Raw genomic sequence first — 72,089 nt, forward strand, 5'->3', positions numbered from 1 at the left:
ATTGGTTCTGTTTCTCCAGAGAACTTGAATACAACTCTGATAGTAATATTAATAGCTAACATTTATTCAGCACATATTTAATGAAAGGTACTATTATATGCAAAATTTCATTTAATCCTTACTACATTCCTATTAGGTTAGTGCTGTTATTCTCATTTTCCAGTTGAGGAATCTTTTTTTTAAAGTAGTGTATGGCCTGACCAGGCAGTGGCGCAGTGGATGGAGCATCTTACTGGGATGCGGAGGACCTAGGTTCAAAACCCCGCGGTCTCCAGCTGAAGCGCGGGTTCATCTGGCTTCAGCGAAGTGCACCAGCTTGGGCCCAAGGTCACTGGCTTGAGCAAGGGGTTGCTTGGTCTGCTGTAGCCCCTGGGTCAAGGCATATATGAGAAAGCAATCAATGAATAACTGAAGTGCTGCAATGAAGAATTGATGCTTCTCATCTCTCTCTCTCTTCCTGTCTATCTGTCCCTATCTACCCCTCTCTCTGAGTCTCTCTCTGTCTCTGTCAAATAAAAAAATTAAAAAAAAAAAAGATGTGTATGAAACATTTTATTGGTATACAGTTTTCAGCTGAGGAATCTGAGAATTAGAGTTTCAGTGTTTTTTCTAGGTGCCCTCACCTACAAAATAGGGAAACCACAACACCTGCAGGATAGGCTTGGGAGTGGTAACAGAAAGGCCATTTATTAAAATCTCACACATAGAAGTGTTCTGTGTCTGTTCTCTCAAGTAAAGGTAGCATGGGTTGTGGTATATCGACTAACCTCTCAAAGTTATTATGTAGTAAAACTGACATTTGAGCCCCAGTCTCAAAAAAGCCCAGCTCCTAACCACTCTATTACACTGCCACTTGTTATAAACAGGAAAGACACGTTGCAGGAAGAGCTCGTCAAGAAAATAGTTGCAGAAGTTTCCCACATATGGCAGGAGAATGATGGGTCATGCTTAATTGTGGTGATGTTCTAAAAAGAAGCAGCTACTTTCTGAGGTGAATAAGGCCTAGATTATTTAGGACTTGATAGACCATAACCAAGCTTCCTAAATTGCACTTGAAAGCAAATTGTCAGCCAGAGCCCAGTGAGTAAAGAGGCTTGGTCTAATGGGCTCCCTGTGGCTCACACACTTAGCACTTTATACCACCAGTGTTTGTTCTATTTGCTTAGTTTAGAAGTCAATAAAACTGCACAGAGCTGCTAAACACACATAAAACACAAAAATATAATAGTCAAGAAAAAATAAATAAATCAAAGAAAAACAACAATGCCTTTCTTTCTAAATCCTCAAGTTCTGGCCACAGTCCATAAAGGGCCCACTGACAAAAGCATGCCCTCCACATTTTACGGGACAAAGTTTCATGCTGATAAATAAATCCCTCTAAGACAATCTTAGTTAAGCATAGTCGGGCTGAAACAGCTCTTTGATGTGGTCACTAAATACAGCTGAATAAAGAGCTACTTAGAAACCACAGATAGAAAAGTTACAGTACTTGAACTTCAGCTTAAGCCTGTCTCAGTTCTTGGGACAGATAATATGAAAGACTATGGCCTAGAGCAGGGGTCCCCAAACTACGGCCCACGGGCCGCATGCGGCCTCCTGAGGCCATTTATCCGGCCCCCACCGCACTTCCGGAAGGGGCACCTCTTTCATTGGTGGTCAGTGAGAGGAGCATAGTTCCCATTGAAATACTGGTCAATTTGTTGATTTAAATTTACTTGTTCTTTATTTTAAATATTGTATTTGTTCCCGTTTTGTTTTTTTACTTTAAAATAAGATATGTGCAGTGTGCATAGGGATTTGTTCATAGTTTTTTTATAGTCCAGCCCTCCAACAGTCTGAGGGACAGTGAACTGGCCCCCTGTGTAAAAAGTTTGAGGACCCCTGGCCTAGAGGGAAATGCATCCAATCACATTAAACTTTACTCCTATTATCACAAATTTTAATATAAGAACACCCACCAGGCATATTGCAATTATTTTTTAAGATTTTTATTTATTGATTTCAGAGAGAGAAAAGAAGGAGGAGGGGGGGAGAGAGAGAAGCATTGGTCAGTTTCTGTATGTGCCCTTTTGCTTTCTAGATTTAGAGCTCACAAAAATCACATACAGGAAAGGGTAAAAGGGAGTCAAATATAGGGTAATAAAGACTCGACCTGGGTGCTAAACACAAAATGCAATATACAGATGATGTATATCATAGATTCGTACACTTGTAACCTATAAATTTTATTAATTAATGTTACCCCAATAAATTTAATTTAAAAAATCAAGGAGCGAAAACTTAAGGTTTAAACCCAACTTTTGTGCTTTCTGCTCCCAAAGCAGAACTCCTGCAACAGGGGATAATATTAACAAAAGTATGTGTCCCAAAGCGGGGGCATTACTAACATAAATTCATGACCCAAACCCAAGTGTCTTAGGTATCATCAGTGTATCACACTCACTTTGGACAATATGCAAGAGAAGTACCTCATAAAACTCAAAGGTAAATGAGCCAATAACTAAAGTTCCATAGAGTCTTAAGTGATTGCCAAGGTCAAGGTGTAGGAATAGAGTTTTAGTTCCATTGTGACTCAGTCTAACGCTACCGCTCCTCAGTGTTTAGAAAGGAAATATCCTACTTAAGCTGTTATTATTCTAGTTGTTTTATATGTTCTTATGATTTAAAGTGTACAGATCATGAGATTTGGGCTTAACAGAGTTGTAATGCATCTGGTTTAAAAGTCACTCAGCCACTTTCGTTTCTTAGCATGAGAAATCCAAAACCTCCTTTATTTAAGAATATAGGAATAAAAACTAAAAAATAAGGAAAAATAAGGCCAAAGAACCAGTGGATGCCATAGTGATATGGTCAAGGCCTTAGTGTAATTAAGTACCTGTACGTGGTGAAACAGATAGCATCTGACCTGTGGAGCAGGGGTCTCCTGAGGAACAACTAATAAAAGCTTATCATATAGCTAATAAATAAGATGAGATATATATGCATATATGTTATATCAATATATATGCATATATACCAAAATATGAATACATACATACACACTAAAGAAATCTTTAGATAAACTAGAATCTCAAAGTCAAATATGAAGCCTAAAATAGGATCTATTTAAACCTACAATTAAATCAAAAGGGAGTTTAATGAGAAGTCAATATATATCATTTTAAAAAGCTCTTTAAGTTCTTTTAGTTTACAAGACAAAACGTCTTCAATCATCTCAGGTGCCCAGCTGAAGGCAGGTCCCTGTTGCTGCCATCTTCCCTACCATTGTTCCAGCTGTCAAATTGCATGTACCCATGGGCAAGACATGACCATACCAAGAAAACTATAAAAAACAAATGTCATGAAAATTACAATATTAATAAAAACTATTTTAAATGCAATGAAAATATTATTTCAAGCTGCTCATGGATATGTGGTCATTATCAATGAAACCTGTTGCAATAGAGATACGAGTTCCTCATACCACTTCCTGGGCACATGAGAAGAATACAATGTCTCGTCTTTTTGCATCTGCGTGGGGCTATGTAATGGAATTCCAGTCAACAGAACATGGACTGAAGGCAATTGCATCCCCACTAGACTTGGCCCCAAAAACTGCCCGCTTGATCCTACATCCTTTCTCTCTTTCCTCATGGGCCAGCTGAATTTGGAAAAGCAATTTAGAATTCCGAGGAGGCTCTAGGGCATAGACAGAATCACAAGAGGGAAGAATTCAGAACCCCTGAGTCACCACCACTTGAAGGAGAACAGCCCATGTGAGCCTTTTGACTTGCAATTACCACTAATTATCTGTACTAATCTAGTTAGTTCCATTAATATGTTCCAACTGAATTGAAGAGTCCCAAACTCGACCAAAATATAGGAAGAGTTATATTCTTAACACTGAAAGCTAATATTCACTGAGCACTAAGTATGTGCCAGACCCTTCCTCAGTGCTTCCTGTACATTACGTCATGCTCTTCTCACCAGAGTTCTTTGAGCCTTGTTATCCTCATGAGGAAGATCAAGCTAGGAGATACGCAGTAACCTTTCAAGGTTACACAGCTGGAGGAGGCAGAGCTTGGTTGAAGCTAACAGATCTCTCTCCGGAGCCGTAGAACAAAACTTCATGGAGCACACAGCACACCCAGGCACAGTACTAAGTGATAGGGACACAGAGAGTAAGGGGAGGACCTGACAGCCAGCTGGGGAAATGACTGAAAGTAGACATTTTCAGTGTTTTTACTTCCCTAATAAATACCCTCACGGTGGGCTACCTTAATATAAGAAAAAACAAAAAGTGAAATTTTAAAAAATTTCCATAAATTTAGAATGGCAGGTTCATGTGATCACTGTCACTATTCTTCATTTGACAGAACAGATCCATCTCACAGACATCTCTAGAGGTCTTTCCTGCCCTGACCCCCTTGGGGAAGCAGCTGAGGAATCGGATCGCCTGACCCCATCTCCTCTGCGCTGGCCCTCTGAAGCACTTCTCTATCAAGCCTTCTCAGCAGCCTGGATTTGGGTTACAAACTAAGCCACCTCTTAACTAACTGTTGCCTGCCCATTTGGTTGACTGCTGCTGATTTCAAGGGCTCTCCACTCTTGAGCCTCAAGGTGTGTTTTCAAGATACTTCTCATCTTGTTTGCTGTTCGCTTTGCTCGCCACAGCATCCTGCATTTTACCTGATGTCTTACGACTGAAATCTCCTCTCCTGGTCAATTAAGCTTCAGCCAACTAAGGTGAGCCCTGTCTGATGCATGAAGAAGAACTAACTGCCCAAAGGCTTGACACCGATATCCTTTCTGAACACTTGAATACACTAAAGAATGAATTCATTTAATTAATATTTACTGCATACTGGATACTTCCCAGAGACTGTGCCAGGAAGGTGCAGGAATACAAAGATAAGCAAAAACAAATGTATCCTCAGCATTTGTTTAGTGATGAACAGATACTAATAAAACAACTGTAACTGATGCAAACTACAATTGTGACAAGTATTCTGAAGCAGAACATAACACCTCAAATATACAAGATACGGTGTAACGAGATAAGGAAGGTTGGACAGGAGAGAGGCAATGAAGGGTAAGTAGAAATTAATTGGGCTGAGATTAATGGGAAAAGCATTTTATATTAAGAGCCCCACTTGTGCAAGGGCTATGTGGCAAGAGAGAGCAGGCTGATCACAAGGGATTAAAAACTGCAAAGAGTGAAGGGGATGCTAGGACAAGATAAATCAGGCAAGGCGAGCAACGGCCAGACCACGTAGGGGCTCGTAGGTTCTAAACAAGGGTTTTAGCACAGGTTTTAAGCAGCCCTACACCTGCTTCTAGAAATACTACCATTAGATCATGTAGCTCTCGGAAAACTGCAGAAATCTGCACAAAATGAAGTTACCCTTATTACCTTGGGCTTCCCACAGGCGTAACTGACTTGTTGTTTATGCACACCCTGTAGGCAGTTTGCCCTACAACACAAGCCATCTATCTAAACAGGGAGATTTACCACTGACTTTAATTTAGCTGAAGTGATCAACGACACCACCTAGGCCCTGGAAGGCACATAGGTCACCTCAGCTCACTGGCCAAAGCTGTTATGCATGATAGAGGTGCCTTAGATTAATCCCCAATACATCCTCTTCTGTCTCGATTAATACCTTTTGCCAAATGGAAAGGTCAAAACAGAAATTTAAGGAGAAAGCCACCAGGTTTTCTAAGATTGACCCTCATGTTTTATGGGATTTGTTCAATTAGCTAGACTTGGGATCCTAGAAGGGCCTTGTCTGTCCCCTGGATAATGAGGCTGGCCTCATCATGATGCTTGGAATCCTATAGATAGTAGTTTTAGTTAAATACTACAGGTGACAGGCCCTGGCTGGGTAGTTCAGTTGTTTAGAGCATTGTCCTGATACACCAAGGTTGTGGGTTCAATCCCTGGTCAGGGCACATATAGGAATCAACCAATGCATGCATAAATATTTGGAAAAACCAATTAATGTTTTTCTCTCTTTTCTCTCTGAAAATGAAAATATAATGTATGAGACAAATTAAACAGACCTGATGATGGAGCTTCTGGTTGGCCAGATTAATTAGAATAGCCAACCGCATGGTACACACATGGGAAATCCTCCCAGAAGCCAAGATGGAGTAAAAGTGTGAGAGATTATTGGGAGACAATTTTCCACAGGTCTCTCACATTTACACATCTTGCACCAGAGGCACCAACACCTTTTCAATGATGTTTATGTAGCAAATAGCCTTGGAACACGGAAACACTATCTCTCTCTGGAGCAAAAGTCAGATTTGTTTACTATCCAGTATAATAAAAAAATAATGACTCTGTCTAAGGCAGAGGTCAGGCTGGTTTGTTGAGAGCATACTATGAAAGAAGATTCGGTTTCCCTAATCTGGGTTGGGGCATGCCTTTTCTATACTGTAAGGCAACCCTGAGCGTGTGCAGGCCTCAGCGGGGCCTCTTCACACTGGCCTGTGGGAACAGGGGCTGAGGAAACCAGTGCAAAGGTTAACACCCCTACTGATACTGTTGTGAGTAATAAAGCCCTTTGTATCTGAGTCAGGAGTCCCATATCTCGCCAACAAATATGAATTGTGGCAGGCGAACTTATCAGCTTGCCAAGTAGGGTAAAATCTCAGACCATTCACATTTCTTTTTTTTTTTTTTTTTGTATTTTTCTGAAGCTGGAAACGGGGAGAGACAGTCAGACAGACTCCCTCATGCGCCCGACTGGGATCCACCCGGCACGCCCACCAGGGGGCGATGCTCTGCCCCTCCGGGGCATCGCTCTATTGCGACCAGAGCCACTCTAGCGCCTGGGGCAGAGGCCAAGGAGCCATCCCCAGCACCCGGGCCATCTTTGCTCCAATGGAGCCTCGGCTGCAGGAGGGGAAGAGAGAGACAGAGAGGAAGGAGAGGGGGAGGGGTGGAGAAGCAGATGGGCGCTTCTTCTGTGTGCCCTGGCCGGGAATCAAACCAGGGACTTCTGCACACCAGGCTGACGCTCTACCACTGAGCCAACCGGCCAGGGCCCATTCACATTTCTTGACTTTCATAACCCTCTGGGGTAGACCTTTTTTAGACTATTTTCTACCAAGTTAAGTATGGTGTCTTCAACTACCCACTCAATGTTTTCATCAATCAAGCTGTGGATCTAAATGTTACATGTCTAGGTATGATATATGGGAAATCCATGCCCCTGGGCTTGATCTCAAATATTCTTGTCCAGATGCTCATGTCTAAATATACTAAATTAATTTATTTATTCCAAGACAATTGTGTTATTGATGAGCACTAACCTCTTTATAAGCCAACTAGTACACGAGATTTTCTTAACCACAGGGGTTGGTATGTGACCTAAGTTTTTTTGTTTGTTTGTTTGTTTTTCATTTTTTTCATTTTTCCAAAGCTGGAAACGGGGAGGCAGTCAGACAGATTCCCGCATGTGCCCGACCAGGATCCACCCGGCATGCCCACCAGGGGGTGATGCTTTGCCCCTCTGGGGTGTCGCTCTGTTGCGTCCAGAGCCATTCTAGCACCTGAGGCAGAGGCCACAGAGCCATCCTCAGCACCCGGGCCATCTTTGCTCCAATGGAGCTTCGGCTGCGGGAGGGGAAGAGAGAGACAGAAAGGAAGGAGAGGGGGAGGGGTGGAGAAGCAAATGGGCGCTTCTCCTGTGTGCCCTGGCCGGGAATCAAACCCGGGACTCCTGCACGCCAGGCCGATGCTCTACCACTGAGCCAACCAGCCAGGGCTCCTAAGTTTTTGCAAACAAAATCAATCCTAAGACTCTTATACCAGGGCTGAGAAAGAGTGTTCTCTATAGTTTTGGATAGTGTGATGCAGGTTATGAGATCTAGAAGAGGCAGCCATTTTCCTATGAGAGAAAGTATTTTAAAGAAAAGACAAACCAAAAAGAAGAGCAGAGACAAGACAACCACAGATAAATGGTGCTGAAGCTGAACTAAACCGAACCCCAAGAGAATATTGCTGGACTTTTGGTTACCTGAGTTAAACAATGACCTTAATTAAACTGATCTGCAATAAATTTTCTAAAACTTTCAATGGCATGTTTATGCAGGAGACGGTAATGGAAAATTAATCTGGAGAGGCAAGTATCTAAAAAATCAAATCAGGCCCTGACTGGTTGGCTTAGCGGGAGAGCATAGGCCTGGCATGGGGAAGTCCCGAGTTTGATTCCCAGTCAGGGCACACAGGAGAGGAGACCATCTCTTCTCCCCCCTCCTTCCTTTCTCTCTCTCTTGTTCTCTCTCTCTCTTCCCCTCCCACAGCCATGGCTCAGTTGGAGCAAGTTGGCCAAAGGTGCTGAGGATGGCTCCATGGCCTCCAACTCAGGCACTAAACTCAGTTGCTAAGCAACAGAGCAGTGGCTCCAGATGGGCAGAGTATCAGCCTGTAGGGGGCCTGCCAGGTGAATTCTGGTTGGGGAGCATGCAGGAGTGTCTCTCTGCCTCATCACCACTCACTTAATAAAAATAAATAAAAAAGGATCAGATCATAAATGGCATCACAAGTTGATGTGTGGGCTCCTCAGTTTCAACTTTATCCTGCAATCCAGATATTTTAATATGGGAGACACAGACCATAAGTGTGGTCAAAGAACACTCTAGAACTATGATTACAGCGTGTGTGTATACACACTAGAAAAGGATCTATAACATTCCTTAAGTTCTAAAAAGGATCCATGAATAAAGAAACATTATGACAGCTATTGTGAGCATCTGGAGAGGAAAATTTGCCTCAAGGTATACTTTGGAGAGATGAGTCTGGTTCCAGTGTTGTACATAGATTGGACAAACAGTACATGATACTGAAGGAAGAGAAGTCAGGTCCAAGACTACAGAGAGTACTCAGGCTAGCTAGGATACAGACAGCCCTTAAATCATGTCAGGTAGCTCAGGAAAAATGTCTCTGCTGAGTAAAACCAACAGACCGCCATGTCTTATAATCATGTATAACCATAATGGTTCTATGAATATGAATACGTTTTAAATCAAGGATTCAGTTACACAAAACAGCATTATATACAAATGTAGTTTTCTGGTAAGTCTTCGGATTAATTTCAATTATCATGAAGTCTGAGATTGGTTTTATTTTACACCTTGATAAATGTCTTTCATTTTGCAATGATGCTAAGTTTTTCTGGCTAGTAAATTGTCAAGCACAGAAATTAACCACAGGAAGACTTCACAAGTCTACATGGGAAGAAATGTGGACATATATTCGTAGCTAAAAAAACCAAACTATACTTATATGGTGGTTATGTATGACATTAAGAAGAGAATGATTATGCAAAAGTATAATATACAAATAGAATAATAATCCACATTGCTATTAATAAGGAAACCACAAAGTCTTTCACACCTAGAAGCAGTAAAAAAAAAAAAAAAAAAAAAAAAAAGTAAATCTGATAATACCAGGTGTTGATAAGGCGATTCACCAATTTTTGCACCGCAGTGGAAGAAAAGTTTGGTAAAACAACTTTGGAGAGCAATGTGTTAACACCTAGTAAAGTTAAAGAGCTACATACCCACAGTGGGCAGAATAAAGCCTTCCCCCAAAACATCTACCTCTTAATCCCTGAAGTTTATGAATATGCTACAATATATGGCAAAAGGGATTTTCTAGATTTGAGATGGGGGAGATTCTCCAGGCTGGCTCAAAGCAACCTCAAAGGTTCTTATGAGGAGGAAGTGGAGGAGGTAGGAAGATTAGAGTCAAAGTGAGCAAATAAAAAAAAAGTTGAGATTTGGCAAAGCTGAGTGGTAAGTATGCAGGTATTTGTAACATTCTCTTTCCTTTACTCACAGATGATAACAAAAGTATCAGATCCAACATTCTGCTGCAATCCTCCACCCCAGACTGTCAATCTTAAACCAGCCAAGGCAATCCTGAGAAAAAGAACAAAGCCAGAGGTATCACACTACCTGACTTCAAATTATAATACAGAGCCACAATAATCAAAATAGCATGGTATTTGCAGAAAATAGACACATAGACCAATAGAATAGAATCCAGAGCCCAAAAATTAAATCACATGTATACAGGAAATAATTTTTGACAAAGAGGTCAAAAACACATAATTGAGAATAAAAAGCCTCTTCAACAAATGGTGCTGGCAAAATTGGAAAGCCACATGCAAAATAATGAAACTTGACTACAGTTTGTCCCCCTGCCCAAAAATTAAAGTGGATCAAAGGCTTAAATTTAAGACCTGAAATAATAAATTACGTAGAAGAAAATGTAGACACTAAACTAATAGATATTGATCTTAGAGAATTTATGAATTTGACCCCAAAGACAAATTTAAAAAAGGCAAAAATAAATGAATGAAACTACAGCAAACTTAAAAGCTTCTGCACAGAAAAGAAACTGCCAACAAAACAAGAAGGTAACCAACTGAATGGGAGGAGATACTTGCAAAGGACAGATTCGACAAGGGATTAATATTCAAAGTATATGAATCAATTAAAAATGAATCAAAGACTTAAATACAAGATCTGAAACAATAAGTTACACAGAAGAAAACATAGGCACTAAACTCAAGGATCTTAGCCATGGGGAACAATTTATGAATTTGACCCCAAAGACAAGTGAAGTAAAGGCAAAAATAAATGAATAGGACTATATCAAGCTAAAAGAAGCTTCTGCACAGCAAAAGAAACTGACAACAAAACAAATAGGCAGCCAACTAAATGGGAGATGATATCTTCAAACAAGATCTCTGATAAGGAGTTAATATCCAAAGGATACAAAGAACTCACAAAGCTCAGCAACAAACATGCAAACAATCCAATTAAAAAATGGGGAGAGGACCTGAACAGACACTTCTCCCAAGAGGATATACAAATGGCCAACAGATATATGAAAAGACACTCATCTTCAATAGCTATTCAAGAAATGTGAATTGAAACTACAATGAGATACCACTTCTTAGATTGGCTTTTATCAACAAGACAGGTAATGACAAGTGCTGGATAAGCTATGGAGAAAAAGAAACCCTCACTCTCTGTTTGTGGGCAATATAGTACAACGATTATGGAAGACAGTATGGTATTTTCTCAAAAAGTTAAGAATAGAACTACCATATGTATGACCCATCAATCTCTCTACTGGGTATCTATGCAAAAAACTTGAAGACATTGGTACGTAAAGACAGATGCACCCCCATGTTCATCACAGCATTATTCACAGTGGCCAAGACATGGAAACAACTAAAGTGTCCTTTGATAGAGGATTGGATAAAGAAGTGGTACAGATATACAATGGAATATTACTGAGCTATAAAAAAGATAAGATGTTATCATTTGCAACAAAATGAATGGACCTTGAGAATATCACATTAAGTGAAGTGAGAAAAAGCTAAGAACCATATTATTTCACTCATATGTGGGATATAAAAGTAAAACTCATAGGCACAGACAGTAGAAGGGTGGTCAGCAGAGGGGAGGGGTTAGTAAAGGATAAAGGGGGCCAAATATATGGTGACAAACAATGATTTGACTTTGGGTGGTGGGCACAATTCAATATACAGATCAGGTATCACAGAAATGCACCTTGAAACCAAATAATCTTATTAACCAATGTCATCACAATACATTTAATGAAAAAAGAATTAAAACTAAAAAGTGTTTAAATATTTGTTAATGCATTTAAATAACACCATTAAACCCACTACATGTTAAAACAAATATATATTTTTTGTGAAAAATAATTATATTCTCTAAAATAAAAGTAATTAGTGAGAAGAGTGATACTCCATTTTGGTTAATCTCTTTACTATCTGGCTTTAAAAAAGCCAGTTAGCTTCTATTGAGATCTATTATTTTGGTTGAAATTTATAAAGATAATCTGACTTCACATAGATAAGTAGTTGGAAAAAGGAGGACTTTCTGGGCCCCTAAAGGATTTGAGAGACCTCCATGGGTCCTCAGACTAAACTTTAAGAACTGCTAGTAAAGGAAGTATTCCTTATTCTCAAAGAGGAAGAAGACTATAGGCAAAAGTGTACCAATGTTACTCAAAAACAGGTTAAATATTATCTGGTAATCTGAACACTAATAAAATTATAGAACACCAGAACTATAATTTCCACCCAACACACTCATCTTAAAGCTAAAGATTTTTGAACAAAAACAAGGAAGAGTGGCCCTGGCTGTTGCTTCAGTGGTAGAGTGTCTACTGCTATATGGTTTTTCTGGGTTTGATTCCTGGTCAGGGCACACAGAAGTGACCATCTGCTTCTCCACCCCTCTCTCCCTTCTCTCTCTCACTCCTCTTTCCCTCCTGCAGCCATGGCTCAATTGGTTTGAGCAAGTTGGCCCTATGCACTGAGGATGGCTCTGTGGAGTCTCTGCCTCAGGCACTAAAAATAGCTCAGTTGCTGAGCAACAGTCTAAGAAGAGCAGAACATTGCCCAGTAGGGGGTTTGCTATGTGGATCCTGGGTGGTCGGGGTTCATGCAAGAGTCTGCCTCTCTATCTTCCCTCCTCTCCCTTAAAAAAAAAAAAAAACAAAACAAAAAAAACAACAAGGAAGTGCTGCTTTTAGCCATAGGTAATAAACTAAAGACTGAACAAATAGAAAGTAAAAAAGTAAACATTTTAAAAGAATTAAATAATTTTGATTCAAGGGACTTTAAAATACTAGAAGTAATAAATTCATGATGGCTAAGAGAATAGAGCAAAATTTCCATTCTCATAAATGGTCTGCACCCAAAAAAAGTGAAGATATGCTAGATAAGTAGAAAGAAATATTTATTTCTTCATTATACCTACTATTTACTTTCTAACGTAGAGATAAATCTCCCAAGAAAAGGAAAGGCAAATTACCAAGTTATCTGCAATGCTGTTACACACCTTTATGCTAAAATAGAATTAGTCATATTTTAGGCAATACTCATTTGCCACAGTAGATATATTTTAATCTAAAGAGGTTATTTCATCCAGAAATCAGTCAATGAGAGCATGTGACAAACAATAACAAGGGTAACCACACCATCACCATCTCCCTTGTGAATTTGTTGCGTACATATAGAGCCATAAATAAACAAGAGCTACCTGTTCATAGCCCATTTTCATCCTCTTAGCCTACACCTCAGGGTAACCAAGCAACATTGTCTGTGCCAGATCCTAATAACTCCTGCTAGAAATATAAGAGCCCAGGGCTGATTGATAACATAACTAATGTGGAGCTTTTATGATAAAAGTTCCAAAGGGTTAGCAGTGAGACAGAGAATTTTCATATACTGGGCACCACTTTTTCTGAGAGATATGTAACTTTGTGTCAACACACCCACAGCTCCAATGTATGAGATTCTTGGATTAAATATTCATTGTGTTACACTGCCAGAATATAAATGCAATTACTTTTCTGCAAACTAACAATTTAAAGTTGGCCCTAGGTTTTTTTTGTTTTTTGTTTTTCTTGTGGGAGAGACAGAGAGAGTCAGAGAGAGGGACAGCTAGGGACAGACAGACAGGAAGGGAGAGAGATGAGAAGCATCAATTCTTGGTTGAGGTTCCCTAGTTGTTCATTGATTGATCTCTCATATGTGCCTTGACCGGGGGACTACAGCAAACCGAGTGACCCCTTGCTCGAGCCAGCAACCTTGGGTTCAAGCTGGTGAGCCTTGATCAAACCAGATGAGTTCGCACTCAAGCTGGCGACCTCGGGGTCTCGAACCTGGGTCCTCCACATCCCAGTCCGATGCTCCATCCACTGAGCCACTGCCTGGTCAGGCACCTAGATTTATTTTTGAATAAGCTTTCTTTAGCCTTTTAGAAATCAAGTGCTAGCAGTAACTAAGTTCAAGATAAAAAGAATAAGCTAAGGAAAAGCATTATTTTTAGAATCATAAATTAAACAAATTAGGAAATTAGCAAGGCTACTAGATATACACAGGAAATTTCCCCATCACAATTTTTGTCTAGCATTAGAGAGGTCTAGTGTATCTTATGGGAATCCACACGATTAACATAATCTTCCAAGTTTCAAATTCATGTATTGCTACCAATGCTGTAAATTTAAATTCTGGAACAATGCCCAGAATTTTTTGTTAACTGAAAACTTAGGATATCCCTGAAAGAAAGAGGTCTCCTCCCTCTATGGTTAATGCACATTTTGTGTCTAATAGTTTTCACAACACATTCTTGGAGTCTAAGTTTCTCTGACCTGGCTCGGTGACATCAGTTCTCACAAGTGATTTATGCTATTAGCACAATGGGTGGGCAATTTTCAAAAGTACTTTCAATGAAACACAGCCAAACAGGATTCATTTTCATCTTAAACAAATGCTATTTGACACCTAGCACCATAAAGAAGGAAAGAAGGTCATAAAACTACGTGGTAAATCACAGGAATGCAGCACTGCAGCACACAGAAAGCTGTCATCCAAAATGATTGAGGTCAGACTGTCATAGAACTCAGAATTTTTCATATCTTAGAAAGATTATATGGTAATATTCCATATATTACACAACTCTGTCTGGGGTATTAGAGTATCATGCTATAATCAAACACATTAATATCCCATAGTGAAATATATAACACATCAAGTGGAATGAAAACTATAAACAGTCTCACATCAGTTTGGGTTAGGTGTTGTAATTCAATGAGAGATGAAAGAAATTGTTAGCAGTCAACAGTTCCTTGAGTTGCGTGCAAACATTGCAGAAAAAAAGAACAAAGAAAAGTAAACATACAAATGTAATACAGAAAATGAAGAAGTTTGACCCAAAATGATATGATATGAGAGAGAAAGAAGAATAAAGAGAGAAAAAGGAAAGTAGAGAGATGGGTCCACGCTTCCATGGTATAAATAGCCAGAAAGGACTTTTAAAATTTCATGGTTCAACATAACCAATGAGCAAATAAAAAGATCAAGGTCACACAGCTGGCTAGTGAGGGAGAATGAAGAAGACTTGGCTTGTTCTCTAGTTTGTTTTATTGCCAGTCTTCTAGTAGGCAGAATGATGCCCCAAAAAATGTCCACTCAGCAATCCCCAGACCCTGTAAAGATGTTTTAAAAGGTTTTTGCATATGTGGTAAGGCTGCAAACTCTAAAATAAGAATATTACTCTGGATTATCCAGGTGAGTAAAATCTAATCATATAAGCTCTTAAAAGCAAAGAACTCTCTCTGGCTGGAGTTAGAGAGATCTGAAGTTTGAGAAGGATTTGACTCATTGTTGCTGAGGGCAGAGAGGGGAGGAGGTACCTGTAAAGCAGAAAGCATATGGAAGATTGCTCATAGACCCCAGCAGCAATGACTAGCCCCTGGCTGACAGCCAGCAAGCAGACAATGGCCTCTCTCCTACAACCAGAAGGAATGGAATACAGCCAGAGCAAGGATGACCTTGGAACTGGATCTATCCGCAGAAAGGAACACAGCCTACCTTACACCATATCAGCTGAAATGCACTGTACTTGAATTTTTGACCCACAGAACTGTGAGATAATAAATGGATGTTGTTTTAAGCCACTAAATCTGTTGTAGTTTGTTATGGCAGCAATAGAAAATTAATGCAGCCATCCCTGTGAAAAGTGATGTTGTCCAACGCCAGTTGGTAGTTGCCTATAGGGATGAAGGCATTACAAGAATGGGTTCAGGGTTGTTTAAACCTGGCTGTAGTAAAGTGCAATTTAAATATACCAAAATATTTTTATTGCGTATCTACTAAATGCTGGCAGACAGTGCACTGAAATTTATATAAATGATTATTTTTATGACTCATGGTCAAAGCTTTTCTAATACCTCTGGTACTACTATCATAGGAATTATAACATCATGATTCTTTTATACAAACTGGCTTATAAAATGGAATACATAAGGAGAAAATACTCTCTCAGTGAAAAGCTGATGTTCAAAGATAAACCAAGTTATCCCAGGGGCAAACGTTGTCATTTGAATTTATTTAAATTTTAGCAAAAATTCAAATATCATCCAGCAAGTGATAAGATATGAAAGTCTATTATTTGTGAAAGATGGAATGCTATTTAAATGTGATGTTGAAAATAATTTGGACTTGAATGCATAATTAAGTCATCATGTCTCAATAGGCATGAATTGCCCAAAATTTAGTTTTCATTTAACAAATCTTACAAGACACAGGGAGGCTCCTATAGATAAGTATCTATTATCTAATAGCCCTGGATCATCTTACTATAGTTTAAATCATACAAGCTAACATGGTTTAAGTATTATTGACCTCTCCTATGATTCCAGATCTTAGAACCCAAAACCAAAGTCAAATGGGAAAATCATTTTATATACTCCTTTTGGCTAACTGCTTCTCTAAAGAAGACACAGTAAGCATAAATTCAGGAAGATGAACGTTATTTTATAATTGGAGACAACATTTAAGTTTAAGGTTCAAATGCTCAACTTTTTATAGAAATGACCATAAATGTTATATTTAACCATTTTTAGTACTATATAGCATACAAATTTCCATAGATCACAGAAGTCAAGAAATTTAGTAACCAATCACATTATATATTATTAAATATGATCCGAAGGCTACATAGCCAGATTTCAATTGTTGTCTCATCAAGCCTAGTGCCATAAACTTCACAAAGGACTCCTCAGTAATATTATGACAAATGTCCCGACCCTCTGATAATTTTTAAGACTATTCCTAAGCATGTTTTACTAGCATTTGGTTATAAATTCCCTTTTTGCAATCCTGCACTTTCCAAACCAAGGTGTTATCTTTTTCAATCATATTCAAAGTAGGAATTGTCTTCTCAGAACTGGCTATGCAGTGTACAGTAACTGTCTTAAGTTTGCCAACCAGGATGTCCTATAAATTTCTAACTAGTTACATTTGCTTTTGATCTAATGCAATAGCTTAAATTTATTGAACTGGAAAATTAGAAAATAAAAAGAGAGCAAAAAAATAAATTAAAATTTAAACATAAAATGCTAGACCAACATAAAATTATTAATATATATTCAGAATATGAGGAAAATGTCGAAAAACATTCAACCAGCAACATATATTGACATTCAAAGAGTATTTAGTAACTACGGCTATGTACATGTATTCAATAAGGAAGAAGAATAATTGATAAAATTGAGAAAGCAGCCTCATTCTAATATCCAAACATGGGTTTAGCCCTATATTATCTCATAGTTAATGTTTTGGTAATTACCATATATTTCTGCTGAGTTGATGCAGCAAACCAGCAAAATGGTCACCCGCCATATTCCATGCTTTTGCAAGTCATTTTCCAACATTTGTGGTTTCCTTGACTAAAGCTCCAATCTAGAATGTTTAAAATATCTGCTGAATAATGTCACATGTTTTTCCCTTAAACACTGGGTAAATGAAACTAACTAAAAATACATTTATATTCCCCTGGAAGTGAGCATTGGTCCAGAGGATGAATCTGGTCAGTTGAAAGAGAGCCACAGAAAACTGGAAATACTAATAAAAGACAATGACCTCCCTAGCCCCGGAGCCAAAGCATGTGCCTCAGGACAGACATTCTCTGCTATCCAATTTTGAAAAATAAATATTTTTGGCCCTGGATGGTTGGCTCAGTGGTAGAGCATCAGCGGGGTGTATGGATATCCCAGGTTCGATTCCCATTCAAGGCACACAGAAACTATCTGCTTATCTACTCCTCACCCTTCCTTCTCTCTCTCTCTTCCCCTCCAGCAGCCACAGCTTGATTGGTTTAAGTGCATTGGCCTCAGATGCTGAGGATAGCTCCATGGAGTCTCCGCTGCAGGCACTAAAACTAGCTCAGTTGCAAGCATGATCTCCGATGGGTAGAGCATGGGACCCAGACGAGGGTCACAAGGTAGATCCCAGTCAGGGCGCATGTGGGAATCTATCTCTGTATCTCCCCTCCTCTCACTAAATAATAATAATAATAATAACAACAACAACAACAACAATAACAGTATTTTTGCAGACTGGCCTTTTTCCAGAATTGAATTAGTTAAAAGCAATCTATAAGGTCTGATTTTTTCTTGGCCTGCAAGCTAGTTTACAGCTCTGGCAAATATGCACTTCTCCTTAAAGCAAGTAGCCTATCCCAGATAACTGAAAACCTCCAAGTTTTAGATTAGTGAAGTCTACCTCACATTAATCATATTCTTGCCAGACAATAGGCCCAAACAGGAGTTGCTCAGCATGGCAACACAGTCATTGATCCTGATATCGACCACACCATCAAATGATAACCTGGCATTTATCTTTCATTTCTTGCTACCCAAACAAAGCAAATAGATTTAAATTGTTAACATATAATTTCTCACATAAAAATGTCTTACAGAGAAATATAAGTAACAGCAAAGAAGTGGGAACCAGCTTTTACCACATGAAGTTCAGTGACAGGATAAAAACTACAATTATGTCAGTGAAAAGTAAAAAGCCGAAAAAGCAATTGCAAGATCATTACAAAAGTAGCCATCGCTCGCCTCTAAATTTCATCGTGTGTGGCTCACGGACTTAAGAACTCCTGTAGCTGAAGATTAAAAGTGGGGGCTGGGGCTACTGAAACACTTGATGATTTATTCAGAATTGGGGATGGTTGGATAAATCCAAGGTTCTCATGACCTCTGGCAGCATTCACATCTCATCAGAAAGAAGAATGTCCCACTGATGCTTTGGAAAGCATGGCTCACGTCAGCACAGCCTGCCCTTGCTGTAAACCTCCCTGTGATTTATAGGCCTGGGCAGCCTGAGTGCACCCTTTCAGCTCTGCTGGCTAAAGCTGTGCCTCCCAGGTCCTTTCAGCAAAAGAAACTTGCGTTGGAAGTTCGATTCCATTTTTCTGGAAGCTGAATTCTCTTTATCTCACACAACTAGCAAAGGTATGTCTATAAAGTTTTGGTACCTTTCAAGACCCACCTCTTCGTTTTAAGAAACTCCTGACAAGTTTACCACAAGGTGACATTGGAGTTTCCTGTATGCATAAGGTAGCATTTTGGAGTTTTATTTTTGTCAAAAGAACACATGGAAAAATCAAAGCGATTTTCTAGATTACCATCTCTAACCTACTTCCACTGAGTAAAGCCTCTCTCTCCTTCAAACACAACAAAAGACTCAAAGCACGGCTCTGTAATGCATATAGGGTTGTGTTCTCACTCCTTGATCCAACATTGTTGGCCCTGTTCAATCTAGTCCAGGGTTTCTCAACCTGAGCATTTGAGGCCAGAAATCCTTAGTTGTGTGAAATGATCCTGTGGCTTTTATAATTTTTAGGAGAATCTTGGCCCCTACCAACTAGATGCCAATGGGACTACCTTAACTCTTTAGTTATGACAACCAAAAATGTCCCCAAGACACTGCCAAATGTCACCCCAGTTGAAACTCAAATCTAGCCACAAACCACATTTCTAGGAATTGTCTACCAACAGGCCCCTCATAAAGTTTCTGACCTAACTCAATTCTCAACTTAAACTATTGCTTAAATTTTCTCATTTTTATATTTTTCCAGAATGTCCTACTTGTATCTTCTTCAAGATCCATCTTATAGTCTAATTTTAAAAAAAATCCTATATATGTCATTTCGAATCCCAGAATTTATTTTTTCTAGCTCTTGAATTGAACACTGCCACTACACGTAGTTGGTAATTACGACCTCATACAATTATTTCATATTATTCTTTAGCTTTTGTAGTATAATTTCCATGTCCACATCTCCAAGAAACTTTTATTATATGAAGACAAAAGAAGATTCCCTGATTACGAGAGTTTTCAATAATAACAATTTGGCATTAAATAAATATTTTTAATTAGTTGTTTAATTTAACTCTTCAATCTCAGCACACAGCCATTGCCGGAAAAGTTAATTTAACTTTATATTCCGTATCTTTCTATACTCATCAACCCACCTCAAGTAAAAAAGTTCCATGTGGTATAAAAGACTGTCCCTTCATCCCTTCACTCAAGAAAATATAGTATTTCATTAGGTGACCTGAGACCTATTCTGAGATTTAAGTAAAGTAGAGGGAGGGAGGGAGGAAGGACAGGAAAGAGGAAAGGAAGAAGGGAAGAAGAAAAGGAGGGAGGGAGTAAAGAAGGAAAGAAGGGAGGGAAGAAGGGAGGGAAGAAGGGAGGGAGGGAGGGAGGAAGGAAGGAAGGAAGGAAGGAAGGAAGGAAGGAAGGAAGGAAGGAAGGAAGGAAGGAAGGAAGGAAGGAAGGAAAGAGAGGAAGGAGAAAATAATCAGGACTGGGGTGAGATAGTAAGTTTCAATTCAATCTCCCTTTTTCTATCCTAATCAGCAAACTTCCAACCATCTTCTTTTATTTTTTCATCAAAACTTTTTCATAAATTTAATGTCTTCTTTTTTAAATTTGACATATGACATTGTATAAGTTTCAGGTATACAACATAATGATTTGATATAACCTTCTTTTTAAAATGTTGCTTCCTTTGGCAGTGACAACGCTGTTTCTACTTAGAAAAGCTCCAAAGCCATTGATAAGTATAGCTCCAAGGCTGGACCAGCTGTAGACTCGGCATCACTGTCATACGAATATATTCATTATTTAATTTTTGGTCACAGCCTAGTCATTCAGACAAAAGTTCACAGCTGAGGTTGGTAATCAATTTGGGAAACACTGTACTTAATAAATATTTAATTTTATAACGTTAACCTGTGTGGGTCAAACTCTGTATGCAATTGCAAACAAAAGTAACAAAAATGTTTAGAGCAGTACCAACATTGAGTAAGTGTGTAACCTTCTACATGAAGACTATTTTAAAGCAATATTCACTTGTATACTTTATTATCGATTGTTCATTATAAAAATAGTTGCATTGTATAAAGCTAGAGCACACATGGGAAAAAGCAACTAGTTATAAGCATCACCTCTGAAATAGAAAAAAAAAAGTAATGAAATCAATCCAGTTGTGTTCTGCATTGAATTGGATGTGAATAAATGTTTTCATTTAAATACTCATAAATCTGATTGAATTATTAATGCATTTGAGAGAGTTTTTAGTAAATACTATCCTAAACACAGAATTTTTTTTGGGGGGGTGGCTAAGAGTAACCTGAAATTCCCATTGAGTTAATTTACTCAAAATAGACAATAACCAACACTGAATGTTTTAAGTACACAAAGTGGATTTATTTAGAAATCTTTACTATCTCTAATGTTAAAATGCATCTTTCAGAAACAAAATGCACACTCTAAATACGGTGCCCGTATTTCCTGCTTGCGTTAAGCAATGAATACCCATGGGTGGCTCATTTATAAAACACACCATAGTGCACTGTAATTGTATTCTCACAGTATATTGGCTAAGATTAAGGGACCAACCTAGTTACTAATCAAGCCTGTACATAAATACACAGAGATACTTTTGTGGTTTACAAGTTCTATCGAGGATAAGAGCCTTTAAAAAAATCAATGTTTCCTAATTGATCCACTAGAAGTTTCATTTTGACAGTGAGGAGCAGAGTTAGAAATGGTATCTGGTTGATTTAATTCAGCACTTTATAACAGCGGACCATGATTCAGATATGGTTAGAAAGAAATCTATAGTGATTTAGAATTGGATTTTAGAGCCTATTTGATTTCTAAAGCAGCAAACTTGACAGCTAGTTGATAATTTGGGATTGCAGATGAGTGGTAATGTTAGGCCAATTTCCCTGGAGTTAAGAGAAAGGCCTTACAAACTCTAGTCCTCATATGGGACCTGAATAAATACATTTCAAAAATAATGTAATATAAGAATCTGATCATTTAAATCTGTGTGGATCCAATGGGGGGAAAAGTTACTTTTTTTAACCTAGAAGATCAATTTTTAAAATATTCAACTACCACACTATATAGACTCCTACAAGGTAATGTTTAATGACTTTCTATAGTGTTTAGTGCAATGTTATCATATTTGCTAAAGCCAGGAGAATGCTTTTTATAATACTTACATACAAAAAGTTAAAGAACTAGTAGTCTAAAAGTGTTTAATAAGAAAAAAAGCAAGTCACAATGTTCTTCTTGTAAAATAGTTTTAGCTATAAAGAAATTCTCAAATTCCCTTTTCATCAAAAAAACCCCAACAAAACCTGAAAGTCTAAATTAGCTACACAATAGTATAGTCAGTGGTTAATATCAACTCATGATAGACTATCTATATTGAATATAACACTGAGAAAACCTAGTAAAAATAAGTTAGCCCTGGTCAGGTAACTCAGTTGGTTACAATGTCATCTTAATATGCCAAAGTTGTGGGTTTGATCCCCAGTCAGGGCACACACAAGAATCAAACAATGAATACATAAATAAGTGAACAATAAATCAATATTTCACTCTCTTTTTCTTTCTCTAAAATCAATAAATTAAAAATATATATACCTTAAAAAAGAAAATAAGGAATATTCTGCCTGTAATTTAATAATTATGATAAAGAATGGAGTCCAAAGTCAAGAGAAGTACACCTAATGCAGAAAGATCTAAGCAGTTGCATTTCTAGACAGCTTGTTAAATTCCCCAAATTTCTATAGATCATGAAAGTAAAAAAACTATCTCAAACTTACTTTATACAACACCCACTTATGATAAAAACACTCAATAAAATGGGTATAGAAGAAAATTACCTCAACATAATAAAGACCATATGTGACGTACCCTCAGCTAACATCATAGTCAATGACAAAAATCTGAAAGCTTTTCCTCTAAGATCAGGAAGAGGACAAAGATGTCTACCTTCACCACAGTAATTCAACACAGCACCGAACATCCTAGCCAGAGCAATCAGTCAAGAAAAAGAAACAAAGACCATCCATATTGGGAAGGAAGAAGGAAAACTGTCACCATTTGCAGATGACAGCATAATCCTATATGTAAAAAACCCCAAAGACTCCACTAGAAAAAGAAAAAAACTATTAAAAACAATAAATACAGAAAAGTTTCAGGATATAAAATCTATATACAAAAATCTGTTGCATTTTATATGCCAACATCAAAGTATAAGAAAGGGAAATGAAAAAAAGCAACCCAATTTAAAACCACAATAAATAGACTGAAATACCTAAGGATAAACTAAACAAAACAGGTGCAGAGCCTGTGTACTAAAAACAATAACACATTGTTGAAAGAAATTGAAAAAGTTGCGAAGAAATGAAAGGGTATCCTGTTTTTATGAATTGGGAAGAATTAACATTGTTAGAATGTCCATATTACCTAAAGCAATCTATGGATTTAATGCATCCCTATCAAAATGCCAATGGCATTTTTCACAGAAACAGAACAACAACAACAACAACAACAACAAAAAAACCCTATTGCCAATCCTAAGGAAAAAAACAAGCCAGTGGTATTACACTCACTCCCTGACTTCAAATTAGATTACAAAGCTAAGTAATTAAAACAGCACGGTATTGGCAGAAATACAGACACACAGACCAATGGAACAGACCTCAGAGCCCAGTAATAAACCCACACATATATGAATAACTAATTGTTTACAAAGGAACCAGGAATACTCAATGGAGAAATGAAAGTCTCTTTACTAAATGGTCTTGGGAAAATTGGACAACCACATTCAAAAGCGTGAAACTAGACTGCTATTTTTCACCACACACACAAATTAACTCAAAATGAAATAAAGTCTTAAAAGTAAGACCTGAAACAATAAATTACATAGAAGAAAACAAAGGCATTAAACTTACGGACCTTGGTTTCAGAGGAACTTTCATGAACTTGACCCCAAAGGCAAGGAAAGTAAAAATAAATAAATAAATGGGATTACATCAAATTTAAAAACTCCTGCACAGCAAGAGAAACTGACAACAAAACAAAAAGGCAACAAACTGAATGGAAGAAGTTATTTGCAATTAATACTTCCAAAAAAAGGCTAATATCCAAATATTGATACATAAAGAACTCACATAACAACAAAAAAAACCCACAAAATCTTATTTAAAAATGGGCAGAGAACCTGAACAGACGCTTTTCCAAGAAAGACATATAGAGATGACCAAAAGACCTGTGATAAGATCTTCAGCATCTAACTAATTATTAGGGAAATACAAAACAAAACCACACTGAGGTACTACCTGACATCCGTCAGAATGGCTACTATCAAAGACAAGAAATAACAAGTGTTGGAGAGGGATGTGGAGCAAAGGAAACTTCCTACACTGTTGGTGGGAATGTAAACTAGTGCAGCCACTATGGAAAACAGTATGGAGGCTTCTCAAGAATTAAAAACAGATCCATCATATTTTCCAGTAATTCATCTCCTGGATATAAAAACATTTAAAAAATTTATTTGTAAAGATATATATATATATATACCCTTATATTTATTGCAGCATTATTTATAAGAGCCAAGACTTGGAAGCAGCCTATCTGCCCATTGAGGATGACTGAAGGAAGAAAATGTGATATGTATGTGTGTGCACACACGCTCACACATATACAGGGTGGGGAAAAGTAAGTTTACAGTTATGAGTACACATAACAGAGTTTATTCCTGTATTATTATTTATGAGTTACTGTAGTATTATTATTTTTTTTTATTAAGAGAGAGGCAGGGAAGCAGAGAGACTCCCATATGCCCCCTGTCCAGGATCCACCCTGCAAGCCCCCTACCAGGCGATGCTGAACCCAACTGGTGCTGCTGCTCTGTTGTTCCGCAGCCAACCTATTTTAGCAGAGAAGCAGATTGTTGCTTCTCCTGTGTGCCATGACCAGGAATCAAACTCAGGACTTCCACACACCAGGTCAACACTCTACCACTAAGCAAACCAGCCAGGGCACAAGTTTTTGTGTTATTTTACATACAAAAAACTGTAAACCTACTTTTGCCCCACCCCATACAGTGTGTGTGTGTGTGTGTGTGTGTGTGTGTGTGTGTGTGTGTGTGTGTGTGTGTAAAGCGAATACTATTCAGGCATAATAAGATGAAATATGAATGGATCTTGAGAGTACTATGCTAAGTGAAATAAGATGAAAAAGGACAAAAAATATTATTTCATTTATATGTAGACTATAAGACAAAGTAGTAAATGAACCAGCAAAATAAACAGAAGCAAACTCATAACTGCAGACAACAGAAGGGTGGTCATCACAGGGGTAAGGGGGTGGGGGAGGGCAAAGCAGGCAAAGGGGAGCAAACACATGGTGAGGGAAGGAAACTAGACTTTGGGTGGGACCGTGCAATAGAACATACGGATGTTGAACTATATCATCTTGTACCCTTGAAAATTTTAATTAACCAATGCTACTCCAATAAATTTCATTAAAAAAAAAAACTAGTATCAGGGGAAAGACATGAGCTACTAATAAAAGCTAACATTAGAAAAGAGGCTGTTTGCAGGCTCTTTTCTAATGTATTTACATGTATTTAACTCTCCCAATAACAAGTCCGTACTCTTACAACCTCCAGGGTTGCACAACGAAGAACTGGCAAAAGTAAGATTGGTACACGCTCTTATCCACCACGATAGGCTGCCTCTGCTGAGACAAGCTGTGCGTAACAGTGAGGAAAGAACAGAATCTGAATCTAATCCTTTCTAAATTACAAAAAACTAATAATCACAAGCAAATGGTTTACACCAAAAAACAAACAAACAAAAAACAGAAAGAAGGAAAATAAGAAAAACAGATGTGGATGGGAACCCCGTTTACAATGGGGACCTTAGGAAATAATCAGTTTTCCGGAGAGTAAATCTAAGGTAACAGTTATCCCTATTCCCCTGTGGAAGAGTCTGGCAATGTAATGGGTTAATTGAATACCAACTAATTGCCCAGTACTGCTAGGTGTTGTGGGAAATGAAAAATAAGTCAAAGCATGTCATGTGCCCCACAGGACGTTAACAAGGCTTATTCCAAATATCTTCTTGCCAGATGCAAGAAGAAACAAGGACAGAAACAATTAAGGAATGGCTCATAGGTAATGAAGTGCAAATAATGGCAGCGCAAGTAGTAACTACTCTGAAAAATCTCTTTTCTTTTTTGGGTTAACATTGCCAAATTGTCCAAGTTTATATTGACCTATCTGCTATTGCAAGCTCCTACACAAGTTGCACTAAGATAGCACATCTACTTGAAACAAATGTCGACAGTCCCCCACAGAGATTTCCAACCATAGGAATAAATAGAAAAGGAACATTCTAAGTTTATTTTAAATGTTCATTAATGCAAAATTTGAGCTAATTTAATAGTAGTTATTTTCACTGCTCTCCTGGCTTTTCTCACCTCCTTCACCCAAAGGGTGCATGTGGGCAGTGCAAACAAAGATTAATGGAATTCTAAAGAGCTCCTATTCTATAAGGAGTCTACAACTTGCTGGAAGAAGTGGTGAAAATAGAGCTCCTACGTTTTTTGTTTTTTGTTTTTCCTATCCTGCAAACTGCTTAAAATTTTGATACAGAAGAACCAGAGAAAAAATTAACTTGTCTGAAATGTTTTACTTCCCCCATTGAATTCACAAGCCAGTAAACTCCTACTTATTCTCTATTTCCATCTTATTTAACAGCAAGCACTCCATCTCTTATCTCCTGAGCCCAGAGAAAAAGACTCATGGGTTCTTCCCACAAAGCAAATACCAAATTCAGAGTTCCTAACCAGAGTGAACTACAGGACACCGCTGTGGCCCAGGAGCAGTGAGAAAGCTACAGGATGCCAGGGAGTTGCATAAATGTGGAATGACTATTGTCAGCCCTCAGGATATAGAGCTAATTATACTGTATACGTTCTCAGTGTCTTAACATCCAAAATCCAAAATTCTATGAGAAAATGTAATCACCAATTCCAGATGGACTGAACGAAATTACAGACCCGTTGCAAACATTAGGCAATGATTAGCACCACAATATAAACACCTGAAAAATTTTACAACGGCCTAACTTTTTTTAGACCTACTCTCAGCTCGGACTGATGAGATAGCAAGTCTGTGCCAGTGTGCAGCAACGATTGTATCTGCGCTACATTCATTCTCCAATAATTTATAAAAATAACTATAAGGTATTTTGTCATTAAATGTTACTTCATAAAAGCAAATTATGGTAGAAAAAAATAAAGAAGACCCAATTCATTTCTATACCATTCAGAATACCTGTATAGATGAGCACTCCATAAATGTGACAGATGGTAACGCTTCCAGAGTTGAAACCTTGCAATCAATGCGGAAATGCAGAGACTTGGTCATGAGTTACTGGGGATTGCTAAATGCAAGCTCAAGTACTATGGAGATTATCTCCCTAAAGACTCTTCAGTATGAAGAGTTTAAAAATAAATTAGCCTGACCAGGCAGTGGCACAGTGGATAGAGCGTTGGACTGAGACGCGGTGGACCCAGGTTCAAAACCCCGAGGTCACCTGCTTGAGCACGGGCTCATCTGGTTTGAGCAAGGCTCACCAGTGTGAGCTCAAGGTTGCTGGCTTGAACAAGGGGTCACTCGGTCTGCTGTAGCCCCCCAGCCAAGGCACATATGAGAAAGCAATTGATGAACAACTAAGGTGTCACAATGAAGAATTGATGCTTCTCATCTCCCTTCCTGTCTGTCTGTCTGTACCTATCCGTCCCTCTCTCTGTCACTAAATACATAAATAAATAATATTAATTTCTGCTATTTAATTACTTGTGTTGTTTACTTTTTTTTTTTTTGGTACTAAAGAATCAGGATGTTCTCAATGAGAATAATAGTAACGATGAAGGCTAGCACTCAGGCCTTTTAATACATTGGTTCCTGGCATTGCTCTAAACAGGTTCCATAAATGAACTCAAGTTACTTTCACCACACATGTATGAGAAGAGGTGCTGTTATTATACCCACCATACATTTGAAGAAACTGAGGCACAAAAACAAACAGCAAGGAAGTGGCTGAGCCCAGATTCACCCTCAGGCAACGTGGGTCAGGGTCTGTGCCCCCCATCCCGTGCTGCCTCTCAGCTGTATCCCAAATGCCATCCCCATGCCACCTAATGTCACTCAGCTGAAAAACCACATGAGAACATACTATTAGACTGATTTTTGAAATTTCTTTAAAACTGTAATTGTTTAATAATTACTTAATGACTTCCCTGAAAATACATCTTCTGTAAGACCAGTCAGAAACATTTCTATGATAAAGTCAAAGCTGAAACAAGGTACAGTAAGAAATTATTTCTTACTCTCTTATGGCATAATAAAAAATATGAATTTTTCATTGACTTCTTTATGTACCGTACTGTGGCAGTGAAACACATTTCATATTAGCATCTATAGTCTTACCTCCTCCCAGTGTGTGATAATGTATTCAGTGGGCGACAATGTTCAAAATGCCTGGTGATGAAAGCAATAAATGCTGTCAGTCTCTTGACTTTTACATAAAAACCAAAGCACATGTCAAGAACAATGCAGTTCTAAACATCTCCTTTGTATTTATGAATTCTAATGCCATATTTACATTCTACGAAACTACTTTGGTGATTAACAACGTCCAGCAGGAGCATTTACTTTACAGAATGTAACAATGAATTTTGCAACTTAAAATATCAGAATTTGGCCCTGGCCTGTTGGCTTAGTGGTAGAGTGTTGGCCCAGCATGTGGATGTCCCAGGTTCAATTCTCGGTCAGAGCACACAGAAGTGACCATCTGCTTCTTCTCCACCCCTCCTGCTCTCGCTTCTCTCTCTCTCTCTCCCCCTCCTTCAGCCATGGCTCAATTAGAGTGAGTTGGCCTGAGGAGCTGAAGATGGTTCCATGGTCTCTACCTCAGGCTCTAAGAAGAGCTCAGTAGCTGAGCAATGGAGCAACGCCCCAGATGGGCAGAGCATCACCCTGTAGTGGGCTTGCCTAGTGTATCCTGCTCAGGGCACATGCAGAAGTCTGTCTCTGCCTCCCCTCCTTTTACTGAAAATACATATATTAGAATTCAAGCATGTTATATATGGTCTCTTTTTTGTTTTAATAGAACCAAGAACAACCACTACTGAATGGATTAACTGGTCATAACAATAATTGGTTGATCACATTATATGCAAAAGAGGTAGAGTCAGAGGTGGATTAAGGTCTGTTGAGGACACAGGTGCAGAAGAAAATATTGGGCCCCTTGTCATTAGAAAAAAGTTAGGTTTTTTGTGGAGCCCTTCAGAAGTCAGTGCTCAGGGCACGCATCTGGTGTGCCTGCCGTTAAATCCGCCTCTGGGTACAGTGAGCACAACTTCTTAACCTAAAGGAACAAATGCTACATATAGTATTTTAAGCTATATTGTCTCAATAAAGTTTAGTAAACAAAAATAGGAAATGATTACAGGAAGGAAGGGGGTGGAGAGAGGAAGAAAGGGGCAAAAGGCGATAAATGGTGATGGAAGGAGACTTGTCCTGGGGTGGCTAACATGTGGTACGGTGTAAAGATGATAAACAGTGTGCCCATAAAGTCCTGGTGCACTTTTTTTTTTTTTTAATAAATTTTTATTAATGATAATGGGATGACATTAATAAATCAGGGTACATATATTCAAAGAAAACATGTCTAGGTTATTTTGTCATTAAATTATGTTGCTAGCCCTGGCCGGTTGGCTCAGCGGTAGAGCGTCGGCCTGGCGAGCGGGGGACCCGGGTTCGATTCCCGGCCAGGGCACATAGGAGAAGCACCCATTTGCTTCTCCACCCCCCACCCCCTCCTTCCTCTCTGTCTCTCTCTTCCCCTCCCACAGCCAAGGCTCCATTGGAGCAAAGATGGCCCAGGCACTGGGGATGGCTCCTTGGCCTCTGCCCCAGGCGCTAGAGTGGCTCTGGTCGTGGCACAGCGACCCCCCGGAGGAGCAGAGCATCGCCCCCTGGTGGGCAGAGCATCGCCCCTGGTGGGCGTGCCAGGTGGATCCTGGTCGGGCGCATGTGGGAGTCTGTCTGACTGTCTCTCCCCGTTTCCAGCTTCAGAAAAAAAAAAAAAAAAATTATGTTGCATACCCCTCGCCCAAAGTCAGATTGTCCTCCGCCTCCCTCTATCTAGTTCTCTGTGCCCCTCCCCCTCCCCCTAACTCTCTCCCTCCCTCCCTCCCATGTCCTCCCTCCCCCCACCCCTGGTAACCACCACACTCTTGTCCATGTCTCTTAGTCTCGTTTTTATATTCCACCAATGTATAGAATCATGTAGTTCTTGTTTTTTTCTGATTTACTTATTTCACTCCGTATAATGTTATCAAGATCCCACCATTTTGCTGTAAATGATCTGATGTCATCATTTCTTATGGCTGAGTAGTATTCCATAGTGTATATGTGCCACATCTTCTTTATCCAGTCTTCTATTGAAGGGCTTTTTGGTTGTTTCCATGTCTTGGCCACTGTGAACAGTGCTGCAATGAACATGGGGCTACATGTGTCTTTACGTATCAATGTTTCTGAGGTTTTGGGGTATATACCCAGTAGAGGGATTGCTGGGTCATAAGGTAGTTCTATTTGCAGTTTTTTGAGGAACCACCATACTTTCCTCCATAATGGTTGTACTACTTTACAGTCCCACCAACAGTGGATGAGAGTTCCCTTTTCTCCGCAGCCTCTCCAACATTTGCTATTACCCGTCTTGTTGATAATAGCTAATCTAACAGGGGTGAGGTGGTATCTCATTGTAGTTTTGATTTGCATTTCTCTAATAACTAATGAAGCTGAGCATCTTTTCATATATCTGTTGGCCATTTCTATTTCTTCCTGGGAGAAGTGTCTGTTCATGTCCTCTTCCCATTTTTTTTATTGGATTGTTTGTTTGTTTGTTGTTGAGTTTTATGAGTTCTTTGTAAATTTTGGATATTAGGCCCTTATCTGAGCTGTTGTTTGGTCAAATAATCTTTGATAAAGGGGCCAACAACACACAATGGAGAAAAGAAAGCCTCTTCAACAAATGGTGTTGGGAAAACTGGAAAGCCACATGCAAAAGAATGAAACTCGACTACAGCCTGTCCCCGTGTACTAAAATTAATTCAAAATGGATCAAAGACCTAAACATAAGACCTGAAACAATAAAATACATAGAAGAAGACATAGGTACTAAAATCATGGACCTGGGTTTTAAAGAACATTTTATGAACTTGACTCCAATGGCAAGAGAAGTGAAGGCAAAGATAAATGAATGGGACTACATCAGAATAAAAAGTTTTTGCTCAGCAAGAGAAACTGATATCAAAATAAACAGACAGCCAACTAAATGGGAAATGATATTTTCAAACAACAGCTGGTGCACTTTTGACCGGTCACAGGAAAACAACAAGAGACGATAGAAATGTGAAATCTGCACCAAATAAAAGGAAAACCCTCCCAGTTTCTGTAGGATGATGTGGCAGCATGTGCGCATGCGCAGATGATGATGTAACACCGTGTATACAGCGGAGCAGCCCACGGCCATACCAGTTGAGATGTGGACGGTACAGAGGAAAGTTCAGTGTGTTCTGTGGCTCGCTAAATTCGAATCCATGACCAAAGTGCAATGTGAATATCGACACGTTTATAACGAAGCGCCACCACATAGGAATAACATTACTCGGTGAGATAAGCAGTTGAAGGAAACCAGCAGTTTGGTGGAGAAACCCTGTTCTGGTAGGCCATCAGTCAGTGATGAGTCTGTAGAGGCTATATGGGATAGCTACCTAAGGAGCCCTAAAAAATCTGTGCGTGAGCCCACATCAAACTGCACTGAATAGGTATGAAACTGGGAGAGTTTTCCTTTTATTTGGTGCAGATTTCACATTTCTGTCATCTTTTGTTGCTTTCCTGTGACCGGTCAAAAGTGCACCATGACTTTACAGACACACTGTATATTATGGAATGGCATACCTGAAACCAATGTAGTTTTATCAACCAATGTCAGTCCAATAAATTCAATTAAATAAATAAAAAAGAAAGAAATGCTGGATTTTTAATGACATACTATCAGTGACAAGGTAATCTGTTCTTTGGTAAACTCATCTGGAGCCCTTCTACAGACCAGGGACCACCTGCTGGACGAGGAGGAAGTGAGGAAGAAGAGGAATGAGCAGGGCTGGTAAGTGCACATCCTGACCAGTTTTTTCAAAACAGTGTTTGGTGTAAACTATCACCTCCCCAGACTGAGTTTGCCCTGTGTGTGTCTCCCACTTTAGTATCAGGTCCATCTCCTAGTTCTCTACCAAGGACCTTACGTTTGTTACTTTTCCCTCTCACTGTTTATTTCTAAAGAATTTGCTTTAATTTTGCTGTAAATGACTTTAAAAACAGATTATGCAACAATAATAATGATAAATATGTTGGTTCTCTTAGAAGTCTTTGCAAGATTCAAAATATCTGTTAGAGAGTGGTTAAACACAGGCTCCGGGGCCAGAACCACCTTGATATGAATCTCATTTTAGTCACAATGACACACAAGTTAGATATATGATCTTGGACATGATTTTTTAACTTCTACTTATCTCAGATTTTTTATGTGTTTGCTTTAGGTTTTGGGGGGGGGGTTTAGTAAGAGGAGGTGAGGCAGAGAGACAGACTCCCTCATGCGCCCCAACCAGGATCCACCTGGCAAGCCCACTAGGGGTGATGCTCTGCCCATCTGGGGCCCTAGCTCTGTTACTCAGCAACCGAGCCATGTTTTTTTTTTAGTGCCTGAGGTAGAAGCCATGGAGCCATCCTCAGTGCCTAAGGCCAACTCACTCTAGTCAATCTAGCCATGGCTGAAGGAGGGGAAGAGAGAGAGAAAAGAAAGAGAGAGAGAGGAGAGAGAGAGAGAGAGAGAGAGAAGGAAGAGGGAAGGGGTGGAGAAGCAGATGGTCGCTTCTCCTGTGTGCCCTAACCAGGAATTGAACCCACGACATCCACTCACCTGGCCAATGCTCTACCACTGAGCCAAAGGTCCAGGGCTTTATCTCAGTTTTATAAAACCATAAAATGGGGTTGACAGCAATACCAACCCTGTAAAACTGCTGGGTGGATTAAATGAGTAAATACTTGAAACACGCAGCACCTAGTATGTTCTCCACAAAAATGACCTAACATAGCTGCTATTTGAACACAACAGATTCCTAAAGTTCTCTAGATTGACCACAGACAAAAACCACTACATTGTCTTTCTTTCAAAAAGAAATAAAATATTCTCAAATAAGAAATGAGATTAAGACAGCCTTCTATTAGCTTACTATGCAACAAAGGGCTTCAGTGCAATGGTATATTAACAATGGATAATCCCTTGCTGATAAAGATTCATTTTCATTTATGATGAATAGGCTCATTGGAGTTCTCTTACGTGTCTCATGTTCATATTGAACTTTACAGTGTTCACTGTTTGTTCTTTATGATTTTATGATGGCAACAAATGTTTTCAAAGCATTATACAACATCTAATACCACTGTTACTGTATCTCCACGTGCAAGAGCCTTGAGTATCTAACACAGGGGTAGTCAACTTTTTTATACCCACCGCCCACTTTTGTATCTCTGTTAGTAGTATAATTTTCTAACCACCCATTGGTCCAAAGTAATGGTGATTTATAAAGTAGGGAAGTAACTTTATTTTATAAAATTTATAAAGCAGAGTTACAAGTTAAAGCATATAAAAATAATTACTTACAAAGTACTTTATGTTGGATTTTTGCTAAGTTTGGCAGAATAAATCTTTATAAAACAACTTACTATAGTTAAATCTATCTTTTTATTCATACTTTGGTTGCTCTGCTACCACCCACCATGAAAGCTGGAACGCCCACTAGTGGGCGGTAGAGACCAGGTTGACTACCACTGGTCTAACACATGGAAAGAACTGGCATGTATGGGTTTGACTGACAGCTAAAATCTAGCTTACTTGAGTAAGTACTATGTACCAGGCCGGGCAGTAAAAGCATTGCATGCATTAATTCTTTTTTTTTTTCCCTGAAGCTGGAAACGGGGAGAGACAGTCAGACAGACTCCCGCATGCGCCCGACTGGGATCCACCCCGCATGCCCACCAGGGGGCGAAGCTCTGCCCACCAGGGGGCGATGCTCTGCCCCTCCGGGGCTTCGCTCTGTTGGGACCAGAGCTACTCTAGCGCCTGGGGCAGAGGTCAAGGAGCCATCCCAGCGCCCGGGCCATCTTTGCTCCAATGGAGCCTCACTGTGGGAGGGGAAGAGAGAGACAGAGAGGAAGGAGAGGGGGAGGGGTGGAGAAGCAGATGGGCGCTTCTCCTGTGTGCCCTGGCCGGGAATCGAACCTGGGACTTCTGCACGCCAGGCCGATGCTCTACCACTGAGCCAACCGGCCAGGGCGCATGCATTAATTCTTACAAAAGTTCTGTAAGGTAGACATGACTATTACCCACATTGTACTAAGAAAATAACTAAGACAGAAACGTTCAGAACCAGACAAGGGCGGCCACAGAGCTAGAAAGTTCCCAGGTTCGGACTCAAACTCAGGCAGCTTGTTCCAGGGCTTCTGCTCCTTTCTAGTGCAGGTGCTTCCTGCTTGGACTGCAGGATTCGTCAGAGGCAATACTTAAGCTTTATGTGTGAAATGTCTTATCTTGTGTGGGGTAAAATGTCTTATCTTGTGTGGGTTTAGCAATACCTAACTCATAGTCTGTTACTATTCTAAATGATATGTATATGAACTGCCCACTATAATGACTAATATACAGTTGCCGTTCAGTAATATTTCCTGTTCCTCTATTCTCTAAATTAAATAATGAAATTAAGGTTTACCTCAAACTCTCCCTATAGAATATTTCCTCAGTACTTTGCAGAAAATATTTTTAAAAAGTGCTATTTTTGAAGAGGTTCCTTTAAACATCTACAAATAAAATGGTGCTAGAACAGCAGGACAGCCACAAGCAAAACAAACAAACCTAGACCTACACCTTATTCCCATCAGAAAAATTAACTCAAATGGATCACAGACTAAATGTAAAATATGAAACTATCAGACTCCTAGAAGATAACATAAGGACAATGTAGATGCTCTATGGTTTGACAAATGACTTTTTAGGTACAACATCACAGGCATGATCCATGAAAGAAATAATTGATAAGTGGAATTTGATTATAATTTTTAAATTTTGGTTCTACAAAAGCCTCTGTCAAAAGATAAAAAGACAAGCCACAGGCATGTAAAAAATATCTGCAAAAGACATATCTGGCAAAGGACTAGATGCAACAATTTAAAAAAATTTTAAATAGGCCAATGTTCTTAACAGACACCTCACCAAAGAAGTTATATTGCATGTAAGCACATTAAAAAATGCTCCATATCAAATATCATCAGAAAAATGCAAACTAAGACAGTAAGACACCACTACATATCTAGTAGAATGGCAAAATCCAGAACAGTGACAAAGCCAAATGCTGGTAAGAATGTGAAACAAAACAAACTCATGCATTGCTCATGAGAATGCAAATCAGTGCAGCCACTCTGGAAGACAGCTTGGTAGCTTCTTACAAAACTAAACATGTCCTAACCATATGATTGCTTTTACCAAAAGGTACTGAAAAAAAATTTATGTCCACACGAAATCCTGTATATGGAAGCTTATAGCAGCTTTATTAATAATTGCCAAAACTTGGAAACAACTAAGATGTCCTTTAGTAAGGTGAACAGGTAAATAAACTGTGGTACATTTAGACAATAAAATATTAGTCAGGGCTAAAGAGACACGAGCTGTCAAGCCATGAAAAGACATAGAGGAAACAAAAATTATATTACTAAGTTAAAGGATCCAATCTGAAAATATTATATATTGTATGATTCCAACTATACAACATGTGGAAAAGGCAAAACTAAGTAAGACAATAAGACCAGTGGTCGCAAAGGGTTAAGTTAGGGAGGGAAGGATGAATAAGTGGTGCAGAAAAGATTTCTGGGGGCAGTGAAACCACTCTGATACCAGAACAACAGATACATGACATCATAATGTGTCCAAACCCATTGATTATACAACAGCAAGAGTGAAACCTCATGTAAACTATGGACTTTGGGTGATAATGACGTATCAGTGTGGGTCTATCAATTTTAGGAAATGTACATGCATGTTGAGGGAGAGTGAAATCTTTGTCCTCAATTTTTCGTGAACCTAAAACTTCTCTATAAAAAAAAAAAGTCTTTAAAAAATTAGAGGTGGATTTTTTTTTTCTTTTAGAATGTAAGATCCTTGAAAGCAAAGCTAATGTTTTTCTGCATGTTCTGTGTATCTAGAACACTATGTGTGCTCAATAAATACTGTTGGAAGCCAGTGACTCTTGACGATGAGTGAGAAACAGAGATCACAAACAAAAACGGTGGCCGTTAAGAATGTATGTGTATGTATACATAAACAGGCTGGGGCAAAAGTAGGTGTACAGTTATCGTATGAAAAATAATACAACAATTAATAAATAATAGTACCAGGATAAACTGTTTCATGTACTAAAAATGTGTACCTGTACATTTTTGCCATACTCTGTATATACATACATTATGCAGACATATGTGTGAATACCTAATATACATATGCATTCTCATGTACATGGGTATATTTATATATGCATACATGTATATGAATGTTGATATATATGTATGAATGTATATATATATACATGTTTATACATTTTATATATTCAATTATATTATTTTTCACTAACATAAAATAGAAAACGGGAGGTCCCTTTGTCTCCAGTGATTCTGGGAAACAACCGAAGATGTTAGCGGGGGTTGTGGTGGACTGGACTTCTGTTCACTGAAATACTCCCTCTAGGGCGCTCACTGCAATGCCCCTCTTGCAAAGCAGGAAGATTATGCAACCCACCAAGTATAACTCAGCCATAGCTACGTACTTTATTTGGCCAATGGAATGTAGGCAAAAGTGATGTATGCCACATCTGGCTTTAAGAACCAGTGCATTGTGCATCAACTCATTTCTCTCTGCCACAGACCAGTAACAGTTTACTGCCTTTAGCCAGGGAATCAATTGAAGAACATGTGGAATAGAGTTGTAGCTGAATCACAATAGAAAGGGTCTGTGCATGAGAAATAAACTTTTACCTGTGTACTCTCATATGATTTGAGGGTTCTTATTTCAGCATAGCCGAGCCTATACTGACCAATATAGGGGTGTTTCCATCAGACCCTAAAGTTTGGAGGTTAATCAATACAATTTCATCCAATAGTTCTATCATTCACTTCCCAACTTTCGCACTTGCTCTATAGCCAAATTACTGCAGCACAAAGTACACCTTATTTTTCTCTGTCTTTAGGATTTTTTAAATTTAATCTTCCTAGGTTTTATTAATGTTATTTGTAGGGAGAGGGAAAGTCAAAAAAGAGAAAATAAACCATGTTCAAACCTTCACATCTAAATCCTTGAAAGTTTTCAAATATTTAGGTCCTATACTTTATTTAAAAGGATGATCAAGTGCCTGACCTGTGGTGGCGCAGTGGATAAAGCATCAACCTGGAAATGCTGAGGTCGCCGGTTCAAAACCCTGGGCTTGCCTGGTCAAGGCACATATGGGAGTTGATGCTTCCAGCTCCTCCCCCCTTCTCTCTCTCTCTCTCTCTCTGTCTCTCCCTCTCCTCTCTAAAAATGAATAAATAAAAAAATAAATAAATAAATAAATAAATTAAAAAAAAAAAAAAAGAAATGTAAGAAAAGGATGATCAAGACTGAAAACTCTAGGATCTTTCAATTATTCTAAGAACATAAAATGAATAAGTAATCACTTAACTTTTTACTACATGTACAGTTGAAGGAGGCCTTAACTTAAAACCAGGAGCCCTGGGTATAAATTTTGGTCTTGTTCTGTAGATACCAATTCTACCCACATTCCTTTAGCTGGACATGACCCCAGTACCACCCTGCGAAAGTACAGCCATGTCTGTGACAGAGAATGGATTATCTTTATACCAAAATGACTTCTGACAACCAGCTCCCAGGCTGCAAGGTCAGGCACCAAATGGTCCAAATAGACTTCACTTCCAAGCCTTCATTGTTAGAGATGACATTATAACAAATATCTCTGTACTGACTCTAGATCAAGATGGCTTAAAAAAAAAAAAAACTTGCTATTAACAGAATCTTAAAAAACAACAACAACAAAAAAAAAAAACCAAAAGCATGCACTTCAAGTGAATTACTCTCTAAGCCTGGGTCTCTGGAGCTGTAGAGATGGATTAAAACATCCTCACTTTTTGATTGTGAGATTCAAATAATGTGAATATGTGTGGCTACATGGGGATAATCAATTTTTAAAAAATCTCAGAGGAGCAATTAAAATTGTCCCTAACTTAAACCTTCCAAATTTTCAGGCAAGGAAACTACTAGTAATGAAATATGTATTGTAACAACTACACCTGCCATAATTCTTTAAAGTATGTCAGATTTTATGAGTATTTATAGTGTATTAAAAATCTCTGTATATTTAATAGAAATAAAGTATTTTTAAATTCAGCATACCAGCTTTAAAGCATAATTTTACTACTTGAGATGACATTAGTGATTTTTAGCCAAACCTCTTAATATTATACCATTTTATTACAATGATCTAGCCCTTGTTTAGAAATGCAACTAATAAGCACTGCTTCTTTGGAAAAGTATAACGTGCTTTATGTTTGCTGGAACTGTTTTTAGCAAAAATCTGGAACTGACAGGAACCCATATTTGGGAGAAGAGGAAGGAGTGCATTGGGTTTAAGCCGGTCCTTTAGGTGCTTGGGGGATTTTTACTTGTTTATCTGTATATGGCTTAGAGAACAATATATTCTGAAACATTGTTATTCTGGTTACCTATTTAACCATGCAAACTTGATGTTTCATAAGTACCCTCCCTATGCAAGTGGCATTTTCTTTGCAGGAAAACACTGACATTTTTCCCAAAATAACTTGAAGAAATTTAGGAAATATTTATGAAAAATGTTTTAATATAGTAGATAAACTCTAAGTCAGGGGTCCCCAAACTTTTTACACAGGGGGCCAGTTCACTGTCCCTCAGACTGTTGGAGGGCCGGACTATAAAAAAAAACTATGAACAAATCCCTATGCACACTGCACATATCTTATTTTAAAGTAAAAAAACAAAACGGGAACAAATACAATATTTAAAATAAAAGAATAAGTAAATTTCAATCAACAAACTGACCAATATTTCAATGGGAACTATGCTCCTCTCACTGACCACCAATGAAAGAGGTGCCCCTTCCGGAAGTGCGGCGGGGTCCGGATAAATGGCCTCAGGGGGCCACATGTGGCCTGCAGGCCGTAATTTGGGGACCCCTGCTCTAAGTAGATACATTCTGCTTCCAAAAGCAAGACAGGAATAAGAAAACTGCTCCTGGAACAATGAACTTCATTTTAGATGTAATTCTGTCAGTTCTCCAACACTCTTTTTTTTTTCAGGACCCCAAACAAGTACATACATTGTTTACCATGTTTTGAATCACTTTGCCAGAGACAGTTTTCAACATAGGACATTATTTTACTCGCCTGTATCGTCTCTTTGTGACTCCAAATTTGTAGTTATGATTTGCTTTTAGAAGGCCATTTTTTTCATTTTTTTATTTTATTTATTCATTTTTAGAGAGGTGAGAGAAAGGGAGAGAGACAGAGAGGAGAGAGAGACAGAGAGAAAGAGAGAAGGAGAGAGGAGCTGGAAGCATCAACTCCCATATGTGCCTTGACCAGGCAAGCCCAGGGTTTTGAACCGGCAACCTCAGCATTTCCAGGTCGACGCTTTATCCACTGCGCCACCACAGGTCAGTCTAGAAGGCCATTTTTAATAAAATACCTTAATTTTACAATATTTTTAAGTAGCCTCTTTCCCCTGTGTGTCTGAAAATTGCTTGATAGCAAAAAATTGCTTGGATGTCTCCTCCTGAAGGGACCCTTAAATATAGCGGCATCAGCATATTGAGTTTAATGACTAAAGTACCAGCGATTCCAGCTTGAGCTCAATCTATTTCAATCCCAGCTGCAAAGGGACAAATATAATAGATAGAATGCATTTGCAGCTGTCCTTGGTGCCACTCTGTTCTGTCTTAAACGTTATGTATCACATAGTTTCCTCAGTTTCCTTTTTGCATTAAAATGCTTCACTCATTGAAATTTTCTCAGGAGTCAACTTAAAAGAATTGAACAAACACTATACTGATAAAATGGAGGAGATGAAACATATGGGATCATTCAAAAGACATTAGAAAAATCTTGGGCTCAGAGTCCAAAAATAAGTATATCATAAAGGCAAAATTCAGCATTCAACATGCAATATGGATGTCTTATTTCTTTTAGCACCCCTGAAAGTAATTCTACTTGCCAATACAGCAGGCAGCTATAGAACTCATCAGCATATTTTTTAATCAAAATAAAACTGTGTCATTTCCAAGGCATTTTAAGTTCTAAAGCAGTGATTATCAAAATATGATCAGTGGATCCCTGGTGGTCTCTTGATATCCACTAGATGGTGTTTAAACAGACATATTATATTATTTATAGTTTAAGTTAACGAGTGCATTAAGTAATTTATTATAATAGCTGCTGATGAGACATTAGGAGAGAACATTGTCCACTACCTGACTTACAATAGCAAACCTCTCTCTTGTCTTTGTCTCGTCTCAATTACAAGCAGAAGTGTATGAAATGACATCCTGGTTCTTTTGTATGGAGTACTGAATATTGAAAACTTAAAAAAAAAAAAAGGAAAATCAAATGTCAAAAGTATCCTTCAATGGAGAGTCTGGCTAGGGTCCTGAGGAATAAGCAAAGAGATGATCCTTCTGGCCAATGGAAGAGACCTGTTCTGCTGAAGAAGCCACAGCCAGCTTTAGGGCAACAATTACATTTTCCGCATAGGTAGGAACAAAGAACCTGAACTTCTTAGCCTTCTACAAAGCTGTGCAACAGTGAACCACACAGAGCAGCAGGTAAGACCATACCACAACAGTCAATAAAGACCAGTGTTTACATTTTGATCAATTTCAGGAAAAGAAACTAAAAATATTCTGTGGTTATTTGTTCTAACAGCACAGCTGTCTTAAAGTGGTGCTATCAACAGAATTCTGTGATAATAAAAAGGTTCTACTCTGCCCTGTCCAAAATGTGGCCACTAGCACACACGAGGTGATTGAGAAATTGAAGTGGCCACTGTGACTGAGGACCTAAAGTTTTAAAATTTTAAATTCTATTTAATTCAAATAGCCACATGAGGCTACTGGCTACCATACCACACAGCACATGACTAGGAAACCTCATGGAAATGTGGGACACCATGGTACAGAGAACGAATGAGAAACACCAGGCAGGTGAACGAGGGAACAAAAGCATCAAGACCAGATGAACCCAGCTGAGGCTGAGAGATGGGAGGTAAGCAGTTTCACGGAAAAGGGAAAACTTGAATCTATGTCAAAATTAAACACTCAACGTCATTTTCATTTTCTGAGTATATTTGAACTGTTTAGCATACTTCCTTACCGTATCAAATGGGGGTGTAATTATTTCAGCCATGTTTATGAATGAAATATGAGAAAATACAATTATTTATCGCATCTATGGTAAATCATAGGTAATTAATAAACATCGGACCCTTCCTTTTCAATATCAAAGTAACTCTTTTAGATATTGTTAAGAAAACTTACCTGAGCCAGATGGAGACATGTGGAAATTACAAGTAAGATTCTGTGCCTCAGGATGCAGACCAGTAAGCAACACTCTCACCCCATTTATAGACTGATACCTATGTAGGTTGGTCCCTGGTTATGTGGATCCCATGTTGTAATAACTAATTTTAATGCTTAAGACTTATATATACATTAAAGTCATACAAATTTAGAATTTTAAAAATAGAATGTGGCTTACTCATCAAGATATCTTAACAGTATTTTTAATAGATATAAGAGCTAGTGAAATACCTTCTAATATTTTTTTTTTCATTTTTCTGAAGCAGGAAACAGGGAGGCAGTCAGACAGACTCCCGCATGCGCCTGACCAGGATCCACCCGGCATGCCCACCAGGGGCGATGCTCTGCCCCTCTGTGGCATCACTCTGTCGCATCCAGAGCCATTCTAGCACCTGAGGCAGAGACCACAGAGCCATCCTCAGTGCCTGGAGCCATCTTTGCTCCAATGGAGCCTCGGCTGCGGGAGGGAAAGAGAGAGACAGAGAGGAAGGAGAGGGGGAGGGGTGGAGAAGCAGATGGGCGCATCTCCTGTGTGCCCTGGCCGGGAATCAAACCTGGGACTCCCGCACGCCAGGCCGACGCTCTACCGCTGAGCCAACTGGCCAGGGCCCTTCTAATATTTAATAAGAGGCAATAATTCAGAGGAATGGGAGATTTTTATTTCTATTAGAATGAATAAATCTGTACTTAAACTCAGAAATTCAGATGTATAAATATTAGGGGAAATATATGTTGAAAGGAAATAAAGAACTTTAAGCATGAGAACACACAAAGTCATTTTATTCTACAGTTTTCTACACTTTTAGTAAAACTAATCTAAACGAAACAGAAAAATCAATCATTTGAGCAGTTGTTAATAATTAAATAGATTACTTGCTTTAATATTATAATAAATTATATATACTGAGAGAGAAATTATTTTTTTAGATCAAAACATTTATTTTTTTGTGTTACAAAAGCAAAAATAAAGCCAAGCAGGTAATGAAATAAACATTTTTTTAAGTGTCCCATCCTGAATTCTCTGTCTTAGAATTTAGCACACAGTTCAAGTTTAGGTCACTTCAGCACTTCTGGATGCTATGAGGTCTCCACCATATAACCATGAGTGTCTGGTTCAGCTCATAACTGATTGGAGAAATCCTCCCAGACATGTGTATCTTCATCTCCATCTAAACTGGTCCAGTCTTCCTAAGGGAACTCTAACTCATCATCCTCTTCCAGGAGCCCCAAGTCCACTGGCTGAGTCTTCTCTGACACTGTAACTCTCCATGCCCAAAACCTCTCAGGCCAGTAGGAAAGTTAGAGCCCTTCTCTCTCACCAGAGCCGCCACCACTGCCACCGCCACTCGAGAAAAATTATTCACTTAGTGTCTAGGGCAGTGGTTCTCAAACTTTTTGAAGTCGGGGAACATTTAAAATCATACAAATAATTGTATGCGCACTATATACAAATTTCTGAGAAATATAATAATTAAGTCAAATATTAAAGAAAAAATATAAAGTCCAAGCATGCTTTTATGGTAATTAAACAAAATAAATACGACAAAATTAAATTTTTTCTGACATTCAAAAACATTTTTATGTTACATTTTTTGTTATGTGTTAAGCCTAATCCGGAGGGACCCAAAACATTGAAGATACGAACAAAGTCCGTCGATTACACACCAAAGCTTTTTTGTCTAGCTTGGCCAAGTGGCGGCTCCTCTAACAGTGGTCTGAGGGAGCGCGCGCCGGCCCTTTGTTCTACTTGGTTTTTATAGTTTTTTGTAAGTGGGAAGTACAGAAGCAAAAATTGTAATTAGGAGCCCCTTACCACTATTGGTTATAGTCATATGTCCTTTAACATGATAGGACCATGTTCAATTTGCAAGTCATACATCCTTTTGAAGAAAACAAAATTTACAAGTCAACACAATGGCAGAAAGATATCTTTTTACATATTAAAAGGCATTCCAATATTATCTAGTGTTCATCTGCTATCTCTCTGTCCAGAGTCACACATGTTAACTACACGCATTTTCACAGGAGAGGTAGTTTCCATAGGGACAAATGCCCGCAAATGGTTCATTGCTATAAGAAAAGGTTTATTTTGGCTTTTCTCTCCCTGCACCTGGCTAGCCATTCACCCCTTTCCCCACAGGTGTGGTGGAATGTCTGGGGATCCATGTTTTCCTCCCCTTTGCATTTACAATACAATGCCAAGGGCCATCCTGGTTATGCCAATCACACAGTACAGAGACTGCGCTCACAATTTCTCTGCACACCTTAACCCAAATTAATAAAATGTTCTCCAAGCCTCTTAAAATATTAATATTAATTCTGTAGTTTTTGGTACCTTACAACACCTGCGGGTGAAGTGGCTCAGTGGCTCCTCATTATGCTTTTCAGAATTCATAAAAAAGAGGGGTTAAAAAATTTAAAAACTACAAAAAAAGTTATCTTTTTATATATATCAATACATTCTTAATGAGATTTAGTCAATTCGGCAGGTCCCAGCGCGAAGGTGTTAAGTTTTTTCATTCTTGTGTTTATGAGAAACATGAGGCTGATGTGTCCTAGTGATTTCTTCAATGTTTGGGTATATATTTGAAAAGCAAACTCTCATTTCCTCATCAATATATTGAAGAATTCCTTTCTTTTTACTCTTAATTGTGTTGAGAGTAGAAAATCCAAATTCACATAAATAGGATGTTGAAAATTGTAGAAAATTTTCAAAGCTTTTTAATATATTGCCACATATTCTTCTTTTATAGAAATCCAAAAGGCTTCATGAGACAATTGCTTATGTTTAATCATCAATCCACGATCAGTGGATAGCTGCCAGTTCTTCTTCTTCTGTTAATGTTAAACCAAAATCACTTGAAGCTTTCATGAATGGATTTCTAGTCCAATCGTATTGTTCAGTGTTAAATGATAAAAAATGCTATAAATTAAATTCTGCCCATCAGCCTTCAAGTCCTATTTATTTACACTAATTTTTGCTCACTTTCAGAATTGGATTCTTCAATACCACGCTTCTTTTTGAGAAATATATCTATTTTATTTGGGTGTATTTATCTAAAAATAATATAATGATGTGTTAATAATAAATATATATAATAATGATATGTTAACAAAAAGAGTGGTATTTCCGTAATGAAATGGTATAATAGAGTAACTGTATTTATTTTTATATCTGGGCACATGCTGTGAACCAGCGCAGCTCATATTTCCAGTTCCTGAGTGGGAACGGTGTGGAATTAAGAAAATATGGGGTCAGGAGGGCTCTGTAATTGCTGCTGGCAAGAACAAAATGCACCCAAAAACCACATCTTGCTTTATTTACAGGCAAAGTGAGGCCATTAGCAAATCTTAACTTTACACCAAACAAAGGATAGAAGAAACTTGCCTCCAGTCTTTCCGGGGAACATGGTGGGTAGTGTAAATGATCTAGCACCATAGCCCACGGCCTCTTGCAACCTAATCAGGCAAGTGAGGTGGGGGGTTGGGCAGACTGTCAGTTTACAGCCAATTCCCCACACCTCTGTCCACCAAAAATCTAAACTCCAAAAACCTTGTTGGTTTTCTGGTCCCCAACAGGCACATATTTCTCTGAAATACCATAGGGTGCACATGGAAATCTAGGGTGCACCAGTGTGCCCTGGTGCACACTTTGAGAACTACTGGTCTAGGGTATCTAATGATATTTGAACATTGACTAATGCAATATAATAGAATTTTAACTTGATCATATATTAATGTTGCAAGATCTTAGCACCTTTTAATTATGAATTAAGAGAGAGCTTCAAGTTTAGGCTTAAAAATGCTGCATATTCAATATCAGAAATGAAATGATATTTCAAAGAAAATAAAACTTGGGAGTCTTGGCTCTTCTGACCTTGAAAGCTTTGAGACTTTGAGGATCCTCAGGTAGAAAATGTGATTCTAATATGGAAATTCCATAGACTTCAGAACACCCCACAACCTTATAAAAGTCTCTAATCTCCCAAGGGCGTAAGCTACATCAGTGCTATAGTCTTTCTGTCTCCAACCAAACTTTTTAAGAGATTCTATTTTTAAGGACATAAAAAGAAGAAATATATATAGGAAATATACATATATATATTATATATATTTATATATAATGGATATATATTATATGCATATGCATATATAAAGGAGATATATATATCTATAATGGATATATATGTTATATATGTATATGCATATGCATGCAAATGTATCTTGGAAAGAGAAAGGCATGAATTCCTATCTGGAACATTACGGAAAAAATTAACACTTGAAGTTTCAATATAGCACTCAGTGTATTTCACCCTCACTATAATCATTTTTCCTTCTTCATATTTCTATATGTAAAAGTTCTTTAAATCATAAAGGATTTAGAGAATAAAACAACATGAACAATAACATTCCCCAGTAAAGCACCTACCTTATGCTAAGCTTAATGTTAGGTGATTTATATACACTCTCCCTCCTTGCCAGCACAGGTAAGTATTGACATTCCATTTTACAGGCAATGAAATCACAGGCTGAAGGAGATAGAATAGCCTTGTCCAAGGTCATTCAGCTAGTAGTAACCAGAGGAGCCAGAAATCATAGTTATCCCAAAGTCCTCACCCCAAGACCAAGGGGTTATAGACGAGTCCTAATGTAGGCACACTGGCAGGAACAGGGGAAGGTGCCAGGAAGGCAGACATCTCCTCTTCCCTGCACTCTCCCTCCTACCACTCTCCTGATGGCAACAGCTCTTCCGTGGCACTGTTCCCTACAGCATCCTGTAGCAACATACCTCTCTAACAGGACAGCCACATGCATCAGTCAACCTGCGTAGTAATACCAGGGTGCTTGGTAACAGGCAGAGGAAAGAAATCATATTATAGTATTATTCTGTGTAAGAAATGAAAGAAGTGATGTTAAATCAAATTATGTGAGGCACTGCTTTTATAAAGGAGCTCCAAGGATCATTAATATCTTTTACCTCTTTTTTTATGACTAAGCAAACAACACAAAGCCTAAAGATTCTTATAGTACTGATTCTTTGGAAATATATTCTTACCAGAATAATCTACAGAGGATGTTAAACTCAATATATTGCCTTTTATGAAAGTAAGCTTGTATGCATTAGAGCTAGGACATAAAAGGGTTGATGACAGAGTGACTGAATAAGGTGGATTTTTCTCCACTGAAGTTTCATCATTTTTCTCAAGCAAGCCAATGTTTATACAAGGACTTAGTGGTACACAAAGCCAAGATGGTCCTTGAGCATCAATACTGTTTCCAGGTGCCCACCCATCCCAGGTGCCACACAGAGTACGCAAACAGGTACTTTAACAATCAGTTCAGGATTCTTTCCATTAATACTATCTATAAAAAAATTTCTCAAGACATTTTTCATATCCTATTTTATCAAGTTTCATTTATCAACTGTCTAAAGACATGTTAGTAGAGATTCTAAACTGGAAAACTATAGTTATAATACCACTTAATAACATCTTGACATCAAAATCACAAAACATAAAATTTAAAAATTAATAAGCTGGACCTAAAGCTTTAAAACTTTTCCCTTTCAGAAGACACCAATAAGAAAATGAGACCAAACTAGAGACTAGGAGGAAATCATTTTTATATTCTCTATCTGATAAACAATCTGTATATAGAATATATAAAGAACACTTACAACTCAGTAATAAGTAGACAAACCAATTTAAAAATTGGCAAGATAATTCAGTAGATATTATGCCAAAGAACAATAGCTAATAAGTATAGGCAAAGATGATCAACGTCATTCTTCATTAGGACCTGCAGCTTAAATCCACAAGGAGATGCCACTATACATCAACTAGAATAACTAAAAATTAAAGACAGGCAATACTAAATGTTGGTGAGGACATGAAGAAACTGGATCACTTCTACTTTTCTGGTGCAAACTGCTTTAGACACTGGGGGAAACAGATTGGCAGTTTCTTAAAAATGACGCAGAGCCATATCATCCAACCCAGCAAGTCCACTCCCAGGAGTCTGTCTGAAAGGAATGAAAACATATGTTCACAGAAAGGCTTGTAGACAAAAGTGTCCATAGCAGCATTGTTCATAACAGCCCCCCAAATGGAAACAATCCAAATGTCCATACATAATTGAATAGGGCATATCCCTACAATGGAACTCCATTTAGCAATAAAATAGAAATAAACAAATGATACATGCTACGGCATGCTCATAAATATCACACTAAGTGAAAGAAGCCAGACACAATAGACTACAGATTCTATGGAAACATTTGTATAAAATATCCAGGAAATGCAAATTTACAGAGACGGAAAGCCTATCAGCCATCGCCTGGACTGAGACTGCCCGCAAGAACTCCACGGGAACTTGGAGATTGATGGAGACTTTCTAGAAGAGAATTGTAGTGATAGTAGCATAATTCTACAAATGTATTAAAAATCACTGAATTGTGTACTGTGATGGGTAAATTTTAGTGTATGTACAGGTTAGCTAAAGAAGTTTTTAAAATAATAATTATGCTTTACATGGTTCTACTTTTCTTTACTCTCCAGTTGGAAAAAGAACAGTTTAAATCCAGAAAAGTATAAAAGCTAATATAAGAGACATCAGTGTGCTAATCCATCAGAAATAAAACATGTTGACATGCTTCATATTTTTCCAACTGTTTTCCTATATATTGTATCTTATCTACTTCAATTCTATAAAGGATGTAGACTGTTATCATCCACACATCTCATAAGTAGAAGCAGGCAGAAATATTTTAAAACTTAATTAAATCCATATATAATTAATTCAGTTTATCAAAATTAAAACATTAATTAATTAATTATTGGTATTTTTCTGAAGTGAGAAGCAGGGAGGCAGAGAGACAGACTCCCACATGCGCCCATCTGGGATCCACCCCCCAGCATGCCCACCAGGGGGCGATGCTCTGCCCATCTGGGGCATCTCTCTGTTGCAACCAGATCCATTCTAGCTCCTGAGGCAAAGGCCACAGAGCCATCCTCAGTGCCCGGGCCAACTTTGCTCCAATGGAGCCTTGGCTGCAGGTGGAGAAGGGAGAGCTAGAGAGAAAGGAGTGGAGGAGGGGTGGAGAAGCAGATGGGCGCTTCTCCTGTGTGCCCTAGCCAGAAATCGAACCTGGGAAATCCACATGCTGGACCAACACTCTACCACTGAGCCAACCAGCCAGGGCCTTAAAACATTAATTTTAATAAAATTCTAATTTGGTGTCCTTCCACTCTTCCAAGTTTTAATGCATTTAAAATTCACAAGTCAAACAAAACTCATTTCTTCCCATCACTCACAGGTAATTCCAAAGAATTAGAGGCTTTTTTGAGACGACTCTGCTCCCTGTCTTTCCTCTTATGAAAATATAACTTCTCTCCTGTACAGGGTTGTGACAGCCATCACAGCCAAATTATAATCATATCCTGTAAATCTGTAACTAAAGTTTTAAATTTATTAAACAATAAATCATATGTAAAACTTCACTGGTTATAGAGAAAGCACCTCAAATGTAGCAGGAACAACATGAGCCAGGTAGCAGTGAGGGCCAGAGATGCCCGCTGATGAGGGCACCCTGTCCTCTAGGAGCTTATGGCCTGAAGGGGAAAACAAGTCATTACAGTGTCAGACAGTCAGCTCCGTTTGTCTGTCCACTTACTTTCACTTGAGAATTTTTTTCTGGTAAAAGTTTCTATATGCATACATAATTTTATTCTTGCCAAACAAAAGTGCTACATCACAATTTTGTATGACTTAGGTTGTTACCATTTCCACAAAAGGAATTTTGGAGTGCTCTGACATTCCAGGATTGGGCAGAAGATATATCAAGTTGCCCATAATAAGCATCTTAATTGGCTTCCCAAAGAAACAAGATACAGTTGCCTGAGTGACAACTGCCTTGGATAGCAATGAGTTTTATGCGCAAAATGAAGACCTGAAGCTTTGCAAAGCACAGTTTAAGTATTTGTATTTAAAACTCGAAGTCCTGATTCAAGGGGGAAAGACCAATTTCAGTCCTCAGTGAGATTTCTAATGAAAAGTTTGTTCTAAGCTTAGATGAGTGAACCAAATACATTTTCACAGCTGCTCCAATTAAATGAGGATCATTTAAGTAAACAAAAACTTTTGCATATGCTCCCAATTAAAACAACAGGGTCTTGTGGATTCATGTCTAGACTGAATCTACTACATGGTCTTTCCTCCCAGAAGCTGTACCCACTGCACAACGATATTCTTCAGATCTTCCTTCTGGAAAGGATGAACTGCATTTTGCTTTAGCAGCCAGATATCAGGGACATGAGCTGCTTGAGCCCAGTGGAGGGGAATCTGGTTGGCCACTGCCGAGGAAGTCTGCATCCATCCCAGAGATCCCCCTGCGTTTTCCTAATAAGCTTAAATAAACAGAAAGTTCTTGGCTTTCCCTACTTACAGGGAGTCACCTCGAGTAAGATGATAATCAATAGTAACAATATAGTGTCTTCCATTTCTATGCTGCTGTTATTCTGAAGAGACTGAAAAATGGTTAAGAAATGCAGGCATCCACACCCATTCTGAAACTGAGCCATTATTGAGGCAGAGCCGAGGACCTCAGCAAACCCTACAGATTTACTCTTTGTGACCAAAGAACACCAGGGGCTCAGCGTTTCTACAGCGACCCCAAGAAGCCAACAAGAACCAATGCCTAGTGCTGTGGCTTTTGATTCCTAAAACACATTACAACCCTTCAAACTGCTTTCTGGCTCCACAGAGCGCCCTCTTAACATTCCTATGCATCTGTACATCAGGAACATTTTCATTCAATTCAACAAACTGCCAGGCACATCAAATGTTTGGGTATTGTGCTGTTAACTACAACATACGTATCAGTGGGAGCTGATCCCCACCTCTTTTTTTTTTTTTTTTTTTTACTTAATAGCAACAATATTCACAAAACTCCAAACAAACATTATTTAATGAGATGTTGGAGTCTGGGAGTTTGAGAAAGCATTTATTCTGGGACTTGAAGTTGAAAGACTTCCAGTGCGTCCTGCACAGCCACTGGAGCAGTGGTTAGAGAAGGCATGCCTGGTGGAGCAGCGTCACTGAGCTCTGTTCCTAGGTGCCAGATGCTAACACCTGGGACAGGGGAAGGGTTGTATCAATAGATCAAGAAACCACCTGCAGGCCCTGGCCGGTTGGCTCAGCGGTAGAGCGTCGGCCTGGTGTGCGTGGGACCCGGGTTCGAGCATCGGCCTGGTGTGCGTGGGACCCGGGTTTGATTCCCGGCCAGGGCACACAGGAGAAGCTCCCATTTGCTTCTCCACCCCCCCCCCTTCCTCTCTGTCTCTCTCTTCCCCTCCCACAGCCAAGGCTCCATTGGAGCAAAGATGGCCCGGGCGCTGGGGATGGCTCCTTGGCCTCTGCCCCAGGCGCTAGAGTGGCTCTGGTCACGGCAGAGCGACCCCCCCCCCAGGGGCAGAGCATCGCCCCCTGGTGGGCAGAGCGTCACCCCTGGTGGGTGTGCCGGGTGGATCCCGGTTGGGCGCATGCGGGAGTCTGTCTGACTGTCTCTCCCCGTTTCCAGCTTCAGAAAAAAAAAAAAAAGAAACCACCTGCAGAGCAATTTCGTGATTCTTCAGGGATTCTGTCGTTCCAAGGCTATAGGAAATTTTAACTTTCATTTCTGTGTTTTGGGGGACTAAATAAGTCTAAAAGTCTCCACAATACCTCAGAATGCCACAACTTCTTGACTCCAGAGGAGTTTCAAAAACAGGGGGCAAATAATCATAATAAAACTATTTCTCTCTGCCAGAGCTAGACCCTTCCTAATCCCCACCCCCTATCCTATGGAAATTAGATGGGGCAAGGTTATTCATTTGAGCATCTCTCTGTTTCTCCATGGTTCTTAATGCTATTAGGACAACAAGTTAACCACCTCATTTCTCAGAATTCTTGTAGCGAAATGGGTTTGACACTGTTCCAGCCCCAAAATGCTAATACAAGTCTATTCACTTTTGTTCCTCATGTAATTGGGTAAAGAGCTTCCTATTTCCTCAAGCTGATATTGTGGGGGTCAACAATGAGTCACCCCAAGATGTGCCTCTGTGGTATGCAGATGGTTTTGAGCTAAAGGTGATTTTAGGGGCACACACAAGAAATTTCTGCCCCCACTTTAACTACCTAGATACATTTGAATTAGAGGCCTCGCTCAGAAGAAATGATCAGAGAAACTTCTTTGGATCTATCTGTAGGTCAGGGCAAACTTCTTTGTACTAAAGAGTTACTCCTCTCATCCTGCAATGATGTTCTGAAGCCCCCAACGCACCTTACCTCATCCCTAGCTCAGGATGTCTTATAAACCCAGGTTCCCTTTCTACCACTGAACTCCTGCATGCAGGGTCTCTGCCTCTCTCTTAATGCAGGGTTTCCATATATATGTATTAAATTTGGTTACTTTCTCTTGCTAATCTGTCTCATGCCTATTGTGTTAGACCAGCCAGAAGAACCTTGAGGGTAACATTTGTTCCAGCCCCACAAGACATATAATCAATGATGTGGTATTGCTCAGAAGTATATAGGATATACATGTTTTCAAGGCCCAGAATAACATCTGTGTGTCACATTTTTCTGACCACGACCTTCTGGAGTATAAAAATTCCAAGAGGAATCCGACAGACTTTAACATCCATTGTTTAGAATGATTCCTATGTCTCAAATATGGTAATAAATGCTAAGTTAAAAAGTCACAGCCTTTAAACTAGATATCAAAGTCAGTCAAATTTTCTGGATAAACCATGGAATTGAGTCCATTAATCAGTATGTTCTTGCATCTGTTATGAAGAAATTTGCACTCTCTTGAGAAGGGCTGACTATATCTACATGAGAGTTCTGTATATTTCTGAAAAGCTTTGGTCCAGTCCCAAGGGCGATGAATTATCTTTGCAACCTTCATAACTCTGTAGTGAAATTTTAAATGAGATCATGTGAGTTGACAAATTAGTTTCCAGTGTTTTCCTAGGAAAATAATTCCTTGAGGTATTCTACATTTTTTTTTTTTTTTTAATTTTCTGAAGCTGGAAACGGGGAGAGACAGTCAGACAGACTCCCGCATGCGCCCGACCAGGATCCACCCGGCATACCCACCAGGGGCGACGCTCTGCCCACCAGGGGGCGATGCTCTGCCCCTCCGGGGCGTCGCTCTGTTGCGACCAGAGCCACTCTAGTGCCTGGGGCAGAGGCCAAGGAGCCATCCCCAGCGCCCGGGCCATCTTTGCTCCAATGGAGCCTTGGCTGCGGGAGGGGAAGAGAGAGACAGAGAGGAAGGAGGGGGGGTGGAGAAGCAAATGGGCGCTTCTCCTATGTGCCCTGGCCGGGAATCGAACCTGGGTCCCCCGCACGCCAGGCCGATGCTCTACCGCTGAGCCAACCGGCCAGGGCCCCTTGAGGTATTCTATAAAGACAAGCTGTATGGTCAAGTATGATACATTTGGGAAACTGGCCTCCTGTTAGATATTTTCAAAACAAAAGAGTATACTCAAGGCTATACAAAGTCTTGCAGTGAAGAACCTCTTAACTATTTCACCCAGAATTTTGTACGTTAGCCACAGAAACCATCAATACCTACCTCATTGATACCTTTTGTCATATTAGCATCTGTTACACCAGTATCCCTAAAACTCACTCTTCTCACTGTTTTAATCCATGAGATCTTACTTAAATAACTGAATAAATAATGAATAAAAGAAGACATTATTGAGACAGTTCTTTGCAACTACATGGTTTATTTATCTGCATTCCAAGACTTCTGTAAATAGTTTCTCAGTGAATAAATAAACATTCTTCATATTTCTAGCATCAGATGGTGTTATGGGTTGAATAGTGTCCTCCAATAAAGATATGCTGAAGTCTTAACCACTAGTACCTCATTTGGAAACAGGATTCAAATGACCTTAGTTGAAAACAGAATTAAAGTGAAGTCACTAGGATAAACCATAATTCAATATGACTGATGTGCTTATAAAAAAAGAGAGAAGTGGCCCTGGCCAGTTGGCTCAATGGTGGAGTGTTGGCCCAGCATGTGAAAGTCCTGGGTTTGATTCCCGGTCAGGGCACACAGGAGGAGTGCCCATCTGCTTCTCCACCCTTCCCCCTCTTCTTTCTCTCTTTCTCTCTCTTCCCCTCCTGCAGCCAAGGCTCCATTGGAACAAAGTTGGCCTGGAGAATAAGAATGGCTCCATGGCCTCTGCCTCAGGCACTAGAATGGCTCCGGTTGCAAGGGAACAATGGCCCAGATGGGCAGAGCATTACCCCCTAGTGGGCATGCTGGGTAGATCCCAGTTGGACACATGAGTGAGTCTGTCTCTCTGCCTCCCTGCTTCTCACTTCAGAAAAATACACACACAAAAAAAAAGAGAGAGAGAGAGAAGTTTGAATACAGAGAAAGAGATAAACAGAGAGATGATGATGTAAAGGCACAGAGAAAAGAGCCACGGGACTGGAATAACGCATCTAAAAACCAAGGAATGACAGGGACAGTGGCAAACGCCAGACACTGGAAGAATCAAGGCAAGCTCCTCTCCTATAGCACCTTCCCTTCAGACTTCTAGTCTCCAGAACTGGGAGACAATAAACCTCTATTGTTTTAAGGCACCCAGTCTTTGGCACATTGTTCCAGCAGTCCTAGGAAACTAATGCAGACCTATTCATACTTTATATCTCGTGTTACATATTCGCCCGATAGAATGAACGAGGTCACTAATACATTATTTTTCTTCACAGCACCTCTCATGATGAAGAAGGCTCATTTATATTTTGTTTTTACAAGTTAAATTTTAGCTGTCATTCAGCAAATCCACATCCTTTGGAGGAAATCTAAAACACAAAGAAAATGAGGTAGGGAGAAGGAAAGTGATAAAAAATAAATCACTGTCTGCTGAGCAGTACTCTGAAATGGAAGGGCCTCCAGAGAGGATCTCACACCGCAACATTCTCAGTGCAGTGTGCATCTCTAGGCGGGCCTGATGCTCTGCACCTCTGGAACATTTATGTGCACTATTATGTCCTTCCAGACACTGCAGCAGATGTTTCAGTAAACAGAGCTACGCAGAATGCTGGTAGAACTGTGTTTTGTTGAAATTCTAGATTGTGACCAGCTTGTTTTGAACCAAACAGATAGGGTCACAAGAGTAATATAATTGTGTAGGTGAAACTGAAGTTGCCAGTATAATTCTGAAGAGGTATTACGTCATGTTGATTGAGTTCTTTTCACTTTCTTAATGCACGCAATGGAACTCCTCACAGGAGGAACGAAGAGTTAGTTGTTCAAGAGCTATCAAAGGTACCTATCCAGGCCAAGAAGTTGAGCCTACAATTCAGAAATAAAGAGACCTGGAAGAAAAATTACTTCCTGAATTGAGTTACCTTTCTGTGTATTCAGGTATGAGGTATGGTCAACAATGGCAGCATGTGTCTCACTAGTCTTTATTTTTTTTAAGAGAGAAGCTTTGATTTGTTGTTCCACTTAGTTATGCACTCATTGGTTACTTCTTATATGTGTCCCGACTGAGAATCAAACCTGCAATCTTGGCATATCAGGACAATGCTCTAAACAATTGAGCTACTCAGCCAGGACCTGTCTTACTAGTCTTATCTCAGAAGTGGTGACCTCCAATCTTAGGAAAGACATCAATAACTAGGGCTCTGCTAGATGTTTACTTAGGGCCCACAACCATAGTGGCCAAAAAAGGAGGCAGAGGCCACTGGTAAAGCATGTACATATCTGGCTGAAAAACATGGAAGGCAATTTTCTCATACATTCTCAAGGATATATTGTACAAATAACTAAGTGCAGTATTCACTGTCAAAAATTAGAGAAAGGATAAAATTTTTCTTCCAGTGCTCCAATAAAACAAAATTTCAACTAATTTCTAAACCCTAATACCTTTAAATTATAATTGCTAGTACAATTAAATATCAATACTTATTGTGTGAAGATACTATAGATAGACATAATTACACACACTCACACACATACACACACATATTTATATACATATAATCTCACTATAATATATTTTATACCACATTAGCTCATAAAAATCTAACAAACTATGTAATCTTTGTTGAATGTCCAAACTCCTTTGCGTGATAGTAAAAAAACAAAATAAAATAAATTAAAATAAAATAATTAACTAGATATAACTAACCCAAGAATATCTTTAAAAATGCAGAGATATAAGAAATAATTATTTCTAGCTCAGTGGTTCAAACAGACAAATTAATCACTTATCAGTAAGAAACAACAGTAAAGAATTATATGTTAAATGGCTAATTGGTTAAGACTGTCTTAATATTTACTCCATATCATCATACTAAACCATTAGAAAAGTGTCTTTACTGATTCCCCAGTGTCTTTCCCAAGAAGAATGTGTATTTAGGACCCACACTTAAATTCATATCCATATATCCAAGGGCCCCCCCCCCCTTTTAAGTGGGGCTGGTCAATCTAAACCACAGGTCAATGGTTTAACCATATTAAGATAGGAACAGCACATTCTGTAAGTACTTGCAAGTCATCAGGTGCATAGACAGCTATTTTCTGATATAATACAGCTAGGCACAATCTGTCTTGAACAATATTACACAGTGAAGAATAAAATTCCTATACTCTGGAGTCAAGGTCCCATTATTTATTAATTAGGGATGCATATCTAATGTCTTGACACCACACTGAAAGCACACTAATGCCAATGAAACACACACTATGGCTTATCAGTAGTGGATATTTAAAACCTAGCTCTGGAAAGCAATTCAGTTCAGTCACCAGCACTGAGCACTGTAATTGACCTTATAACCTTGGGCTCAAAAACTAGATTTTTTTAATAGTCGGTTTGCTTTGTTTAAAAGACAAGAAATCCCAATCTACTTCTTGAATGCCACTACATTTGAAAATAATACAAGAAATAGAAAGTGCCAAAATACTTTCAATCTCATGCTGCTATTTGGCTGTTCAGGATATTACCACTTCAGACAAAATCAGGAATGTCTGAACACAGAGAAATCCAAGCAATCTTTGATGTTCCCTATCAGACAGGGAAATGCTACAGACCTTCTCCTCTGCAGACATCAAGCTAAAGGCCCTGAAACAATGTCAAAGAGAAACAGACATTAATGAGTTATTTTCTATTGTTACTCATTCTATGGTAGTGCCATGTAATTATGTAAAGAACTGAAGAGACTATTTAAAATCTAATCAGGATTAGCAAAAATCCTTACATTATCAAAAAATTTTTATGAACCACATTTGTTTCAGTATCTACTTAGATAAGCTTATTCAGAATAGGTCCCTCCTGTAATAAATCAATTTGAATTTATTTTGTCCTTCATGTTTCTTTATGGAGCACAAAATGAAATATGTTAGAAACTGACCTCGCCCAGTAAGATTATGTCAGACTGAATTAGTTTATACTAAATTGATGGGCAGGGAGAAACTAAACCAACATGGAGTTTTCTAAGGCTGCATTTTTACATCCACTTAAAGCGTTTGAGTCCTTGCAAACTATCAAATTAAGTTGTTACAAAAACACTTGAATCCCAGTGTAGAACGCTAGATTGTTTAATATAAAAGCACCAGAACAATCACTTCTGGACCAGACTTGATACACTGAATCTAATTTGCAAAGAATGCAGGCTAGTGAATTCATTTTGTAGTACATGTCTAGTAAAACTTCAAAATTAGCAGACTAGAAGATGTTGAGCCCCCTCCCTCAGATTTATTTTTTCAGCCAAAAATTAGAATAGTTAGCTAGAAGGAATACATTCCCTGCGATAAATATTGATAAAAATACTTTAGAAAAGTAATGCCTGCTGATAACAAAAATTTCAGACAGCACAGAGGGAGAAACATGAAACTCTTCCTTTCTTCCACACCCCATTTCTACTTCTCAGGGATAAACTACTTAATAATTTATTATATCTTCTTTTATACCTTTTCTTGCACACACACAAAAAGATAAATAAAAAGAATCCCACAATTTATTTTTCACTTAATACATCTTAGACATCTTCACAAGGATATCTATATTGTTTTTTTTTCTCTTTTTAATTTAATTTAATGAATTTATTAATTTTTAGTAAAAGGAAGGGAGAGGAAGAAAGAAGGGGAAAAAACACATAGATTTATCGTTCTACTCATTCATGAATTAATTGGTTGATCCTTGTATGTGCCCTGACCAGGGATCAGACCCACAACCTTGGCATATCAGGACGACACTAACCAACTGAGCTCCCAGATCAGAGCCTACATCATTCTTTGTAATGTCTGTACATTTCACTGTATGGATTTGCAACCATTTGATCCATTCCTAATTTGTTAGCAGTACAGTTGTCTGCAGTGTTAGATTTGCTATCTCAAACAATGCTATTATGAGCACCCTTATTAACATCTCCTAAGACTTTATCCTTTGGCTGTTCAAGTACACACATGGCAACAATGCTATGTCAAAAGACTGCCAAAATGCCTCCCATGAAGCATGTCCGTGTTAATGCTCTACCAATTTTTGGTCTGTGACAATTACCATTTTCCCATGCCATCACTCAGGAAAAAGAATGGATATGTAATTTGTCAGCCCAAATTTATGTAAACATCTAAAATCATGTTGTTTCATTTACTTCTTTCAACACAATCCTATAAATTTCATATTAACCTCACTCTACCAGATGAGGAAACTGAGATTTAGAGAAGCTGGGTTGATGCAAAACCACAATTAAAACCTGGGAAACCCAGGTCCTAGATTCAAACTTTTTCTAGTCTACTAAGTTCCCATGTGAGTCAAGGAACTGTGGGTTCTTTATTAAAATGCTTGAACTTGCCCACCAGATGTTTTGGGAGATTTCACTGAACCAGGAAAGGAACAGAAATTGAGATGCAATAGTAGCCTCAGAATTTCTATTTAGAAGGTACCCAGAGTCAATATTCTTATTTTATTAACCTCAAAAATAAGAGAAGTTTGGAGATAGTATGAAAGACATTCTTATTTTGACTTGATTCATTTAAAAATCTAATCACCACATTTAGGAAAAAATAACTTCTAAGTTCTTGTCCTTTGCCTTCTGTGCTATGAGACCTTCTCAGTCTTCACCCTCTCCCAACCTATGACAATGAAATCTGTAGGAACAGCACAACCTCAGCATCCTGTGTCGTTTTGTTTTGTTGTCTAAGGAAAACACAGTTCTGCATCCCCTGGATACCAGGAATCAACAGTATTTTTTTTTTATCAAATTGGCCCCACATTACATAGAAAATTGCTATGTTTATAATTTGTTTATTTGACCAATTGCTTTCATTATCCTTCACTCATCTAATTTAGAAAAAGAATTTTTGGAATGGAAGACATATCTGACCAATTTTCTTCAAGTGAATTTCAGTTACAAATTGCAACAAGTGAAAAAAAAGAAATGGTCAGGGAACTATCAGAGGGAGAAAGAAACAGTAGAAACTCAGTATTGATTATCTATTTATGGTTGAATTTTTTCCAGAAAGGATTTAAAATAGACATAGGAATATTTAGGAAAGTAAGATTCTAAAAAATCAAAAGAAAAATTCTACTTAGAGTACTTTAAGAGATTCACACACACACAGACACACACACACACACACACACACACACACTAAATTAAAATTAAAATTAAAATTACAAAAGTAGTGAAGAGGTCAAAAGAACAAGGACCAAGAAGTCAGAGATACAGTTTTAATATTCTACCAAAACTACCTACCCTACAAATTTTGAGAAGGCAATGTAGCTAGTACAGAGCTGAACATCAATAAATGTTCTCCCTCAACTACTTTCATCCTACTAATATTTGCTAACCACCTACTATGCGCCAGATTCAGACAGGTTCTAAGCTGTCCAACATGATAGCCAATGGCCAAATGTAGTTATATCACACTTGACATGTGGCCAGTATGAACTGAGATGTGCAACACGTGCAAATATACACCAAATCTCAAAGAATTTTTTAAAACACAGAATATCTTACAATTGTTTGATATAGATATCTTAACATGATAATTATTCGGGATATACTCAGTTTAATATTATAGATTAAAGTTAATTTCACCTCTTTCTTTTTACTTTAATGAGTCTACTAAAAATATATAATGACATATGTGGCTTCCATTTTATTTCCATTGGACTGAATGGTTCTAGATTCCAAGGCATTAGTGTGTCTAGAACTCACCTGTGAAGTTGATGATAAAAAGCAGGCTCATAATTCATCTTGTCTGGTTGAGGCCTAAGGTGTTGCATTCTAACAGACTCTCAAGTGATCTCTATGTGGCTGATTTGCAGACCCTACCTTGAGTAAGTGAAGCTCTGAACATCCCTACTCTCTAAGTGTGTTACACTGAGCAGTGCTGGTCTGCAAGTGTCTGTTAGCAGTCCAAAAGGAGTAAGGTACAGAAATTGAGAAAAATGAGAATGAGTACTTTAGAAACTATTTAACTATTATTGTAATTTGACATTGTTGCACTATTCAACTGCATGATGACTCAACTCAACATACTGAGTAAGCTATAGGCCAGTTCGAATATTGTCAGACTCCTGTGGTACAAACTGTTTACTAATCATCACTAATGACCTACTATGATTAATTGGAATTTTTTTTAATTTATTCATTTTTAGAGAGGAGAGAGAGAGGGAGAGAGAGGAGAGAGACAGAGAGAGAAGGGGGGAGGAGCTGGAAGCATCAACTCCCATATGTGCCTTGACCAGGCAAGCCCAGGGTTTCGAACCGGTGACCTCAGCATTCCAGGTCGACGCTTTATCCACTGCACCACCACAGGTCAGGCATTAATTGGAATTTTAAAAGTTGGTACTTAGTTTCGGAAGTACTCCCCTAGAGCTCAGACCATCCAGGCCAAAGAGGGTTCACAGAATATTAGGGTGTAGCATATTAGGAAATGTAAAAACTTCCTGGTTAAAAAAGTTTAAGAATAATTATGGTTAAATTAAGTTTACTTGGCCTTTTGCTGCATGCAAGACTTCTCAGTCTTCAAATGCTTGTGTGCCTTTGTATCTCCAAGAGAAAACAGCATGCAGTGTTTCCCAACTATTTTTGGTATCAAAACACCACATCTCAAGAAATAGGGCTTGGAAGAACACCGTGATGCTATGAAATCACTCTCCTAAGTGATTTAATTAAGGTATCTAGGTTTTTTAGCCATTTGAAAAATGCTAATTAAATATTAATAAAAATTAACCTGTGGTATATTCATTGCCATGAGCCTGAACAGTTCAAGCAATTTTAATTGGCAAAAAATTCTTATGTTCCTCTAAGATAAAATTTGGTCTATTAACAGCAGAATAGTTGTTTTGGTGTTTAAATACATCCTATGAAACAGAACTTAAATTTTAAAAAACACATTGATATGCTATCACAGTATTTTAGGGTCTTATATACAATGTTTCTTATAAGGCTAATATGGAATTTAGTTTGGATAATAGATTATAAGGTCTCACCTCACCACTAAATAAAAAAAAAATCCATAATGAAATACCACCACTGCCCCTGATTGACAAAGTGAGTATTAGGCTGAGTTCTCTTTTTTTACAAAATAATACTCTGTTACTTTGTAAGCAATTAGAAACACTTAAGTATCAATTGTGCCTAAGTTAATGAGGGTATGATGTACCTGTTAATTTCTTAAGAGCCTTCACTTCCATGCCTAGAGAAATTTCAGGACAAATGGAATGAGGCTGAAATCTATAAATAAAACATTAAAATCAAAAGACAAACCTCATCATCTTTTAACTACCACTGGCAGTAGGAATACCTTTGGCCATAAAATCACAATTCTGTAAACTATTCATGTTCATTTTGCCAAGACAGTAAAAGTAATAGTCTGCTTGTTTTTTTGTTCATTAAGGAATGAATGCTAACTGGTACCACAAGTGCACTATAGTAACATGATGTCTTCAGGAATATTGGCTGTTATTTCACAAATATACCCTTACCACCTAGAGCAGTGTTTGCCAGATAGTAAGCATTCAACAAGTATGTTTTAATTAATGCACAGGGCTCTTATAGGAAAAATAACAATAGCAACAGCATATGCACTTGTTAGAGAAAGAAAAGATATAGAATCTAAAGACAAAAGCAAATGTCCATAATAATCTTCCTAGTTTATCTTTGAAGTAAATTTGCATGTAAGTGCATATACTTCAGAAACTCGTTATTTCCACGAACATGGGATACACTCTATACTACATTTTTCTTAATGTCATTGGTACTAAACAAGAATACACAGCTTCATTACAAATGGATACATAGGCTCACTACCAACAAGCAGTAGAGAAGACTAATCTTTAGGGGTTTAACTCAAAGTCAGAGCTCTGACTCAAGGACTCCACTTTTTCATCTTCTTCCTCAACATCAACAAATGGCATCTATTGAATAACAACTTGGCTGTGCTGGCCACAATAAGAGATTTTTAAAATTCTAACCTTTCCCAGTGTGTAAAAGTCCCAGGTACAATTCCCAGTCAGGACACAAAAGAAGTGACTAACTGCTTCTACACCCCCTTTCCCCTTTTCTCCCTTTCTCCCTCTTTCTCTCTTCCACTTCCACAGCCATGGCTTCATTCAAGCAAGTTGGCCCTGGGTGCTGAGTATGGCTCATGGCCTCAACCTCAGGTGCTAAAATACAGTAGCTCAGTTGCTGAGCAACAGAGCAGCTTTCCCAGATGGGCAGAGCATCACCCTGTAAGGGGGTTGCTAGTTGGATACTACCAGGGTGCATGCAGGAGTCTGTCTCTCTGCCTCCGCGCCTCCCTGCCTCTCACATAATAATTAAAAAAATAAACCTAACTTTTCCTTCAGGACATCAATAATACCAGGACTTATCTTTAAGTATACAGAAGGTTAAAAAATAAATCCCAGAGGCTCAACACAGAATAACTAAAACAGTGTGAAAATCTAAGAAAAGAATGAATTTTATCAGGTAAAGTTTGAGTTTTGTTAATTCTGTGCCAATTAAGATAATAATACAATGAAAAATTATTCATTTATATCACTCAAAAAATCAGGTTCTATGTAATGTTTTAAAGAGTAAAAGGCAATATGTTCCATACTTTCTGGCATGGAATATTATGTAACCCTGCTCTCAAAAAAGACTAGAGGATATCTCCCCCTAAAAAATTATTTGGCTGAGAGAGCCATAAACACCACATATTTTAAAATGTAATTCTGTGACAGCCATACAACGGCCCATTACACATTATCCAATAAAAATTTGGTGTTGTCCCAGAGGACAGCTGTGATTGGCTCCAGCCACCTGCAACCATGAACATGAGCGGTAGGAAGTGAATGGACTGTAATACATGAGAATGTTTTATATTTTTAACGTTATTATTTTTTTTTTATTAAAGATTTGTCTGCGAGCCAGATGCAGCCATCAAAAGAGCCACATCTGGCTTGCAAGCCATAGGTTCCTGACCACTGCCTTAGATGGCACTGAAGATGGTATCATATATGAAAATAGCAAAGAAAGTGATACCAGTGATTGTGAGCAACTGAGCTTCTTAAATTCTGACACTAGCGATGATGAGTCCTGGGGTTCCCAGACAACTAGAAGAGTATTTGAACATTAAAGTCTCTTCTCATTTGTTAATAACAGTGCTAATGGTTGTTAATATTGCTGTTGAGTTTACATTGTTGAAATATTATTGTGGTATATTTTATTAAAAATTTAACACACCATTTGGTTCAGAATGTTTTTTCTCTTATTTTCTTCCTTAAAACCCTAGATGCATCTTATGGTCAGGTGCGTCTTATGGAGTGAAAAATACGGTAATCTGTTTGAGTCTAAATAAAAAGCAAGAAAAGGGGGAAGGCAGGTAAGTTTTTATGTTTGTTTTTGTTGTTTCTTAATTCTAAATATCTTTTCTGCAAGAGCCATGGCTCCCGCCTATAAGAAAACACAGCCAACTCCCTGAGAACAGCGTCTGTTTCCTGGGGCGACACGAGCAGTCATTTCATGAATATACAAAATTTAAGAAATGTCTCTTCTATTGAAGACTGAAACACCCATTCATGTGAGGACCTTATATAATGTGACATCTGCAGGAGGTACAATAGTGGCTGATTTCAAAAATTTGGGGGAAAATGTGGAGAATGACTGTCAGGAAAATAATCTGCTGCTGTCCTCTTTCACATAAACATTCACAATGCCACAGATTAAACAGAGTTTTCATTTAAACAGTACATAAAATTTCCACGATGGCAAATTCTTCAAGCATTTTTCAAAACCCATATAACATGGGTTTGTTTTCATTTCACTATAATTGGGTTTTTATTTTTTAAAAATTGGATCACTTCCTATCTTGGTGAAAAATCCTATGAGAAAGAAATCAATGAACAACTCAAGTGCCACAACTACGAGTTAATGCTTCTCATCTCTCTCCCTTCCTATCTGTCTGTCCCTGTCTGTCTGTCTCTCTCTCTCTCAGTCTCACTAAAAACAAACAAACAAACAAAAAAACCTCAGTCATGTGGTTATAATCAAGGGTCAAATTGCTAATGACACCAAAATCAATGGGAGCCCTGAAATTAGTGGGTGGGGTCCACCCGACTCCCACACTCGCCCTAACTCCGTTTTAGGACAGAAAGAGGCTTTAAACAGCACTCTCGTTTCTTGGTTGATTTATTTAGAACTACATGACATATGCTCCCTATTCCATGTTCCATGTTAAAACTTTCCTTCACCACCACCCCTACATGCACACACACCCAGAGAGAGAGAGAGAGAGAGAGAAAGAAAGAGAGAGGGAAATTAAAAACTCAAGTATCTTCTGATCTCATGATCTGAAAATAAGATAAACTGATCTGACCTAAAAATATTACAATTTTATATAGCTCAAACTCACTGCATAACCTTAAAGAGTCATTTCTGAACTTTGTTTCCTAAAAATAAAAAGAAAAATCAAGATATAGGTGGAGTTGCCTTTAATAATAATTAAATTACTAAAATTTGATTTTACATCATTATATATATATATATATATATATATATATATATATTAAATATCTTAACTGACATTTGGTGAAATGAATAAATAAAAGCTATCAGAAAAATGTAAAAAGTTTAAAACAAATTACTTGACATCTGATTATAAGGATATAAACAATTACAAGGTCTGCTGGTTGAGGAAAATTTAAAAGCTTACTTAGAAGATTCAGCCTAAGGATCCTTAGGAGACTTACTTTCATGATAATGAAAGGATATTTCCATAGTTTTTCTGCTACAGCCTCCACTTTGCTCTCCGCTATCCTAAATATCATCAGGAAGCTAGATTTAAACCCTTATTTTAAAAGTAATCTTTTTGTCAGTGTTATAAAATGAGTGAATGAATGAATTCAATGTTGACTGAGCAAATCCTCTGTGCCAAGCACCATTCTGAGAACTAGAGGTACTAAAGAGACAACTTTCTCTGTCTATCCACCCAGGAGTTTCATTCTTTGGACTAAATTCTGATGGAAAATTTACTGTGTTCAGGCATTGAACTAAACAGCAAATTTATAACAATGAATTAAACAAAATATCACCCATAAGAAGTTGCAATTTATTTGTTTATTCTTGCTAAATTTATTTTTGTTCTTTTGCTTTATTGTTTTTTCACATTTATAGACAGTGAGTCCTAGGATTCTCAGACCCAAGTTATCATGCTTAACAAAATACCTCATAGATAATTTTAATACCAAACCATTTGGTGATTTAAAAGTGTTCTTGCCTGACCTGTGGTGGCGCAGTGGATAAAGCGTCGACCTGGAAATGCTGGGGTCGCTGGTTTGAAACCCTGGGCTTGCCTGGTCAAGGCACATATGGGAGTTGATGCTTCCAGCTCCTCCCCCTCTTCTCTCTCTCTGTCTCTCCTCTTTCTCTCTCTGTCTCTCCTTCTCCTCTCTTTAAAAATGAATAAAAAAAAGTGTTCTCAGCCTCATTACTTCAAACAAAACTTCAAAGTTATATCTAGAAGAAAGTGACAATGTTGACAAATTTGTCTTATTTAGGGCTACTAATTTCTGGGGAATCATCTCAGTTTTCAGCTATTTTTTGTCAATACAGGAGTTTACTTTCCCACACCCTCCCTCTCATCCACTATCTGTAGGCAGGACCATTCTCACATTTCTACACTGAATTAGGTGATACCAAGGCCCAAACCCTATTTTCTTTGATTTCTACTTACAAGGCACATTAAGAGACAAGTCTCAATTAGATTATAGATTAAAAATTATTCAAAATGGGATTTCATTTAATTACTTTTTTGAGTGTAAAAAACTCCATACATTTAGCATGATGAGATGAAAGAGGGGCTGTAAGCAGTGACACATAATAATGTTAGGAAGCCCTCACCCTGTAAGTGATAATTAAGTTGTCTCTGCTTGTACTATCACAGAAATTGAACATGCAAAAGGATTCTATGTGCAAAGCACAAAAATGAAAACAATTATAAGATTTGAGAGTACTGTATAAAAAAGTAAGGAAGATAAAAGTATGCTGTTACTAATCTGCTATTATTTTGAAGTTAATGCCTTAAACACTTAAAAATATCTAGGGAAAGAGAGAAGTTTTTCTCTGAACTTTTGATTAACCAAGAGTATAATAATAAGGGACCCCATTACTTTTATGTTGGTGCATGTATAGATATATAGATAGATATAGATGTAGATATATAGATACAGATATAGATGATATAGATACAGATATAGATACAGATACAAATATAGATAGATATACACACACATGTATGTATATGCTTTTAATCATAAAGACCTATCTTTACATCATTGGATGGTGAGAGTTTGAGATGCTTGATATGAATCCACAAACAAGTATTCTGACTGCAAAATGACTATCCTAGAAGCTCAAACAATTCAGTCATGACACAGTGATCTTAGTTTGTAGATGGAACATGTTTTCATGAAAAGGGTTACTTCTGGAGACGGGTGCAACAATTCCCATCATGCCTGCTTCCTGCACCTCCACGTGCACAATGCAGGGTCAGGCCTGGAAACAGTGCCATGAGGAAAAAGGGAAATGACGGTGGTGAAGAAGCGGGCTTTGGATTAATGAGCAGGCATGCAACACCACAGCCTTAATGGGCAGCGCTGACAGGGTTCAATTATAGCGGAGCATGCAGCCTCATTACTGCCAGGGGCTGTCACGTAGGGCACTGGTGCAGAGGAGAATCCAACTGACAGGAGACAAAGGGAAAGAAATACATGAAAACAAAAGGCATTTTCAAAGCATCTTCAGGAGCAAAGACCCTACCCTCTCCCCCAACGCACGCACACACAACACACTCAGGCAAACTCACGCATACACACACAAACCAGCATCCAAACAGGCATGATTTCTTTGTATTTACACAGTGAAGCTTCTTCCAGCGTGCCTTGCTAATTGATTATTAAATAGAGAGCTTTTAGGCAGAAATATGATTGGATTAAGAGCTAATGTCAAGACAATTTTAAAATTGAACCTTAAAAACTATCCCTCCAAAAAATAAATCCACATTGAAATTGTCCCTCTTTTTACTGGGAACTGGTTGCCTTACTGCTCCCTTACTCCACATTGTCTTACTAAAACAATTATCCCTCTTTGCGACAAAATTTTCATGACAAAGTCAAAATAAAATTTTAAAAGGAAGTATTTTGATTCCATGAATAGCTACATGTAAATTTTCCAGGCTATTTAAATTCTCTTCATGTGCTGCTGTTTAAATGGAGGGAAAATGTGCTAAATGGAAATTTGATAAGGCCCGACTAATAAAAGTTTCAACAATGTGTGGGATAGTCTTGCCACAGAAAATCCATTTATAAAATGCATTCCATGAATTCACTTACCAAAGACAAAGGACTGCCTCTCCCATGAAAAATCGTTTGCTTCTTGAAAACAAATATGCATTTAACTAACTGATTCTAAATCAGTGGCTTGACATGAACACAAAAATAATCAGCGATATTAATACAAAGCAACTGTACATCTACTATGTATTACTATACACTTAGCTTATCAACTTTAACACATAATATATATATTCAGTATTTGCTACACAGTATATTCTTATGATAGTTATTTGAACATCTAATTGTAACGCTAACATATTTTTCTCCTAGAAAGATATCTCCAGGTAAATCCTAGCCATATTAAATAATAATTGAATTACTTTTCAATAATCTATGACCATTCAGAAACAAAATCAATCTTACTGGAGATAATTCAAGAAATGCGTTAGTGGCTTTTCAATAGAAAGGAGCAATAGAAAACTCTCTGCATTACTCAGAGGGTAGTTTCCAGCTCCCCTTCCTGACTGAACCCATAAAAATATGTACAGTTGAGATTGATTTAAGCCTCAGACTATCCCCCCCCCCAAATCAGAAGGAATAATACATAAAGGCATACAGCACAGATAACTAGGTCAAATGAAGTTAAAATAACAAGAAAATAGGCAAGAGGGAAATATCTCAAATGAATGGGCTTTTCTATATCAAGCATATGGTTAAAAGTAGCCATTTTTCTACAAGGGATTCATAGACCTTTCTAATATATGCAGATGACAAAAACAAATGCTAATTATGGTTCTGAATGGAAAACACAGTGGAAGCAACCAAAAATTGAACATTCCCATTTATTTTTATATTATTGCACATATTCTCATTTTAACACTTACAGGTAATAAAACCAAAACAAAATTAACTTATTTAAATGAAGTATTCTTTTACCAGGAATGTTTACTCATTGGGGATAATTTCTAATTTGAAATATTAACTTAGCCCAAAGGCATCGTGAGGGGTCTCCTGCTGTCACCTTCCAGTCCTGGGATCACAAGTAGTGGAGATCAGGGCAGCTGGCCATCAGCTGCCAGGTCACATGAATAGGCTCATCCTCCTACATCTGACTGGAGTCTACCCACCCTGTCTCCTCTTTCCTTCCCATTTCCTTCTCAACCCAGACCCTCCACTGCAGTCAATTGAAAAACCTCAGTAGTAGTTCCTCACTAGGACCCAACAAATGCCAATGAACAAAAGAACTAATCATGTAGCACCTACTGTGTACCAGGCAGAGACAGAGATCGCTGCTTTGGAGGGCTCCATTATAGCACTGACACTGAGTAGGCCATGAACATGGAAAGAGACAATTAATTCACTTAGTCCCATAAATTTACAAATGGAAAAATTAAGACAATATTTACAGAGTTTAAATAGGGTATAAATACAGAAAGAGTGAAATGTATATATATGAAGCATCTATGTGCAGAGAGTGGCTATTGGAAAATGTTGATTTTTCCCTCTTCTACTCTTTACCATAATGTATGACTTCATTATGTCTTAAGACCATAGCACTTTGTGGCTTCTGTCCCACCTCCGTTCTGCCAATCTAAACCTCAAGAGTGTAGGATGAAGACTGTCACAGTTTAAGTGCTGTGCAACCACTAAATATATTTTACATAGACCTCTGATCTAATTGACATAATTGGCACACACTAACATATACTGCAACCCATCTCCTCATTTCCTGCCTACAGTGCTAGTAGTTCAAATAAAGATCTTGTCCTGTTGGTCCTTATTATAGTCCTTAAAAGCCCTATATAATTTGTATTCAGAAGATTTGTTGGTACTAAAATATATCTTGTTCTCTTTTGAAAATGAAAATGCTATCATGAGTAAGATTCTTTTTTCCTCCTAAGATATGGAAAGCTACATACCAAGCCACAAGAACAGTTCCCAGAGGGGAGGAACAGGGAATGAAATTAAGAGTGTGTAAAAAGAGGTACACCCTAGTAAAGTGTTTTTATACCATAGTACATTTTGATTGCAATTTTTACTCAATACTCCTTTAACTCTTTAAGTGTTCATTTTTTAAAGCTAAAATGAACAAAAACCCACATTGAAAATTAAATTTTAAAATTAATTACAGTTAAATTAAAATTTTAAAAATTAACAAAACATAATTATTGACAGTTCTCCAACTGTGACATGGGTAGTTTCCTGTTCTTTCCAGCAGAGAATATATATCATACTAGTTTCTCATGTCTCAATTTAGCAAAACCTCATGTTTTTTTCATTCATGTTTCTATCTTTGGGCCTGCCCCAAAGTTCCAGGCCACTGGCATCTGGAGAGAACACTTGCATGAAATAGCTACTCATTTGACCCGGGAGGCGAACACACAGCTAAACCAGACTTAGCAAACTCCCACCAAGAAAATATGTTTTCTCTTGGGAGCAAGATTTGATAGGTTTTTCACCCCCAGGAGGATGACTCACCTTCAACCAAAAATATTTATTTCCTCAGACTTGACTCAGCTCATGTGCCCATCTCTGAGATATTCTGATATTTAGTAGCTTCCAGATTCCACAGGCACCCAGGAGTGTGTGCCTCACCTCTCACCATTATCAAGGCCATCTTATGAATAAGCTGTAAAGACACATGCCAAGCCAAAATGGTAGTTTTTTACTGTGGCAATTCCTCAAAATATCAATCAACTTCTCTCTTACCCCATCCTCCCATCACGAACACAAACAAACCCAAATTCAGAGACCCTCCTTTGATTTTAAATCCCTAAATTTACTTGAGATTCCCGCACTCAAGATCCCTTATCTTAATTGGACTGCTATAACAGAATACCATAGACTGGACTGGATGGCTTATATAAACAACAGAAATTTATTTCTCACAGTTCTCGAAGCTGCAAAGTCCAGGATCAAGGCAGCTGCAGATTCAGTGTCTGGGGAGGACCTTGCTCCGAGTTCAGGGGCAGACATCTTGAAACTGTGTCCTCACATGGCAGAAGGGGAGAGGGAACATTCTGGAGTCTCTTTTGTAAGGGCATTAATTCCACTCATGAAAGTTCTACCCTCATGACCTAATCCTCTCCCAAAGCCTGAATTTTGTCAGGGACATACCACTCAGTCTGTAGCACATACCAACAACCCCGGGCTTGTTAAAAAGGTGGGTTTTGAATCAGGGGTGGTGTCTCAGATTCTGCATTTCTAACAAGCACCCAGGTGATGCTCGGGCTGCAGGTCTTGTTGATATGAATTAGCACATCTCTACACATCCTTCTTAGTTTGCTGGACCTTAATGTTCCTAATTGTTAGACCTTGCTTGCTCTTCCAATATGAATAGTTCTCTTGCTAAATGTGAGGTACTGGTCCCTTCCCACTTAGTTAATTAACAACATCCTGATACAAACATAAGTCAGTGATTACATAATACCAAGGTAACTGTTTTCCATGGGAGAATTCAGTTCAGATATTTTTGGTCACAAACCCTCATTTTAAAAAAAATTATTGTCCTAATCATCACCTACAATAGTCAGGCTATTAGGATATATTAAATTGCCCAGTCCTTTAAACCAAAATAATTTGTGTTAGATATACAGAGATATAATCCAGGTCTCATCCTTATACTATGATCTCATTTATGCTGCAGTCCATTGGTCGCATATTTATACCATTGACATCTATCCACATGGATCAAGGTTCCCCATAGACTTCCTAAACTAGAGCACTTGGACTTCACTCTATGCATAGGAAACAGCTCAGTATTACTTTAGCCCGCAGTTGCCACTTCCTCTGACAATTGCACAGGTTATGTAGTAATAAGATAATCCCACATATGAGCAACCCACATGTCTACTTCACTATCCTTTTGCGTGACATAAAAAATTAGCTCTTTTCAAAGGATTTAAGGGGAGTGCCAAACAATGTTTAACACCACAGTTAGCAGCTCAGACTGCTCTAAACCCTCTCAGCATACATAAATAAAGCTAGATTTCGTTATGGCCTGACAGCATTGTGTAGCCCAAAATGTTTTAGTTTATTTTAATCCCAGACAAAAGCATAGAGGAATCAAACAGGTGCTTATGGAGTAAAAGTATGCATCATAAAATATTATTCTAAGAAATAAACAAAGAAAAAGAATGCCACTGAAGAAAGCAATATCTTCAGTATATTTAACATTTTCTCAAAAAAAATATAAATTCTGTCTAATACATTGCTTTTGCTACATTTTAATTTGAGCCCCTAATTTGAGTCATATTTTCAGCATCAAAAAGCTGACCACAAAATTTAAAAAATGCACACTTTCCAATGATATTTTTTAAACCAATGAGTTCTCTTTGCCCATAATTCTTCTACAGCAAATTATGACTCCTTAGTCACATATTTTCATAATAAACTTACTAGTTTGCTTCTTGCCAGAATACCTCCAACATACTCAGTAGAGAGAACCCAGAAGGTCTCAAACTTCTGGAATTTCTATTCTAAAACAACAAATTCTATGTACCTCAGATTTATTTCCAAGAAAAAATGACCCTCATCACACCTTTGCAGAATAATAGATACAAGTGATAGAAATATTAAAAGTATGAGATCATATTTAACACTTCACTGATAAGTGAAAAACTGTGCAATGGACCTTGGAAATAATTTTGTCTAGGGCCTCAAGTCCTCGTACTTCATAATTAACTATTTGTCCTTTTTCTAAATGCAC

General features: G+C 38.3%; 1 pseudogene; it reads right to left on the bottom strand.

Annotated features, from left to right (window-relative positions):
* Window positions 1–42,623: 42,623 nt before the first annotated feature.
* Window positions 42,624–49,916, bottom strand: LOC136391477 (26S proteasome complex subunit SEM1 pseudogene; annotated as a pseudogene).
* Window positions 49,917–72,089: the final 22,173 nt, after the last annotated feature.

The sequence above is a fragment of the Saccopteryx leptura genome, chromosome 2 (genome assembly GCF_036850995.1).
Source record: "Saccopteryx leptura isolate mSacLep1 chromosome 2, mSacLep1_pri_phased_curated, whole genome shotgun sequence".
In the NCBI taxonomy this organism is placed as follows: Eukaryota; Metazoa; Chordata; class Mammalia; order Chiroptera; family Emballonuridae; genus Saccopteryx; species Saccopteryx leptura.